General features: G+C 34.4%; 6 protein-coding genes and 1 non-coding gene across 9 annotated transcripts; 5 read left to right on the forward strand and 2 right to left on the reverse strand.

The window, feature by feature from the left end:
• Positions 1 to 1,262: 1,262 nt before the first annotated feature.
• Positions 1,263 to 4,404, reverse strand: CYP76G1 (cytochrome P450, family 76, subfamily G, polypeptide 1). 3 transcript variants are annotated; one of them, XM_048115133.2, is made up of 3 exons: positions 4,235 to 4,404; positions 2,616 to 3,534; positions 1,263 to 2,087 (listed from the first exon to the last, which is right to left on the reverse strand). In XM_048115133.2, the coding sequence occupies exons 2-3, from the start codon at positions 3,525 to 3,527 to the stop codon at positions 1,470 to 1,472; spliced, it is 1,530 nt and encodes a 509-aa protein (XP_047971090.1). In that variant the 5' UTR covers positions 3,528 to 3,534; positions 4,235 to 4,404; the 3' UTR covers positions 1,263 to 1,469. The 3 variants fall into 3 exon arrangements, with proteins under 3 accessions (XP_047971090.1, XP_047971098.1, XP_047971106.1); XM_048115141.2 differs by having other exon boundaries at positions 2,616 to 3,580; XM_048115149.2 differs by having other exon boundaries at positions 2,616 to 3,583.
• A 22,029-nt stretch (positions 4,405 to 26,433) lies between these two features.
• Positions 26,434 to 28,854, forward strand: LOC125200705 (leucine-rich repeat receptor-like protein kinase PXC1). The gene is made up of 2 exons (XM_048098443.2): positions 26,434 to 27,860; positions 27,945 to 28,854. Exons 1-2 carry the CDS (start codon positions 26,585 to 26,587, stop codon positions 28,610 to 28,612), a joined length of 1,944 nt encoding a protein of 647 aa, XP_047954400.2. The 5' UTR covers positions 26,434 to 26,584; the 3' UTR covers positions 28,613 to 28,854.
• A 112-nt stretch (positions 28,855 to 28,966) lies between these two features.
• Positions 28,967 to 31,770, reverse strand: LOC125200706 (uncharacterized). Its single transcript, XM_048098444.2, has 7 exons — positions 31,054 to 31,770; positions 30,821 to 30,965; positions 30,386 to 30,439; positions 30,168 to 30,259; positions 29,645 to 29,880; positions 29,392 to 29,562; positions 28,967 to 29,302 (listed from the first exon to the last, which is right to left on the reverse strand). The coding sequence occupies exons 1-7, from the start codon at positions 31,665 to 31,667 to the stop codon at positions 29,205 to 29,207; spliced, it is 1,410 nt and encodes a 469-aa protein (XP_047954401.1). The 5' UTR covers positions 31,668 to 31,770; the 3' UTR covers positions 28,967 to 29,204.
• A 970-nt stretch (positions 31,771 to 32,740) lies between these two features.
• Positions 32,741 to 38,697, forward strand: LOC125201036 (pyruvate kinase 1, cytosolic). Its single transcript, XM_048098911.2, has 16 exons — positions 32,741 to 33,023; positions 33,116 to 33,212; positions 33,394 to 33,491; positions 33,617 to 33,772; positions 34,063 to 34,140; positions 34,517 to 34,648; positions 35,071 to 35,151; positions 35,243 to 35,314; positions 35,411 to 35,500; positions 35,919 to 36,063; positions 36,273 to 36,361; positions 36,883 to 36,978; positions 37,122 to 37,189; positions 37,285 to 37,384; positions 37,824 to 37,883; positions 38,191 to 38,697. The coding sequence occupies exons 1-16, from the start codon at positions 32,955 to 32,957 to the stop codon at positions 38,341 to 38,343; spliced, it is 1,584 nt and encodes a 527-aa protein (XP_047954868.1). The 5' UTR covers positions 32,741 to 32,954; the 3' UTR covers positions 38,344 to 38,697.
• Positions 38,698 to 39,872: 1,175 nt separating this feature from the next.
• On the forward strand, positions 39,873 to 39,945 carry TRNAR-UCU (transfer RNA arginine (anticodon UCU)). The gene has a single exon. It is a non-coding gene; the product is annotated as a tRNA-Arg (tRNA).
• Positions 39,946 to 43,272: 3,327 nt separating this feature from the next.
• On the forward strand, positions 43,273 to 46,743 carry LOC125202211 (F-box protein PP2-A15). The gene is made up of 3 exons (XM_048100576.2): positions 43,273 to 43,776; positions 44,373 to 44,491; positions 46,041 to 46,743. The coding sequence occupies exons 1-3, from the start codon at positions 43,465 to 43,467 to the stop codon at positions 46,501 to 46,503; spliced, it is 894 nt and encodes a 297-aa protein (XP_047956533.1). The 5' UTR covers positions 43,273 to 43,464; the 3' UTR covers positions 46,504 to 46,743.
• A 7,345-nt stretch (positions 46,744 to 54,088) lies between these two features.
• Positions 54,089 to 56,187, forward strand: LOC125202303 (putative homeobox-leucine zipper protein ATHB-51). The gene is made up of 3 exons (XM_048100682.2): positions 54,089 to 54,391; positions 54,684 to 54,994; positions 55,587 to 56,187. Exons 1-3 carry the CDS (start codon positions 54,292 to 54,294, stop codon positions 55,845 to 55,847), a joined length of 672 nt encoding a protein of 223 aa, XP_047956639.1. The 5' UTR covers positions 54,089 to 54,291; the 3' UTR covers positions 55,848 to 56,187.
• The last annotated feature ends 4,761 nt before the right edge of the window (positions 56,188 to 60,948 follow it).

A 60,948-nucleotide genomic window follows, 5' to 3' on the forward strand; every position in this document is an offset into this window, starting at 1 on the left:
TTAAATTGTAATTTTAATCTATGAATAAAAATATTTTATTATCCCATAAATATATAAATACATATAATACTTGCATCTTTAACTTTCATTTATAGGTTACATATCTATCATTTCAAAATTTAAATTGTAATTTTAATCTATGAATAAAAATATTTTATTATCCCATAAATATATAAATACATATAATACTTGCATCTTTAACTTTCATTTATAGGTTTGGTTGATTTTCTCACTGCTAGTAATTTTATGTAATGAATTTCACACACTAATATATTCATAATTTAAGAAAATACTTAGTAAATTAAATCACATTGACTTTGTCTTTAAATATATTTATACTAGTTTTTATTGTCTATATTTTAATTATTTTCACTATGTATCTCATCCTCTCAACGATCCCCTATTGCTTATGCGGCTATTCTTCATCGGGTCTCGACAATTTTCAATTAGAAATTTGGGCCCCCCATCGGTAAATTTCTGGCTCCGCCACTGCACATGGACATGATACTTTTTACTTGTTATTACTAAACTAGCCTCGTACACTTGCTGTTAATACTTGTTAAAATAAAGATAAGTCAATGGAAAATGTTGAAAGATCAAGAATCAATCAAGATGTTACCATTGTTAAAGACTCAATGTCCCACATTGGTTACAAGAGCAGTTGGTATGAGGTTTATAGACTAAATGAGTTCTTTTTCCTAATAGGCTAGTTATTGGATGAGATGAGTTCTCCTATTGAGTTTGTAATATTTGTGCTTTCATTGAGAACATAAACGACTCGGAGTGGTGGTCGGGGAAAGAATTCGCCTTGACCAACGAATACGTGTGGATCTGACTCAGAGTGGTGGCCGGACAAAGAATTTGTCGTGACCAACGTGGTTGTTACCAGCGATCCTAAAGACTCTGTGATCAACGAGGATTTTGGCCTTTAAGAGGGGTCATTGTGAAAGCAATTGATATGGAGTTTATGGATTAAATGACATGTTTCTCGTAACATATTTAGTTTTTTAGGATAAATTATCTTATTTGATCAATAACAGAAAAACAATTAATTAGGAATAAAATGATTGTATTTTTTATTATCAGTAATATTAGTATATATAGTTTTACAAGGAGGCTAGCTATAAGACAATTGTATGTAATGAAGAACGTACTAATAGGAAATACTAGTACTACAAAACCATCAGTTGATTACACTATTCAACGTTCGCTTCCAATATTCCGAGTCCTTCGACCCATGTTTAACAAAATGCACTTACAAATTTCTAGTTAACTCTCTTTTTTATTTAAGAAACGTAAACATCTACGTGAACAATTCCAAACATATATTTATATACAAGGAAGTCGATACAAGATTTTATTTCCCCACCAATCCTAACAAGCAACAACCAATTTCATATCAACCTCGATCGGTCTAAATCAACATTCAAATTAACACACGTCTCTATTAGAAATGAGCATGCTGATTTTTATTTGGAATATGGAATGGGTATAGCCCTCAACGGCACAGCTTTCCTCAGCGTGATTCCCATCCTCTCGCTCATATCCATCTCCGCCGCCTTAACTCCGCCACCCAACACCCAATCAAAGGAGTGCAGCACCGACCCCAAGGCCAGCGGCAGCACCCGCGCGGCGAGTGGCAACGCCGGGCACATCCGCCGCCCGGAGCCGAAGGGTATGAACTCGTAGTGGTGGCCCTTGTAGTCCGGCGCCTTGTTGGGATCCATGAACCTCTCCGGCTTGAACTCATGAGGATCCTTCCACTTTTTGGGGTCTCTCCCGATGGCCCAAGTGTTGACCAGGATTTGGGTTTCTTTGGGAATGTGAAACCCTAGCAATTTGCATGACTCCATGGCTTTGTGGGGGACTAGGAAGGGGAGTGGTGGATGCAATCTTAGGGTTTCTTTGATTACAGCTTTTAGGTATGGGAGCTCTTCTAGCTTTTCTTCTTCTACCTTTTCTCCTGGCCCGATTACAGTTCGGAGCTCTGTCTGGACTTTTTGGAGGGCGTCCGGGTTGTGGAGGAGCTCTGCCATCGCCCACTCTAGCGTGCTAGTGGTCGTGTCGGTCCCTGCAGTGAACATCTCCTGCAAACACATATTCGAATATATGTTAGCATGGAGAGAAACGGTACCTACAATTATAATTGGCATGGACACACTAGCCAACGTCCGAACCACTGAAATGTTATTCCAAAAGTCTTTTCGCCTATATTTATTATTGGACAAATTACCAAATAAATCACTAAAATAGTCAAATTCTGGTTTGTCCAATACTTTTCTAAATCACCAAGTTTTAGAATTTCACAATTAAGTAACGCATACATCATTTTTTTCAGTGAAACCCGCAATCAATGATGAAAACAAAATTTCACATTTATCCCACCATCATTTCTTGGTAAATGAAACGACGTTGTTATGTGTCATCGCCTATATATAATTGCAACTTAAAAAAATACTATATGAAAATTCAAATTTGACTATTTTTCATGATTTATTTGGCTATTTGTGTCTAGATTTTCTTTTAATTTTACAAAAGAAATTATTTTCATAATTCAAAGTTTTCACGTTTATAAACATAAATTCACCAAATAAAGAGCAATCGGAAGAACTTACAAAGACGATGACGTTGATGATGGTTGAAGAGAAGACGGCAGGCCCTTCAACGCCGTCACCTCTGTATTCCAAAAGCACATCCAAGTAATCTTTCTTCTTCTCCACAACTTGGTCTCTTTCGCTCATCCTCTCTCTCAAGAACTCTCCAGCCACATCGAACGCCCGTTTCACATGAAACTGCGTCCGCCTCCTTATCCTCTGCGGGTCCGCCCACCTCAGCACCGGAAAGTAATCCGCCATATTCGGCTTCGCAGCGAACTCCATCGTCTTCCCCGTGTGGTAGAAGAACTTCGCCCCTCTCTCCGACCCCGAATCCAACACATCCTTCGAGAACATCAGGTTTCCGATCAGGTTGAACGCCATCACGAAGAAGAACCTCCCGACGTCGGCCTCTGCTCCGGCGGCGGCGGAATCCCTGACGCACTGCACCATCTGGTGGACGCACCTTCCCCTGACGCCGCGCATTGCGTCGAGGGGGCCGGCGGCGAAGAACTCCGCCGTGCAGAGGCGGCGGAGCGTCCGCCAGTGGGGGCCGTACTGGGCGGTGATGAGGGAGCCCTCGTTGGCGACGTCGCCCTTCATGGACTCGTAGATCTTGCGGCCCGCAAGCACGGCGTCGTGCTGCTTGAACATGGCGCGCGCGGCCTCGTCGGAGGAGATCACCACCGTCGTCATGGACCCTAGCCGGAGGGTCATCACGGCGCCGTGCTTGCTGGCTAATTCTGCGAAGGATCGGTGGGGGGCGGACGCGCTCCCCGCCAGCTGGAACATGTTTCCCACCACGGGCCACGGGCGTGGCCCGGGTGGGAGGCGCCCTAGCTCTTCCAGCCGGCGGTGGCGCCGCTCCGTCGATACGGCCCATGCTGCCCACAGGAGAAGGGCTACAACAATTCCAGCTATCTCGTAGTCCATTTTCACTCTATATCAAATTTGCAATTATTTTGTTCAATATTTTTATTTTGTACCTGCTTCGTAATTTACATCCGAATAATCAAAACAACATAGTACTAAGTATTTAAATTAATCAATCTATTCAACAGTGCAATAAAAAAAGTACTCCTCCGTCCCAATAAATATGAAACGTTTACTTTTCGACACATAATTTTATGTAGTGTTGTTTTGTGAGTCAAAGAAGAGAGAGTAAGATAAGAGAGAGGGAAAAATAGAGATAAAGTTATTTCTATTTTAAAAAACGTTTCATTTTTAATGGGACAACCTAAAAAGGAAAACGTGTCATTTCTAACGGAGGGAGTATTAATTTTGATAGAGAAGTTCATCAATAATGTAATATTGAAGATCTGAGTATGTAGTTCCACATGCGACATCCAAGCAATCAAATTTTACTAGTACTTTTTTGTGTAAAAGTATGTAGCTAACAATCAAGCCCCGCAATCTTTAATTAAAAAAAAAGAAAGAAGAAAAAGGCGATTTCAAGAGATAATTTTGACAGAGATAGTAACTATATGTGCGCTTCACAAACTCATAGTCAAAGTACTTATACACCTAATTCCATGTCTCATATATAAGTATAGGGGATGAATAGCACTAAATTACACATGCATAGCATAGTTTTATACTATGATCTATTGTAATGAAATGTAAGTATGTCATAAAGATACCTGTTAAATTCGAATAGTATTTGAAATTTTTCTTCCTTTCACACAGCTTGATGAGCGCACAGAAGTAGTAGTTGAATCTAGTATAATTCTATAATTAGTTCTGAATCTCTCTATTTCTCTCTGAAAGTAGTGTGTGTGAGTGAGTGTGATAAGGAATAATTTGGTGTGGCTGTGACATATATAAATCTGAGTACGCATTTAGTACTTCTCAAAATACTTAATCAAGAATATCATTTTCATCAGACCCCCAATTATTGTTCTATCTTATTGGTTTCCTCCCTGATTAATAAATGTCCACATCAAAATAATATACGAGAATATGTGATATATTAAAATACTAGTAATATAAGGTCCTGCTGCAGGATGCAAAAAGCCAGTGAGGAATATCTATCGGATCATTTTAAACTTGGTTTTATGTACTAATTGTTTAAAATATTCGTACAAAAATTTCATATGTTACGATTGCATAGAGCCCACACGATATCACTAAGAACTAACTATCGGCCACTTTGTTCTTTTCGAACAGTATAACATCGGTTAATAATAAATGTGTATATTCCATTTCTCTATAAAAATTTGTCACATATTTTCATTTTCTTCTATCCTAAAAAATTTCTAACATTTCACTTTTTATTATTTTTAATAGTGGACCTCATATTCCACTAACTCATTATGACTCATATTTTATAAAATTAAGTACTTAAATGTAGGACCAACATTGCACTAATTTTTTCAATCGACTTTCTATTTTATTTTTTAAAATTTGTGTCTGATCAAAATATGAAAAAGTTTAAGGGCCGGAGGGAATAATTTTGAAGGGTTATAGGAGTATTTTACAAAAATGACTTTGTGGTAAAAAAAAAAAGTTAAATCAACTCGATATTTATGCGAAATAAACGATAAATTAATAAATGCAGTTACTTTCAATTGGATTCATTAGAATGAAAGATGAAATTAATCAAATTATAAAGAATTAATTTTCCGGCTTATTTTTTTATCCGCACAAGAATCCAACAACTCAAGTTATTGGTCCAATTTTCAGACACAGGATCGGGGACTAAAATTGAAGCTTTTATAAAATGTGAGATTTTTAAATAAATTAACGAAACTTCATCATTTCTGAAAATAGTTATAAACTTATAATACGCTAGAAATTAGCTAGTTATGCTACACCAGTTGATATCAGTAATTAATCGAATATGAAAACAAATATCAGCAAAGTTCTAATTCCACAAGATCATTAAAACACGCGTAGATATATTAATTTAGGTAGCCAATGAAATGAATAATTCCCATATTTTGAATATGTATTATGTATAATTCGTTTCATATGATGAATGTATGGAAAAGGGATCCAAAAAGAAGACTATTATTTACGCATAATTTAAGCCTTTATATATTTCTTCCTTTTTGTTGAAAACCTTTGTGAAAAATGATCATGAAAGATCACATTAATCGGGATAATAACCATCATTGCTCCACCATCACATTTTCTACCACCACAATAATCGTTGCTCCACCACCACATTTTCTACCACCACACCACCACATTTTCCACCACCACAATAATCGTTGCTCCACCACCACATTACCCTTTTGATTTTAATGTTATCATGATCTGATTTGTGGAATTATCGGAAGCAATTAAAGATGATATATCATGTATAGTGGGGTGCGTTATATTGCTAACTATTTAAGTTGCTAATTCTATTAACTCATCAATACAGTGTATTAAAAATGTCAACACGGTGACATCAAAATGTCAACACATTATATTGAATTGAGTTCAACAAAATTATGTGTTGACATTTTAATGTTATAATGTTGATATTTTTAACACACAGCATTGATGAGTTAGCAAGTTAGCAACTTAAGAAAATTAGCAATTGATCACACCCCTATGTGTGATATTTGATGGTCGAACATTGGGAATTTCGCTTTTTTTGGATGTGATCTATTTCGGTGATAATTGAAAGACGATTTCAAACCAGACAAGAGGAAAAAATCATCCTTAAAAATTAAAGTGGAAATGTTGCATTAATTTAGTTTTGGGGGGAAATTGCATTTTTGATACATTATGTTTGGCTTTTATTAATTTAATTTTGTACCCATACATATATTTCGTCTAACGATATGTTACCACAACAATTCATATTGCTCCCTTTCAATTTTATTTTTCAATTTTTATTATTTCTAGAGTATAAATAAAAAAAAAATTAAACTTAAACAATACACTGATAATATATTTATTTTGATCCATCTTGGACTTAGATATTGAAAATATATTTATTTTGATATGTCTTGGACTTGGATCTTGAAGACCTCGTGCCACTAAAGATTAAAGAAGCTGCATGCCAGGCATGGGCGAGAAACTTTCTTTCTAATAAGGTGAGATCTATTAATAATAATAAAAAAATTCTAATGAAATATCACTCCATTCCATTTTAAGTAAAATATTTCTTTTTCAGCATAAGATTTTATATGTTGTTATTTTATGAATTAAATGAAAGAAATAAAGTAGAGAGGAAAAAGTAAAGAGAATGATGTTTCTATTTTTAAAAAGTAAAGAGAATGATGTTTCTATTTAGAGTGAGATAATCTAAAAAGGAAAATGTGTCACTTAGAGTGAGATGGAGGAAGTAAGACTCATTATCCACTAAGGTGGTGTTCGGTTTACAAGATAAAATAATACCAAGATACAATCTAGAATTGAACTGTGAGATTATTTTAGTCATAGGGGGTTATCTATGACTAATTATCTCATGATTATCCATCTAGGATTGAGTTGTAGGGTTGAATCTCATGAACCAAACACACTACAAATTTAATCTCAGATACAATTTTGCAAACCGAGCACCCCATACTAATCACTTTTCTTTATACCTATTTTCTTACTTTATCAATTGTGCATTGAAACTCATGCCCTTAAAAAATTCATATTACTCCTTTCGTCACATAAAAATAAGGATACTTTCCTTTTCCGTCCGTCCATAAAAATCTATCATTTTTATTTATGGAAAATTCTTCCAAACTCATTACACATATACATCAATTTATTTATAAATTATACAACTAGAGCCCACCATTAAATACTAGTAATAGGATTTCATTATTTGAATCTAATATAATTCTATAATTAGTTCTGAATCTCTTTATATAGATTTTTAATTATAATTGCTTACCTCCACATTTTCTCTCTAAACAAAGTAGTGTGTGCGTGTGTTTGAGTGAGTGTGATAAGGAATAATTTGGTGTGGCATATATAAATCTGAGTACGCATTTAGTATTTCTCAAAATACTTAATCAAGAATCTCATTTTCATCAGACCCCCAATTATTGTTAATACGTCCGTCGAAGTTTGTCCCAATTTATCATTTTGGTCCGTTTCTAATAGTTTGTCGCATTTCATTTTTTATCATTTTTGATAATGAACCTCATATTTCACTAACTCATTCCTACTCACATTTTATTATAAAACTAATATTCCCTCCGTCCCACTTAAAATGAAACATTTGAGAATCGGCACGAGATTTTATATAGTGTTGCTTTGTGAGTTAATGAAGAGAGAGTAAAGTAAGAGAGATGAAAAAGTAGAGATAGAGTTGTTTCCATTTTAAAAAATGTTTCATTTTTAATGGGACAACCAAAAAAGGAAATCGTTTCATTTTTAATGAGACAAATGGAGTATATAAAAGTAGGACCCACATTCCACTAACTTTTTTCAACTCACTTTTCATTATATTTCTTAAAATTCGTACCGGGTTAAAGTGGGACAATATTTGGGGGGCGGAGGTAGTATATCTTATTGGTTTCCTCACTAATTAATACTCCCTCCGTCCCACAAAAGATGTCACACTTGTGGGACGACACGAAATTTTAGGAGGTTTTGTTTTGTGTGTTAAATGGAGAGAGAAAATATAATTTTTATATTCATGTGAGAGAAAACTTTTTTTCAAAAAGGAAAATATGACATCTTTTGTGGGACAAACTAAAAAGGAAAATATGACATCTTTTGTGAAACGGAGAGAGTAATGTCCACGTCAAAATAATATATTTCGGTAATATGTGATATGTTAAAATACTAGTAATATATTAGTGCTGCAGGATGCTGGATGCAAAAATCCAGTGAGGAATCTCTATCGGATCAATTGAAACTTGGTTTTATGTACTAATTGTCTAAACAATTCGTACAAAAATTTCATATGTTACGATTGCATAGAGCCCACAAGATATCACCAAGGCCATCCACAAAGGCGCGGACAATAGTCCGCCCGATATTGTCCGCCACTGTAGACATGTGGACGATAGATCGTCCGCAGACGATACGCGTCGACTACGCATCGTCCGCGGTATTGCCCGCCCCACTGTGGCCGACGCGGACGATACCGCGGACGATGCGACGCGTCTTTATTTTTATTTTTTATTTTTTAGCTCATCAAAACTATATATATACATTACATTTTTCTTTCATTCCACTCTCTCAGTTCACTCTATTTCTCATTCTCTCTATTTCACTAAATAGAATGAATCCCGGAGATTACCCAAGTCCAAATAGTCCGATGTTCGATGGTGGTGCACGGTGGCCGGGTACAGACCCCGATGAATATCGGTCCTTCGACTCCAACACCCAGTACGATCCTGATTTCAGCACGGATTCGTACGTATCATTCACATCGTGTGATGAAGCTTTTCTCTTACGAAAAACAGATATGTTATTCAACTCACAAAGAGATGGTGGCACCCTAACACTCCCCTTCATTAGAATGTAAGATAAAATTATAAAGAATTAATTTTCCGGCTCATTTTTTTTTGTATCCGCACAAGAATCCAACAACTCAAGTTATTGATCCAATTTTCAGACACAGGATCGGGGACTAAAATTGAAGCTTTTATAAAATGTGAGATTTTTAAAAATAAGAGTGAACTACAAAAATGGTCCCTGGACTATAGATTTATCTCGCTCATAGTCCCTGGACTTTAAAAATACCGCCAATAGTCCATAAACTAAGGGTTTATCTCGAAATTGGTCCTTTTGGCTTTTTTCGGTACGAAAATACCCTTTGATATTATTTTGGGGGGTTTGGGCAATTTGGTCTTTTTACACTTTTAACATTTTAAATCTGATATTATTTCAGTTATGTACTAATTTTCATATTATTTCAAATTTATCATCCTTTTTCCCTTTTGTCATCCTTCACTTTGTTTCTTTATTTTAATATTAGATTTAATTTTACAAAATTTTAAATTTTAATTTTTAAATATCAATAAATTTTTTTAATTATAAAAAGTATCAAATAGCAAAAATTAATAGTTATAATTAATCTTTGATAGTGTATAGTACTATGTAATCAATAAGGTATGACAACGCCTTAGTTTTAATCAATATTTTATACAGTAGCTTTAATCATAAATAGATTATATAACACAATTTATTCTGAAATAAATATGCATCTAATGTAAGACTAATATAATTTTCGTTTATTAATTTGAAAACAATCAAAATTTACTGGAAAATTTCAACAAAAATACTCATGTATAAAATTTTTAGTAGGATCAAATTTTTAGTCAACTTCATAATATTTAATCACAAACATTAATGACAACCGAACGGAGGCTAAATAGAATAACTTTTATTTTTCCATCATGATTAATATTATTTTTCTGTACTTCTTCAATTCAATTGAATATTATATTAAATAACAAAAATTAATAGTTTTAATCAATATTTATAGTGTCCATGAATTAATAGTTTTCATTAAAAAAAATTGATATTTAAAAATCTAAATATTAAATTTAATTTTATAAAATTAAATCTAATATTGAAATAAAAATAAATAAATTCAGTGAAGGATAACAAAATGGAAGAAGAATGATAATTTTGAAATAATATCAAAGTTAGTACATTACTGAGATAATATCAGATTTAAAATGTAAAAGTGTAAAAAGACCAAATTGCCCAAACTCCCCAAAATAATATCAAAGGGTATTTTCGTGCCAAAAAAAGCCAAAAGGACCAATTTCGAGATAAACCCTTAGTCCAGGGACTACTGGCGATATTTTTAAAGTCCAGGGACTATGGGCGAGATAAACCCATAGTCCAGGGACCATTTTTGTAGTTCACTCTTTAAATAAATTAACGAAACTTCATCATTTCTGAAAATCTATACATATATAAAAGGCGGGTTTAGGCTAAATTTTGAATAATTTATAAGTTTTGGGTGTCATTGCAATTAAATTAAATTTATGTAGTAGGAGTAATAATTTTATATAATCCTATGCGGCAGTTTCACTTGCATAAATGCATTCCACCATGTAAAATAATTAATTTTTCCAATCATGGTTTAGAAATTTTTAAGGTTATTATGCAGTAATATTAATTTTCCATGCGTTTAAAACATTGAGTAAAAAAAATAATTTTGATCAGTTTAATGCATTAAATGCCCACATGACTAAACGTTTTTATTCAAATGTTGCTATGATAGCCAGACAACATATATTCGAAATAAAATTGATTTCTATTAATGATTATGATTTGAAATGTCCAAAAATTAAAAGTCATTTATTATTATTAGTTTAATTTTATAATAAATGTCATTGTATTCAAAAAGTTATTAAGAATACGAAAAGCTACCAATTTGCTATAAATTTGTTTGTACAATGATGATTTACATTCATGGAAACACGAATTCAGATTCGATTACGTTCCAGAAGAGAATTTAGGTCGGTGAGAAAGCTCAAAGAATTTAGTTCGTTTTTAAAAGGGGCAACTTCAACAATACTGCAACTCATTTTGAATTGAAATAGCTCCAACTATTCTGCAAAAGGCATCTCATTCTTCTAGCTTCTTTTTACAATTTTGCACAAAATCTATGATTTTAGTGTTGAACTATCGTGATTCCAGTATGTTTATTTTTCAATTTTTTTGAAAATTTCATTTACATTCATGTTTCTTTGTTTATTATCAAATAGAGGAAGAGAGAGACGTACCTGATTGAACAGGTCGACGAGCAGAGATTGGATAGGAATAAGTTTGTCATCTGGAAAAAAGAAGATATATAAATATTTGGAGAAGATAATGAGATCGAGCAATTTTTTAGCTAGGGTAACATGTAGTAGTAGTGTTCAATTGTGTGTATAGCAATACACACAATTTCTCATATAAATTGTGTATATATTTGGCATATAAATTTCTCAAATGTCCATATATGCAAAAATGAGTTACTGTTATAAATGTGTATAGTGGTGTATGGGCTTATTATAGGATTATTTTTCTTTTTGGAAATAGTAAAACTTTATATATGTGTAATCTAGGAGGCTGTTTTTAAGGCTAGATTATAGGTCTATTTTCTTTTTTCTTTACGGATATAAAAATTAAATATAAGTGACAGTTTCTTTTCAGCCGAATATTGCTATTTTGTATGTACTACCACAAGATTAAAGATTGTTGATAGTATACAGTAGTATTTTTTTTGGATCTGATATCTTATTTCTTACAGTACAAGAATTATTATGTAATGGTTATGGTTTCACATTTTTATTGAAGATTGTTGACATAGACTTTGTTACATCATATTCATATGCTACAAGCCTACGAATAAAGAGACTCAAAGTTTGAATTAATTTAAATTAAATGCGTTATTGTGTGTGATTTTAACATTAAAGTAGTAGTATTTTAGTATTTTATTTTATATGGTTTTAACTTTTAATAATGTGTTTGTGATTTTTTTGTCATTTTGATCAATAGATTAATTCACAACATAGAATTGTGGATAGTTTGTGGTTATTTATAATAGAAATCTAAACGTATTTAATCAAGTTTGATTTAATTCCAAATTTATTTACTTTTAATTTTCTAATAAATGTGTTTGTGATTTTTGTGTCATTTTGATCAATAGATTAGTTCACAACATAGAATTACAATAGTAGAAATAAACTAAGTCGTGCAACACACGGGTGTGACACTAGTAGTTATAATACGCTAGAAATTAGCTAGCTAGTTATGCTATAACCAGTTCATATCAGTAATTAATCGAATATGAAAAAAAAACGTAACTAAATTCAAGTTGATTTTGTGTACAGTGTACCAGCTGGTTTGAAATATAAAAACGGAACTTCAAAATCCTTTATTTTATAATCTGTTACTATCAAATTTTTAAATATGAACAAAATGTACAAGATAAATAAAATAACACGTGAATCATGGAAGCTGAGACGAACTTATAACAGAATCAAACTCCACACTACTTCATATTAGTAGTATTATACTAATTCAGTATCCGCCACAACCCTTAGTCGTATTATTTTTGTTTGTCCACAAAAATTAGCTTTTTTCGATATTTGGTAGTACTCTGTATGTTATTTCTCTCTAAGGCGGATCTCACGCCGTTCACTCTTTTTCCGGTGATGGAGTGAATATAAGATTGAAAAAAATACTTATAAGATTTAATTGCCCATTAATTATGTATTCACAAAAATATGAATAAATAATCTAATCATGTATTCATAATACATGAAGGCGACACAAAAAACGCAACTAATAAAAGAGTCCCATGCCTGCATTATTTGATAATTGATAAACATATAAACATTTCTATATCGTATACAAGGTACTCAATAATATAGAATAATAGATGATAAGATGACCAAATTTAATAATGTGTACCTGTATTTTTGTGTTTTTTACAAATAATGGAACTATATTTTAAGTTTAGCAATTTAAGTGATGCAGATCAGTCAATTTTTTATACTACTTTGCATTAAAAATAAAAGGTTGCATATAGAACTTGCAAAATCAAAATGAAAGAATGCAACTAGTCGTTTTTAGTTTATTTGTGCTTATTTATGTAGCTTAATTAGGTGATGGTGATGTTTTTTTCGCAATTGATTATTAGCTCCGGACTCTAGTATACTTGTCATCTTGATATTGGAGTTTTAGTGTATATCCCAAAGTTTTGCTTGCTAATAAATAGCTTGAGCATTTGCTTTTATGAAAAATGCAACTATGCCTCAGGTTAAAATGACACTACGTTCTAAAGAAACCAAAATGAATAAAGAAATGTAGATTTCCTTTCATGTTGTCCTTTTGATTTTAATGTTATCGTGATCTGATTTGTCGAATTATCTGCAATTAACGATGATATATATGTGTGATATTTGATGGTCCAACATTGGGAATTTCGCTTTCTTGGATGTGATCTATTTCGGTGATTGAAAGACGATTTCAAACTAGACAAGAGGACAAAGTAATCCTTAATACAATTTCAATAAAAATTAAAGTAGAAATATTGTACTATTAATTTAGTTTTGGGAAGAAATTGCATTTCTGATACCTTATGTTTGGCTTTATTAATTTAATTTTGTACTCCTACGTATATATTTCGTCTAAACGAAATGTTACCACAACAATTCATATTGCTCCCATTCAATTTTATTTTTCAATTTTTATTATTTCTCTAGAATAAATAAAAAAAAATCAAACTTAAACAATACACTGATAATATATTTATTTTGATCCGTCTTGGACTTAGATCTAAAAAATATACTCCCTCCGTCCTTGATTAATTGTCACTCATTTCCATTTCGGTATGTCCCTCAATAATTGTCACACTTCATTTTTACCATAAATGGTAAGTAGGTTCAAGATTCCACTAATTCACTTAACTCACATTTTATTATAAAAACAATATTAAAAAGTGGGTCTCACATTCCACTAACTTTTTCAACCAACTTTTTTTGACATTTCTTAAAACATGTGTCTGATCAAAGAGTGACAATTAATCGGGGATAGAAGGAGTATTTGTTTTGATTTGTCTTGGACTTGGATCTTGAAGGCCTCATGCCACTTAAGATTAAAGAGGTCACATGTTGCATTGGCTAGAGACATTCTTTCTAATGAGGTGAGAATAGTAATTTAATTTTTTTTTCTAATGGAATATTCACTCAATTTCACTTTAAGTGAAACATTTCTTTTTCGGAATGAGATTTTATATATTGTTGTTTATGAATTAAATGGAAGAAATAAAGTAAGAGAGAGGGATCAGTAGAGAAAATGATGTCTCTAATTTTAGAAATGTGTTATTTAGAGTGAGATATTCTAAAAAGGAAAATGTGTCACTTAGAGTGAGACCGGGGGAGGGAGTAACTCATTATCCACTAAGAAAACTAATCACTTTTCTTTATACCTATTTTCTTACTACCAATTATCCATTGAAACTCATGCCATTAAAAAATTCATATTACTCCCTCAGTCCCATAAAAATAAGGATACTTTCCTGTTCCGGCCGTCCATAAAAATATATCATTTTCATTTATAGAAAGTTTTTCAAACTCATTACACGTATACATCAATTTATTTATAATTTATACTACTGTAACCCACCATTAAATACTAATAATAATGTGGATTTCACTATCCACTAATACTATTTTAACTACTCTTCTTTATCAATTATACATTATTTTTCCTATTGTCCCAAATATCTTTATTTATTTATTTATTTTGATGAATGGAGTGCTTGGGATTCTCGTATCATTAAATTTTTCTAACTATACATTATTTTTCCTATGGTCCCAAATATCTTTATTTATTTATTTATTTAGATGAATGGAGTGCTTGGGATTCTCGTATCATTAAATTTTGCTAACTATTTTTTTTGTTAACTCATGCCATAAACAGAGATTAAGTAAAGATGGGGTATTATGATAGCACATCAATTTATGAAAATCAGAGGTGTCTATTTTGGGTGATTGGATAGGCTGATAAAATAATCCTTACCAATTTACTAGTAGTACTACTTTTTACTTTAATGAACCGATTAATTTTGAATTTTTTGAAGATCATATTCTTAGAATGACCAATTCTATTTTATATTGTAAAACAGCCCCTTATAAATTATAGTATAATCTCTAAAAAGTCGGTTTTATAATAAAACTAATTTTCAATCTAGAATTCAGAATTTTCAATATTATACATTAAAAATAGTAACACAAAAATATAACTTTATCTATAAAATATGTAAATTTAAATATCAACATAAAAACAAACAATTAATAAATCATGTTAGCATTTGATCAAAGCCTATCTTGAAATTCCATCGTTATTCATGACATGAGAACAGGCTACTTTAATCAACAAATCATGTTTAATCTATTATTGATTAGTACATTTTCAGTACATATACACACTATCTAATTGGCCGAGACGCTTGACTCAATCAATTATAAATTGAGATCGATAGACCACAATCTTTGGTGTTAGTATATGATTGTTGTGATAATTAAAGAATTCGCACAAATCAGGGTTATATTTGAATTAGCATTCAGTGATTAATTAAGATCACAAGACAGCTGACAAAAAAAAGAAGGAATTGAATAAGTGAATATATCATTTTCGGAGTTGTCCTTTTTGTTTTAAAGTTATCGATATCATGATCAGCCTTTTGGGATTATATCATGGGAGCAATTACATCATTTATGATCATACAATAGTACAATATTCCGTTGATGTTTTATTATATAGCTATGTTATGTGATATTTGATGGGCCACAATTTTGAATTTGGCCTTCTTAATTAGATGTGGTCTCTACTTCTTCGTTGATTGCCGCTTGCAAAACCCGACAAAAGAAAAAATAATCCTTCGATATATGTTGATCATGATTCATGATATATATCATATCCAATAATATATATACACGTCATATTTTGTGTTTACTAATCACAATGGCCAAAGTTATATGGGAACGTTGTTATTTTCTATACGGATGATTCTCGTATTAATATTCCTCAAATTTTGACGAATAGGACAATTGCAAATCTTTTAAGATATTATTCAAAATTTAAAAATTTAAAGGTGGACTAGAATTAACTTTAGAGGCCATTTTTCTATAAGAAAGTGTACAACGCATGGCCATTTTATAATATTCAATTATTTCCTAAATTAAATTTGACAGGGCACGTCGAATTATGTAGATGAAGAACAAAAGAAATGATGTCACTCTTAATGAGTGTAAACGACATTGTCTTGTATGTTACAAGAGATTTAAAATATCTATCAAATTTTGTAAATTCAATTAAAATTGTAAATGATACTCTATAATTAATTCCATTTGAATTTTATATAAAAATGTAAACAGTTGCTATATGAATTAAAAAGATAACAATCAAGTTACTAAATATATGGTCTGAGTTACATGTACAACTCGAAATTAACACCCTCCTTTTTCCCTCTAGAAAGAGTTTTCTGCTATTTATGAGTTGTGAACATGGTACTGTCCCTAGCCTTATCAAATTTCAGTTTTAGTTTATACTCAAATCAAATGCATATGGGCGCACATCCACAGGCCACAATTCATATGCATGCCTAAATACATCTCTTGATTGATGCTACCCTATATAAACTTAAATTCCAGTTAAAATTAATTAAATAGATAGAGTAGATATGAAAGTTACTCCTATTCGACAATAAACCTTTTGTACTCTATAAATTAAACACAAATTTGTCGGGCACATTTACCCTATAATTAGAGCATCCACAATAGCGGCTAGCCGATTCGCGTCGTTAGCCGGTCGGCTAGCCAAACCATTGCAACCGGCCAGCCGAGAATCGGCGTAAAAATCGGCGTGAACTATTAGAGGGCGCTGGCCGCCATTGTGGCGTGCCGATCGGCCAGCGCCAATTTTCATTTTTTTTTAAAATTTTTTTTTTGAAAACCTATATATACGCGATTTTAGTTTCATTTTCATTTGCACCACTTGTTTTAACGAATTTTCTCTCTCTCTAAATTTCTGTACAAGAGCAACATCGAGCGATGAGTAACGCAGGTGGTAGCAGTGGTGGTGGTGGTGGTGGTAGTGGTGGTAGTGGTGGGGATACTGAGGAGTACGAACGACAGATGAACGAGGCTATGGAGGCCTACATGAACCGCGAGCTAGAGCGGTACATGCGAAGGGTCGAACAGCAGGCGGTACCTCGCCCTCCACCGGTTGTCCACCGCCGAGCAGTGATTGATCGGGATCACGTAGCTGCACATCAGCGGCTATATGACGACTACTTCGCTCCGGACCCGCGGTTTCCAGCAACCATGTTCAGGTGGCGTTTTAGAATGCGCAGAGAGTTGTTTATGCGTATCGTTGACGCTTTGGAGCGTCGATATCTTTATTTCCGCTTCAGGCACGATGCGGCTGGCAGACCCGACCACACCCCTATCCAAAAGTGCACGGCGGCAATCAGGCAGTTGGCCTGGAGGCGCGGCAGACATGTGGGATGAGTACCTCCACATCGGTGAGACGACTTCTTTGCAATGTCTGAAGTTTTTCTGTCAGGGCGTGATTCAAATTTTCGGTGAGCAGTACCTTCGAAGCCCTACCCCCCAAGATTGTCAGAATCTGATGCAGATGCACGGGGAGCAGCATGGGTTCCCCGGGATGTTAGGCAGCATAGATTGTATGCATTGGGAGTGGAAGAACTGTCCAAGTGCCTGGAAAGGGGCCTACACGACCGGCTACAAGGGAAAGAATCCCACGATGATCCTCGAGGCCGTAGCTGATTACCGGTTGTGGATTTGGCATGCGTATTTTGGGGTAGCCGGGTCAAACAACGACCTCAACGTCCTCAACTCGTCGCCCCTCTTCAACGAGAAGTGTCAGGGCATCGGTCCAGCCGTCTCATTTGTGGCCAACGACAACCGGTATGATATGGGCTACTACTTGGCGGATGGGATATACCCTAGGTGGCCCGTCTTTGTGAAGATGATTAGGCACACGGCGGATAACAAGAAGGCCTACTTTGCGGAACGACAGGAGTCGGCGCGCAAGGACGTGGAGCGCGCATTTGGTGTGCTCCAGTCTCGATGGGCGGCAATTAAGGGTCCAACGGGTTTGTGAGATGTCAAATGCATTGCTGATATAATGTACGCCTGCATTATCATGCACAACATGATCATCGAAGACGAAGGCGTACAACTGACTAGTTGGGCCAATGACGATGAAGCCGGTCCAAGCCACGGAACGGCCACCCCTCGCGTACGACATGGGGTACATCTCGATGAAGTCGGCCGCCTTCAGAAATATGCCGACATGCGCCAAGTGGATGCTCATATTCAACTCCAAAAGGATATAATTGAAGAGTTGTGGGCACGGAAGACTGCACGTGTGACATCTCTGTTCCATATTTGTCATCATTATTATTATTACACATTTATATTGTACTTGCATACTAAAATTACGAAAAGATATTCTATAAGGTAATTAATCATAAATAATATATGAAGCGCTATCCTAATCATTAATTATAATTATTAAAACCAATTGTGATAATTTAGGTAATGAATAGTACGCACACATGTATGAATATATTTATTTAGTTTGGTGTGGTACATATATAAATATACAGGTGTTATATATTATATTAATGTAAATTTGGGTTAGTAAAATAAGAAAATGAATTCTTGAGTATTGAACTCTTTAAATGGTAGTGATAGGTGTCAAAGTAACGTGTCCTATGTTTGTGTGACCAAAGGAATAAATTTTTTTAAATAATGCTTGGGTTTAATCCCTTTTACACTAAGTCGGTTATTTTATAAATAAAAAGGGCAAATTAATAATATACATATAATTTGTGTGTCATGAGAATGAAGAATAAAAGAAATTAAAGAGAAAGAAAAATCTCGGAGAAGTTAGACGAGAATGGGAAGAGAGCTCTTGTACAATTGTTTGGTGGGTGTAGAGGTAAGCTTAAGGTACTCTTCCATTTAAATAAGTCTTATACAAAAATTAGGGTATCTTATATTTAAACCCTGTAAATAAGGTTCTAATTTCCAAATTTAAAATTGTTTCATATATAAAATCTTGCTTCTAATATATTTTATAGAGATTTCATATTCAAATACTACGTTTTAGGTTACATAATATTGTATATCAGCACCTTATAATTAAATTTATGTAAAGTGTGGATACCTTTGAGCTTAAATTAATCAAGCATATCACTTTTAATGTTATTAGTTCTAAAGCAGATTTTCGAATATACTAACATAAAAGGAGAATTTAGTAAGAAAACATGTTATCAAATGAAATTAGGAATTTCCTTTTGTATCAGTGGTGTGTATATATCATAATGAGATAATGGACATACTATAATTCTTCGTTGTATAAAGATGGATTAATTCAGGAGAAATGCTTGCTGAGAACGGCTCAACCCATATTCAACTTTTTGAATTGTACTACATCCGTCCCCCAAAATTTGCTATACTTTGATCCGACACGGGTTTTAAGAAATGTAATGAAAAGTGAGTTGAAAAAGTTGGTGGGATGTGGGTCCTACTTTTAAAGTATTAGTTTTATAATAAAATGTGAGTAAGAATGAGTTAGTGGAATATGGGGTTCACTACCAAAAATGGTAAAAGTGAAGTGTATCAAATTTTCAGGGACGGACTGAAATGGTAATATGTATCAAATTTTCAGGGATAGAAGTAGTAAAAGAAACGTGACTAAGCGTCATAAGTGGGTCTGCTCTTGAATTTATCATCAAGTCCCTAATTTTGCATTTGTAGTAAACAATTAATATTCGATATCATAAACTAAGAGCTTATTACAATTATACTATAAACATTAGACATTTGATAACTAAATAGATCTGTCATGAACTGAAAATATGTCGATAAGAATACAAATTTAAATGTTATGTATTCTATAGGATCAAATGCTAATAGATTGAGAAACAGGAACAGAGTGCTCGACCAGGTTATAAGTTTTACTCAGGTGTATACATACTTCTAATTTTACATATTTTATGTGCTTCTTTGCTAACTGTTAAATAAAGTGAATAATTTGATTATATGATGTGACTCTGATATAATTATGTGTTATTTGATATAGATGGTGGAATATGGTATGAATATGTAATTGGTGCAATTGATATGTTTTATATATTGTAAATGAATTATATGATAGAAATATGTAATTGATGCAATTGATATGTTTGCACATGGTTTTGGAATTATTTGAATCATTGGATTAAAGAGGATCTGTGACAGTCTTGCTCTGGGTCTGATATCAATGGCAATGGACCTACGGGTCATATATACAATGACAACGGACCTACGGGTCATATATACAATGGAAATGGACCTATGGGTCATATATATGTATACAATGGCAATGGGACCTATGGGTTATATATACAATGACAATGGACATTCGAGTCATATATATATCTACAAAGGCAATGGGACCTATGAGTCATATATACAATGGAATCCCGGGCAGATACCTGGCTTGATTTGTCACAGAATAATAAAATGAACAGAGTGGCATATGCATATGTATATGGAATTAATATTAATATTTGTTGATTATTATTATATATATTGGTTAAAGAATGTGTTTGATTTTTGGGTTGTGAAATTAAAGGTAAGATTTATATACACTGAGTTGTGACTCATATAAACCACTAATATTTTTTCAGGAATAAGATATCAGTGATGTTTTTTATTGACGTGGGTCATAGGAACTCCACATGTTACTAGGTTCGGCGGCTGACGCATTTTGTCAGCCTTCTGCTCCTCATATTTGCATGCAGATAAATGTGTATCATATAGAGTGGTGAGAGGGTTTCACGACAGTTCAAAATATTTTGAAATGTGATAGATAAAAGTTGGGCGATGAACGTATATGATATGTTTTTTATTTTATATTTTGACACGTGAATTATTTGTATTTAAATATTGATTATATTATAGATAATAGGGGTTAGGGTGTGATAGCACGGCGGTAGTTTTTTTTCTTTATTATGTAATTTATTTTTTTAAATGAATGTACTTTTTTTTAATGCAATTAATGAATTTTCTCGTATATGTCTCGTAAATTTAATTCTGTAATTTAATCGTAAATTTAATTCCGCAATTAATGGATTTTTAGTGCTGCCGACGTGGCAGGGAGAGAGAGTGGTTGGCCTATGGCTGGCCGATTTCTATTGTGGATGCTCTTAGTTGTGAGATTTTTGACCCAAAGTTTGAACAGCTGGATTGATCCAACCTAACCCGACCCAACCACCTAGTCCAGTCCGAGATCGGGATCGGGCCAATTTGTAAAGACAGTGGGACATGAATCAATGATCGCGCAAAAGTAAGTCCAATTTTGGAGCATGGCCACCAACTAGTAATAATCTTGTAAAGAATTATTGATTGATAGTGAATTTAGTCTCTTTTGAACGTCAATCCCGCCTTGAATTCTCACCAAAAGGCCATCATTTATTCACTTTGCTACTCATCAAAAGCTGTAATCCAATTCCTCACTTTTTCTCCCAACAAAATGTACGTCTCAATTATTGCATAACTGAACAACTTTTACAACAATTCTTTCTCGAATTCAATTACTTAATAAATCATTCACATTCAGACAGTGCACGGGCAGTTTGATTTATTCATGCATTGAATCAAGCTCTGAGTTATTGTTTTAGCTTTACGGCGAATTGCAACTGATGACACTATTTTAATTTAATTTACACTAATATAAATCTCACGTTGGTGGAGAGGTTTCTTTTATGATAAGATTTAAGAATTAAAATTGTTTTACTAGTAGATTAAATAAAGATAAAATAAAATAATAAAAATAATAAGATGCATAGGAGATAGAATAAAGTAGGAAAAAATGTGACTCAACCAACTTGAGACAAAGGAAAAATTCGCCATGTTCCATAATAAAGTATTCACCTTAATATGTTACTACTAGTTTTAATAAAAAAAATTATATATTGTATTTTGGGGAGTGTTATATTACTAACTCAATACTTAATTGCTAACTATAATTAAATAATAGTCATTAGATATTCAAATTAAGGGCCTAGATCATTAGCCTCTGAATGTCAATACGATCAACAAAAAAACGTCAATAAGAATATTAGTCAATTTATAACAAATTAGATGTAACTGTCTTTTGAAAATGATCTCATAACTTTAAAACGCATATAACTTTTTCGATTTAAATTATTTTTCGCAGAACATATATCAAATTAAAGATAATTTCATAAGGATTCTAACGAGATCTCACTTACATATGTTCCAATTGTCAAAATTTGAAAAAAATTTCAAAAATTTTCAATTTTTTCGTACAGCAACAAATGTGAACATGATATATAAAATATGTCAATATAATACATGTAGAATGTCAATATAAGTTATGTGATAACATTCTCAAAGCATTATGTTGATATTTTCGAAACACTATATTGACATTTTCATCCAAAATCCTAATTTAGTAGTTTTTTTTTATCTTTTTTGATTTAATTAATAAAAATTAAAATTACACATTGCAAATTGTAGACCACAAGTTTTCTAAAATCCTATGGTCTTAAATTAGTTATAGTTAGCGATTAAATGATGAGTTGGCAATTGATCACTCCCCTTATGTTTCGTGGTTGAAAAACTAGTTTTTCGCTTTGTTATATAATCTAATATTTTCAATTGTAGATAACATAAATGTTGTGCATAATTAATAAAGTGGGAGATGCTTCTGAAAAAGGAAAAAAAGGATAACATAGGGAAAAAAAAAAGAAAAAGGTGATGTCAAATTTAATATAAATAGGAAAGAGATTAATCTTGATGGACAGATCCAATTGAGAAAATAAGGTTATTTTTTACTGATGAAGATATTAATTAGTATAAGAGTGAACTATAAAAATAGTCTCTGGATTATGCGTTTATCTCGCCAATAAATCCTGGACTTTCAAAATATCCTCAGACAATCCTTTATCTTGAAAATGGTCCTTTTCACTGTTTCGTGAAGAAAATACCCTTTTGGGGGGTTTTGGGGGGTTTAGACAATTTGGTCTTTTTACATTTTAAATTTGATATTATTTCAATGATGTACTAAATCTAATATTATTTTAAAATTATCATTTTTCTTCCCTTTTTCCATCCTTCACTTTTGTTTCTTTATTTCAATATTAGATTTAACGTTATAAAATTAAATTTTAAATTTCAATTTTTAAATATCAATAATTTTTTTTTAATTATCAAAATTACTATTAAATAACAAACTAATAGTTTTAATCAATATTTGATAGTGTCTAATATTTAATCAATAAGGTACAACGCCGCCTTAGTTTTAATCAATATTTAATAGTTTTAATCATATAACATGATTTATTTTGAAATAAATATGCATCTAATGTAAGATTAATATAATTCTCATTTATTAATTTGAAAATAATCAAAATTAACTAGAAAAATTCATCAAAAAGTCTCCTATATCAAATTTTTAGTAGTATCAAATTTAGTACATCACTGAAATAATATTAGATTTAAAATGTAAAAAAGCCAAATTGCCCAAACCCCCCAAAACCCCCCAAAAGGGTATTTTCGTTACGAAACAGTGAAAAATGACCATTTTCGAGATAAACTCTTAGTTCAGGGTTGTCTGGGGATATTTTGAAAGTTCAGGGTTTATTGGCGAGAAAAACGCATAGTCCAGAGACAATTTTTATAGTTCACTCTTATACTAATTAATATCTTCATCAGTAAAAAATAACCTTATTTTCTCAATTGGATCTGTCCATCAAGATTAAATTTTAAAATAATATCAGATTTAGTACATCACTGAAATAATATCAGATTTCAAATGTAAAAAGACCAAATTGCCCAAACCCTCCAAAATTCCCCAAAAGGGTATTTTCATCACGAAACAGTGAAAAATGACTATTTTCGAGTTAAACGCTGAGTTCAGGTTGTCTGGGGATATTTTGAAAGTTCATGATTCATTGGCGAGAAAAACGCATAATCCAGAGACTATTTTTGTAGTTCACTCTGAGGGTAAATAATGGTTGGGTCATGTTTGTTTTTTATAAATAAAGTAAAGAAAAGAAAAATATGACAATGACTATGCATGTACAGTTATTTTTGGACGAAAGAGTATATACTTACGGGTCATTTAGTGGCCACGTTTACTTGTAAAGGTAATATCTAAATTTTATCTCTCCTTCGGATATTCTTTTACTCAAAAGCTATAATTTATTTTGGTTTATATGATTGTATCTACCATGTCAAGATCACATTATATTTGTATTTCATGATATTTATCTCATTTCTACCTATATGACTGACTAATTTAATCCCGGATAAACTTCAGTTTAGCTATTCTATTTTTTATCTCACTATTATCTTGTCCAACGAACCGAACACCATCATACTTAATAACAATGTCCATTGAGCCAATTCACTCGATTTCACGTATCAGTTATCAGGCCGCCAAGTTATTAATTTCGGACTAATTCGACAAATATTATTTCGAGTGAGAAGTTTTCGATCAAAACCGCTTTTGTTTTCTAAATTTAATATGATTTGTAGGAAAAAGATGATGTGGATTAGTACGGCGGTGTGGGGGATAAATGCATGTGAATTTGGAAAGTGAAATTTATCAGATATGGGAAAACATGTTTGCTTCTTTATCACTTCAGATAACAGCTTTTTATTGCAGTGGGCGACAGAGAAGACAACCAAAGTTTGTACATTTAAATACTTGTGAGAAACAATTCCAGTTCTATGTTTCATTGTGATGTAATTTGATTTTACATTTTGTTTGATATGGTCCATGTACATTTTTTTATAAATATAGACTTGTGAATAAACATAGTCTGTACATGTCACAAACGGGCCCAATTCTACAATCATATGCAACTTATTTAGTTATTTGTGAAATATTTGGTATAGTCTATAGTGTATTGGGACAATCATATGCTACTTATTTAGATATTTGTGAAATATTTGGTATAGTCTGTAGTGTATTCGAACGTAATCAATTGCTAACTGATCCTTAATTGCTAATCATAATTAATTTAAGATTATTGAATTTCAGAGATTTAATGATGTACCATGTGTAATTCCATTTTCATTTTTCAATGTTGAAAATATAGAATAACTATCAAAGTTAGAGTTTTGAATCGGATGTCAATATAGCCTATTACATATATCAATAAAATTTAATATTTACATTTTACACACATTATGTTGATATATTATGACAACTATGTTGATATTTAACTGTTTGTTAAAAAATTCATAAATTTCTAAAAAAAATTTAAATTTTGACATCCAAACATATGCAATTGGGATCTTGTTAGAATCCTTATGAAAAACTTTTAATTTGATATATGTTTTGTGATACTATTTTTTAAAAGTTAATTATAATTAATTTTGAGTTAAATGATATTAATACACATTTTTTTTCATTATATTGATTGAGCCTTGATTTAAAGATATACTAGTACTTAATGCCTACTCCCTCCGTCCCAGATAATTTGAGACACTTTGACCTGGCACGAATTTTAAGAAATCTAATGGAAAGTGAGTTGAAAAAGTTGGTGGAATGTGAGTCCTACTTTTAAAGTATTAGTTTTATAATAAAATGTGAGTATGAATGAGTTAGTGGAATATGGGGTCCACTACCAAAAATGGTAAAAGTGAAATGAAACAAATTATGTGAGACGGCCCGAAATAGAATACTGAGTCGAATTATCTGAGACGGAGGGAGTATCATTTAGTCGTAGTTAACAATTTTAAGATGATTTAGCAATATAACACATTATATATGGATTCCTAATTTTATCTTTTTCGAGTGAAAAAAAATTGAAAAATGAAATCTCGTTGTTCTGAAAAAGCAGAAAATTGTGCCCCTTTTTGTATGAAGCTTCATCAATTAGAAAATGAAAAGCAGGAAAGGTATCTTCTGAATCTATATTCCCATTGTAATAATAACTTTGCTTCCTCTGAATTCCGATATGGAAAACATCAATCATTCACCCAACTAACTCACTCTTTCTCACTTTCCCCTTCTTTCGTCATACCTTCACTTTTTCTCACTTCCCAAATCATACATCAATTCTGAATTGAAATTCAATAAATTTGATTCCATGCTGCCTTTTATGGTAATCCCGAAATTCAATTAATTAGATAGAATTAAATAGATATAAAATCGTAGGAATTCTTGAAATTTTGTTCTACTTATTTTGCAAATATAAATTAAAAAATTATCAATGCTTCCTTGTTCAAATTAATACTCACAACTTGATATTACAAATTTACAATCCATGACAAATCTCATGTTCCCTATAAATGCTTATTTATCATATACTCCTACTTTCTATGTGCATAAAAGATGTAGAATAGTAATTAGAAAATAAAAGATCTCATTGACTTCTAAAAAAGTTCTCTCTCTCTCAACCAAATTTCCACCCCCTTTTGTTTTTTTCCCCACTTTCTGAGGAAAAATTAATTCAATTTGTTACTCCTCACTATTCAAAACTCAAAACCAAATAAAACATATCCCATCCTTTCACACTCTTCCCGCTCACACTCTCACAAATGGACCTCCTCTTCTCATTCCTCCTCCTCTCCACATCCCTCCTTCACTCCTCCGCCGCCAACGACACGGCGGCGCTGGCCTCCTTCCGCTCCCAAACCGACCTCCACGGCGCCCTCCTCTCAAACTGGACCCCCACAACCACCCCATGCACTGCCAATTGGCTCGGCATAACATGCACCAACGGCCGCGTCGCCGCCGTGTCCCTCCCCTTCCTCAACCTCCGCGGCCCCATCGCCGCCCTCTCCTCCCTCGACCAGCTCCGCTTCCTCGACCTCCGCGGCAACCGCCTCAACGACTCCCTCTCCCCCCTCGCCCAATGCCTCAACCTCAAGCTCCTCTACCTCTCCGGCAACGACTTCTCCGCCGAGATACCCCCTCAATTCTCATCCCTCCACCGCCTCCTCCGCCTCGACCTCTCCAACAACAACCTCCGCGGCCCCATTCCCTCTCAACTCTCCAACCTCTCCCGCCTCCTCACCCTCAATCTCCAAGAAAACAAACTCTCCGGCCAAATCCCAAACTTCCTCGATTCCCTTCCACACCTCATACACTTAAACCTCTCCAACAACGAGCTCTCCGGCTTGCTGCCGGAGACTCTGCTTTCGCGATATGGCAACAGCAGCTTCTCCGGCAATCAAGCCCTCTGCGGGAAGACCCCTCTTCCCGACTGTTCAACCATCGCGGATAAGCCATCATCCCTTCCCAAAACAACCGTGCCGTCGAATCCCACCTCTCTCCCTCCGCCGCCGAAGAAGCACCACCACCGGCTGAGCACAGGCGAGATCATAGCTTTGGTGGCGGTGATTTTGCTGCTGCTACTGGTGATCGCGTCGTTTGGGATGCTGTGCTGCTGCTGCAAGGCCTCCACCGACGCGAGCTCGACCGTGGCCGGCAGCGACGGAAGGAAGCGGAGCAGCAGCTGCTCGAGAGCGAACGGAGACAGCGATGGCACCGACAAGAGCAAGCTCGTGTTTTTTGACAGGAAGAAGCAGTTTGAGCTGGATGAGCTTCTCCGAGCATCTGCGGAGATGCTCGGAAAAGGGAGCTTAGGTACGGTGTACCGAGCTGTTCTAGACGATGGCAGCGCCGTCGCCGTGAAGCGGCTCAAGGATTCGAATCCTTGCACTAGAAAAGAATTCGAGCAATACATGGATGTGATTGGAAAGCTTCGGCATCCAAATGTAGTGAGATTAAGAGCTTATTACTATGCCAGAGAAGAGAAGTTGCTTGTTTATGATTATCTGCCTAATGCCAGCCTTCATTCACTACTTCATGGTATGTAATGCAAATTATGAAATTAAACTTGTCTGTTTCCGGCAATGTTAGCTCTGTTTCTGACCATTTTTGTTATCGGAGTAGGGATGAGAGGGCCGGGAAGGATCCCGCTGGACTGGACGACGAGGATCAGCTTGATCCTCGGTGCAGCACGAGGGCTATCGAAAATCCATGAGGAATATGCAGGTTCAAGGATCCCTCATGGCAATGTGAGATCATCCAATGTTTTGTTGGACAAAAATGGCAATGCTTGCATTGCTGATTTCGGGCTGTCGTTGCTGCTGAACCCGGTCCATTCCATAGCTAGGCTGGGAGGGTACAGGGCACCAGAGCAGGGTGAGATCAAGCTCCTCTCGCAGAAGGCGGATGTGTATAGCTTCGGAGTTTTGCTGCTTGAAGTGCTCACCGGGAAAGCCCCTTTTCCTGCTGGGACGAAGGCCGGGGAGGAGGAGGAGTTGGCAGTGGTGGATTTGCCCAACTGGGTGAGATCCGTGGTGAGGGATGAGTGGACGGCTGAGGTGTTCGATCAAGAACTGTTGAGGTACAAGAATATTGAGGAGGAGCTGGTGTCCATGCTGCATGTGGCGATGGCATGCGTAGTGGCGCAGCCAGAGAAGAGGCCGGCGATGAGGGAGGTGGTGAGGATGATAGAGGAGATAAGGGTGGAGCAGTCGCCGTTGGGGGAGGACTATGACGATTCGCGTAACTCACTCTCGCCATCGCTAGCCACCACTGAAGATGGATTCGTCTGAAATCGTCGTTGCTACTGAGCTTGCAGTGTCTCGTTGCAGATTTGTTTGTTTAATTTTGTTATTATTGGGGATGTTGCGTTGATCTTTAGTCACTCCAAATTCAGCTGTTGTGATTCAGTTTTATCATTTCCATGATTGTTGTGAAAAGGGCTATGATATAGTTAATAATACATGTTGTTCTGCAAAAAGTTCTATATTCTTCAGTATTTACAATTGAGTTGAAGTCAACAATTAGTTTCTGAGATACTAATGCTGCTAACAACGTCATAATTTATTTCTTTCTTGCTAGTCTAAGACATGAAATCATATGTTAAAAAAATTGTCATTTGTCTTACGATCATACGGACATCCGACTAATCAAATTCAAGCCAAATAAGAAAAAATAATTCAAGGTATAACCTAAAGGGGGCTCAATCAAAGCCATATAAATACAGACGGCATTCTACACTATTGCACAAACAACTACTACATCATCTTTTAGGCTAATTAGAGTAGCATTGATAAACCTTACCAACTAAACATACAACAAGAAGTTAAATTATTAATGTGCCTATACTGAATTGAAGCCACATTCAACATATAGCACGTAATGTTAAGTAACTGGACCTGTTTGATCTATTAGAGTACCAACCCTTTCCCCACATAACGCCCTCGAAATATTTCCAGGCTCGTGAAGATTGAAGATGCCAACTGCAAAGAAAAATAGATAAAAATCAACGTGTGAGACAGATAACCAACCTATTGGTGGAAAAAAATGGAGGATATGTAAGTTTTAGGACCTGGGATCCCATTTTCCTCGCAGAATGTCACAGCCATCATGTCCATTGGAGACGCCCCCCTCGAAGCCAATTCCCTGAAGGAAATATGCTCTGCCGCTATGCTATTATTTCTAGCATCGCAAACATATACACCTTCCATGTTTGTACCTTTCAGGACTGCATCAGCGTGAACTGCAAAGAATTAAGGCACATTGTGATTTGAGGAATACATAAGAAACCATTAGATAAAGGATGCCATTAAGCAAGGACATACTCTCTGATGCTCGAAGCGCTGCAGCTGTATCTGTGGAGAAGAGAGGATTCCCTGTGCCAGCGCCAATACCACCAAAAATTACAACTCTTCCTTTTTCAAGATGCCGAATTGCCCGTTGCCTACTGTAAGGCTCAGCAACCTCTGGCATAGAAAATGCACTCTGTACGCGCGTCTGCACGCCCAGTTTCTCCAGAGCAGACTGCAGTAGTATGGAATTCATCACAGTTGCCATCATTCTGATTGTAGATGCCATTGCCGGATCAGTGAAAGAACTCAAATAAGAACCATATACAGCTTCTAGCACACATACTCAAATAAGAACTAAAATAAGACTGATGACAGATTCATGCGGGGAAAAATGGAATTGAAATTAATGTTTTGATAGGCATGTAAAAATTGAGAGCCAAAGTTTGAATAAGAAACAAAGTAAAGCATGCAAAACTGAATGTATAAGTCTTCAAGATCCGAGGAATTTAGTGCAAAATCGAAAAATTAACTCATAAAAAGCAAAAGGCAAGCTTACCCAATCTGATATGCAGTACACCTATCCAAGCCAGTTTGCTCAACCCATGCGTCCCCACAAAAGAAGTTGCGACCACCAACTACTATAGCTACCTAAGATTAAATTTTTGAAAGAAGGACAAAGAAGTTGAAAGTAAAAGAAAAAAAGAAAAAGAAATGAAGATTACATGGCAGGAAATTTAAAGACAACCTTGCGAATAGAAGGCTTTAAACTAGTACCTGAACACCAACATGGCATGCTATTGAAACTTCTGTTGCAATCAGCATGGCCACCTATAATATGTCAAAGAGATCAAGCAATTCAAACTCCAGATTCAGGAGCAGAGACAGCAGGAATTCAAAGACATTCAACAACAAAGAGGGGACAAGGTTATTGAGCAAGTTATACATGTATAATGAAGTACATATACAATCAAGTTAGCGGCTATTCTTTTATAGGCATCAACACATAGCAATTCACTCCGAAGGAGAAAAGGTTATAGATTTGAGGAGATATAGCGTTTGCAATTGCAGCAAGCCGGAAAGGTACCCCTTCACTATATCAATTAGGTTCACATCCATAGATAGCACAATTTCATGGCATATGATGGAACTAAAGATGCATGGACTCTCCGGAGGCAAATAGAGTCAAGCGAAATTAAGTTAGAAATAAACCTTCGGTTCAATATTGTTAGGAGCACTTCCAGCTAGAGCAGCTCCACTAATTTTCAACACGACTCTCCTCCATCTGAGGTTATTTGATGGTTTCGACTTCATGCTGTTAATCTGACTACCAGAACAATTGACTATTGTTCCTAGTCTGCCCCAAAACAGTTCAACATTAGGAGAAAATAAATAACCCACGGATCCTTGATAGATTAAATAAAATTGCTCATTCGACTGTGTACCTCTTGGTCTGCCTAGTCGAGTACGACACCCCTCCGGCGCCAGACGATTTCTCCTCCTCGACGGCAGCTTTGGCAGCGATACAATTGCCGACGATTTGCTCCATCTGTTTAAACCACGGCCAGTGGCTGGTCAACACGCCGCCGTTGCTCAGCCGGTGCCTCTCAAGCTTATACCGCTTCTTCAAGTTATCGACCTTGTTCTTACACTGCTCCACGCTCTTGGACTGATTCTCGCACCTCTCGCTGACCATGGCTGCCACCTCCTCCCAATCCCGGCCCCTCAGATTGCCCCGGTTCAGCTGCACGAATTTCTCGCTGTACGCCTCAAGCAGGCACGAGATCGCCGTGTCGCTCCACTCCTCCCTGTCCTTGCGGTAGTCTCCGCCAGCACTGGCGGAGGAGGGCAATCTGGTCCTTTTGGAGGTGCCGCTGTGGATGTCATCTCGATCGGTGAGGCGCTTGGTCGATAGCGAGTTCGGATCGGAATCGAAAGGGTCGGAATCGTGTTCGTACGGGTGGATCTGGTATGGGGAGGCGGTGGCGGTGGAGGGCGGGGCAGAGTTAGGGTTTTGGGGGTCGTCGAGGAGGGAAAAGTCGTCGTCACAAGCGGCCATGGACGGCGTCAGCTGACGGAAACGGAGACGGACGTGAAAACGTGGCGCCGTTAAAGGATAATGGAATTTGGGAAATTTTGCAGGTGTTAGCCTGTTAGGGGTAGGGGCGCTGCCCAAGTGGCGTTACATTCGTGACGAGTCCGTTAGGTGGGCACGTGAGTGGGCCCATTTTCGCCTTATAATTTTGGATCTAATTTTAAATCTATATTAATAAAGTTATTTTTCTACTATTTTATAAAGAATTGTTTTTATTATTTTAGAAAGTATAAATAAATTAATTGTGTTATTTCTATTTTGAACAAAATGTAATTTTTTTTATTTTATTTTTTTTTACTTTATTTACTATTTATTTAAAATGTTATGTGGTGAAGAAAAATACCTTTATATAAAACGAAGAGAGTATAGCAGAAGCCTAATTTGTCTTTAGTACCTGTTTTCTCTACTCAATTAAATTAATTGAAGTGAATTGACACTACTCCCTGTTAAATAAGTTAACTGACTTAATTGAAGTGAATTAATACTACTCCGTGTAAAGTTTTCTTCTTTAATTGATTCAAAGTATTTATTAGATCTAAAGTTATTTTAATTCTACTAATAAGCACTTCTCATTCCCATACGTGCTATATACATACGTGGCGTTTTCCACTACTTCATTTATTCATCCAGTAAATATTCAACGTGTCATAAATACAAAAATTGACAAGGTTCCGATTTAATTATCTATGGACAAGAAATAATGGAACAATTCGCTTCTAGCGCCGGTAATATTTGCCATATTTGGAAGATGCCTAAATCAAGTCACATTTTTCTTAATAGTTTATCTGAATTAAAACGACACATTTCATTTTCCGCTAACTTTCTCCATGTAATTAATACATCCAACTACATTTTCTCTCTTCAATTAAATACATTAGTTAATAACTCCTAAAATCTCATGTCGACTAAAAAATGTGTCATGGAAGGAAGAGAGTACCTCATGAATATCTTTATTTTAAATAAAAATAAACAGGATTTTATAAATATCACATTGAGCTCGACTTGTGCAAAATTCCACGTTTTTTAACAACAAACAAGAAACCAAAAATAATGCTCGTGAAAGTGGTACCTTGTGGAACCTACGTTGTACCCAAGAGGTGGAAAGCGTAAACCAGGGAGGGATGTTTTCGTTGGCAAAAAGAAATCTTAGAGAGAGAGACTAGAAACAAGTTGCACTATATAGCCACCAAATCAATTCTATAATTTTCTGCTTCAATTACTGCTACTCGCAAGAAATCGAAGACAATCAAGATGCATTCAAATCATTTGCTGCTCGAGGAGCCAATCCGGATGGCCACCATCCTTGAGCCATCCAAACCGGTATCACTTTTCGCTGTTTTGATTTTTGAGCGGATCGATACTAGCCGTTTGCGGTTTGGATTTCTGTCACTCATCTGCTGGTGTATATGCAGAGTTTCTTCCCTGCTATGACGAAGATCGTCGGGACGCTCGGCCCGCGCTCTCGATCCGTAGAAGTTATTTCCGATTGCCTTAAGACTGGAATGTCCGGTAATTGATTCAACCTTTTAGTTATTTCCGATTGCCTTAAGACTGGAATGTCTGGTAATTGATTCAACCTTTTTTTTTTGGAGATATTTATCTTTTTGTATTTATCCTATTCTGGATTTTGATCGTATTTAGTTTGTTATTTTTTTTTTTTGTTTTTTTGTTAATTTTCCGAACGTGGCAGTTGCGAGATTTGATTTTTCATGGGGCGATGCGGACTCTCACCAGGAGACTTTGGAGAATCTGAAGACTGCAATTAAGAGCACTACGAAACTCTGTGCTGTAAGTCTATTGAACTATTGGATTTTATAATTATTTGATTTTGAATTATTTTTTCATATTTACAGCTGGAGAGACTGAAATAAAGCATGCAAATTTGATGATGTTGGGTTTGAACATGTTTTCAGGTTATGCTAGACACCGTAGGTGCTGAAATGCAAGTTGTTAATAAGCGTGAGACATCTATAACACTTAAAGCCGAAGACAAGGTTACTTTGACTCCTGATCAAGGTCAAGAAGCGACATCTGCAGTTTTGCCGATCAACTTTGCTGGATTGGCTAAGGTTCTCTAACTATTTTCCTAGTGCAATTTGTTTGCTGTTTAACCCATCCACTGTTGTCAATTTGTGATTCGAAGGAGCAAGTTTATTTGCTTTACTGTTATGAATTTTTTTATATGTTTAAAGCAACATTATTTACAGCTGCTATTGTTGCCTGAGCTGCTAATATGATTCTAGCTATCACTATCACTGTCTGTGTTACTTCTAAGAGTACTACTCCATTCTTTCGACATCATTAATTTGCTCTAGGCCTCTTTCATGTTGTACATCCTAATCAAGGTCCATGTTTGCAGGCTGTAAAGAAGGGTGACACCATTTTTGTCGGTCAGTACCTATTCACGGGAAGTGAGACGACTTCTGTATGGCTGGAGGTAGGAGGTGTACATATGTAGTGTTTTTCATTTTTTAAGTTCTCCTAGTTGTGTTGTCCCATTCTATTAATCACTCTCACATGTCTAGCTGTCTTTGCAATGTCAGTGGGCTTGTCTGAATCAGTTTTCTATTATTGATTTGCTTCTCCTTTTCTTTTTTTCCTACATTACCTATGTGTACTTGGTTCTTGAGTTTGTTCATCTTCCTCCGGATTTTTTCGCCCTGATTCCATTTTGAATAAATTCTTGTGATAGAATCGAACATGAGCCTGTATACACTAAGTACACTTTCTTTTGCATTTTATGCCTTATGCTTGATATATAATTAGTTATTTCAGTGATATTTATTACTTTTCATTTGTGATTTGGCTGGCAGGTTGATGAAGTCAAGGGGGATGATGTGGTTTGTGTTACCAAGAACTCTGCGACCTTGGCAGGATCACTATTTACATTGCATGCTTCACAAATTCGAATTGATTTGCCTACTCTATCTGAAAAGGACAAGGAGGTGAGTTCTGCAAACCTTGCAATAACTGTTTGACTTGCAAGGGGTTTAAATATGATTTTAACCACAATATGATTCTAAATGACTCATTGTTGAAATTAGCAGTAAATGGTTCGCACTTCCAAACTTTATCAAGGGGTTTAAATATGATTTTAACCACAATACTTGTAAGGCGAGAAGGAAACTGAAAAGTCACCACCTTCAAACCTAAACCTTCAAGCAGTTTCCTTGTACCTTCCTGTATTACTCATGGTGAAATTCAAACCTATGAAAGTAGTGTGCAATTTGGCATCTGAAGCATGTCTATTTATTTGAGTTGCTGATGATTAACTAGAAGTTATATTTGGTTATTCCTTTATATGTCTGTCTTATCCTATCTTTTCAATTTTGATTTTAATATTCAAGACATATCACTTCTGTTTCAGGTTATCAGCACTTGGGGTGTTAAGAATAAAATAGATTTTCTTTCGCTATCCTACACACGGCACGCAGAGGATGTCCGTGAGGTAAAGTGGCTGAGGAAAAACTGTTTTGATTTCTTTTTAATGTGAATTCCACGTATATAGTTTCCTTGAAGATGATAATTTTTCTTTGCAGGCCCGTGATTTTCTGTCAAAACATGGTGATCTGAGTCAGACTCAAATATTTGCTAAAATTGAAAATGTAGAGGTATGCTGAGGCTGCAACGCAATCTCTAATGGCGGGTTGTGTTTTTACAAGAGATGAGCGAGTGGCTCATAAACTTTAACTTACTGGTATCTGCAGGGTTTAACCCATTTTGACGAGATCCTACAGGAGGCTGATGGTATCATCCTGTCTCGCGGGAATCTTGGCATAGACCTCCCACCTGAGAAGGTCAGCATTTGTTTATGCAAAATCTTGCTTTGTATTCCCCATCTGTTTGTTTTGATTTTTTGAAATTGTGATTGCCACTGAGGCATTCTGACTTTGAGCTGCATTCCACATGTCTATATGTACATGAAGAAGCACTATGTTTATGTAGTTTTTTTTGTGAATGTATTTATCTAGTTAGTACCTCAAGTTTCAAGGCTATGCTCTATAGCTGTAATTTTTTTCATTTGGAATTTTCAAGTGTCCTGGTTGGTCATTATATATTCAGGACTGTCGCACTTTGACCTTTGAAAAAGTAATATACGCACATTTTGGCCTCTGTGGGTGGGATGTTATAATCTTGCATATTGCTTGCATGTAATATGATTTCTTCGCTCTACTCTATAATTTTTAGAGTAATTTCTTTCCTCTGTATCTGTAGGTGTTCTTGTTTCAGAAGTCTGCTGTTTACAAATGTAACATGGCTGGAAAGCCTGCAGTTGTAACTCGCGTTGTTGATAGCATGACGGACAATTTGAGGCCCACTCGTGCTGAGGCAACTGATGTTGCTAATGCTGTTTTGGATGGTAAGTGACTGACAATCTTAGTTGGAAAAACGTAAATGCTTGGCCGTGTTTTGTTAAAAGCAGTTTTTGTGAATTGGCATTCCTTCACTATTAATTGTCCAAGGGCATTCTTTGTACTTGGTTACTATATTTGAATTATCATCAGTCTTCTTTAATTGTTGGTCAATTTATATCAGCTGGCTGAACCATGGTGATAATGTATATTTCAGGATGTGATGCTATTCTTCTTGGTGCTGAGACCTTGCGTGGATTGTATCCTGTGGAAACTATTTCTACCGTTGGGAAAATCTGTGCTGAGGTATATTGTCTTTCACCTCTGCATTTGTTTGGCTTGATATTAGCTGTTGTTGATATCTTTATATGGTGTTCTGTTTCCTGTACATTACAATTTGAGGTTTCTTGATTTTAACAGCTTCAGTTTTTTTTGTCTAATGCAATATGTTTACTCGCAATGAATTTTCATTTTCCATAACTACCTATTGCATTTTAAAAATAAAATGCTTTGAAGGTGTATATTTTACGTTTCACCCAATCAGATTCCCATCTTATTCATGTTTATTCTTTGAGCAAGTACAGTTACACTCTCTAAGCTTCTATGTTTTATTTCTACTAGGCAAAGCACTAAAGTTTGTTTCTTTAATTGTCATTAATATCAAAATATATAAAAGCCTATTTCATTCCCATCAATAGCAGAAACTTTGGACTAACATATATCTTCTGGGCGCTCACCCCTTATATGAAGTATTCTTGGCTAGTCTCACTGTCCTTATTGACAAACACTTGAGCAAATCTAACTGCAGTTTCCCCTTTTTGTCATAGGCAGAGAAGGTCTTCAATCAAGATCAATACTTCAAGAGGACAGTAAAGTTTGTTGGTGAACCAATGACTCACTTGGAATCTATTGCTTCCTCTGCGGTATGTTGCGAACAACTGAAGAATAACAATGTGAAATTTAAATAGCAAAAGAATTATGAATAGATCTTTCTGCCCCATAATTGTGCTTTCAGTGTTTGCTTTAGATCATCATATTAAGACACTCTATCTGCACTTTATCTTAGGTCCGTGCGGCCCTTAAAGTTAAGGCATCTGTCATAATATGCTTTACGTCATCTGGAAGAGCTGCAAGGTATTGTTTTCTTTGTCAGATACATATAAACTGATACTAAGAATCTAAGATGCACTTCATTTTAGCATCATCTCAACATCTTCCTTTCTATGCAGATTGATTGCAAAGTACAGGCCAACAATGCCTGTGTTATCTGTTGTCATTCCTCGCCTGAAGACAAATCAGCTGAAGTGGAGTTTTAGCGGTGCATTTGAGGTAAACTTTAGCTCCACATCAAGATAATATTTTTATTATGAAACCTGAATTCGACTTTACAAACCTTACAGTGTGGTTATAGCATCCTCACCTCTTTGTGGCATATGCCAGCATTCAGTCCCCACCCTCCCCTTAAGCTTTAAAATGCTCCAATTCCAGAACAATTTTATTTGATGGCTCTATTTTCATATTAACAAGGAAGGTTGTTATGGCTATATAATGACATCCAGATATATGTCATAAATTTTCGTTCGTGCAATATTGTTTTTATACTTAATCTGATTGAGGCAGTAGGAAAAGCTATGCCTGTATTGCGTAGGAGATTAGTTGGCACAGATCTAACTGCTTTTCTCCTGCTTTTTTTTGTGATCGTCCTTCTTCAAGTTCTGTTATATTTGTTTCCTAGTGAGGTGCTTATAATGTTTCTGCATATGTTCAGGCTAGGCAATCACTTGTAGTGCGGGGCCTTTTCCCCTTGCTCGCTGATCCTCGGCATCCAGTAAGTACCTTGTCTTTTCCTTCGATCATATTTGCATTATGGATGCAAAACTACTATGGCCATATCACATTTGTATGAGAGTTCTTTTTAATGTCAAATTCTTGCACAAAGCCACATCAATTTGATATAGTCTTAAGTGCTTTTGCTTAAATTCATATCATCAAGTTTGCCTGACTTTGCAAACACTACCCATTCTGATCATGTTTTTATAAGAGTTGGATTATTTGAATTTTCGTACATGCTCTTGTTTCATGGAGTACTATGGATCTGTTTATCCTCGACTGTGGACTGACTGTTCATCTTACAGGCTGAGTCCACAAACGCAACAAATGAGTCTGTTTTGAAGGTTGCACTTGATCATGGAAAAGCTTCTGGAGTTATCAAGTCCCACGATCGAGTAGTTGTATGCCAGAAAGTCGGAGATGCTTCTGTGGTGAAGATCATCGAACTTGAAGATTAAAATACATGATGGAGACAAACATTATACCAAAGCACAACATCAAACTGTTTTTTTAGTTCTTTGTTTTTGGTGGGCAAGTTTGAGGGACATGAACCTAGTAGGCATCACCATGAGTTTGGATGTTGGTTTTGGATGGCTATAGATCATTGGCACCCCTTTTTTTGAAAGAATGGTGGGTCGGTGTACTATTTACCACGATGTAATTCTTAAAAACAAGTAGTACTCCATTATTGGTGGTTGCAAACCATGAGGGAGGGTGTTTGTGAGAAAATAACCGCCCTGGATGTCTTTGTCATGAAGACATTAACTCATTCGAGTAATAATATCAAAATAATGTACTAGTAAATTATTCAATGGTGTGTCCATGATTGTAGGGAATTTTAAAATGATCATTAATTGAAGATCTATAGTACGGAAAGTGCAGAGTTTGTTATATGAGTTTGATTCTGCGGTGCTCCGTAATGTGCAAGGGGAAGGAAATTTCATTGTTGACTTTCTGTCACATTATGCATACAACTTTCATAAATGTGTCTGTGTTTTAGAGTCCCCTCTCTTGGGTCTTAGTATTTGGTTGATACATGATGATTAGGTGTTTCTTACGTTCGTTAGTTTGTAATCGAGCTCTGTCTGCTTTTTTACCAAGAAAGAAAAATGATTCAGCCGCATTATTGTGGCGTTTGGTTTAGTTGTTTGCTTCGATTGTTTTCAATGGGGCTACGGTACTATTGGGATTTGCTTGAAGCATCCATAATGGTGCGAACTAGTGTTGGGACTATAGTTCGCAACATCAGCATTTCTTAGTCCAGACTAGCCTCCTGCAGTGGTTCGTCAGTGGATATTGTCGGCCTCCAGTGGATGGACGAGCGCGGATGAGGTTCACTTGAAACACACAATGCACCATTGTGGATGCTCTTAAGCTTTGCTCCATTCGATCAAAAACTTAAACCAGAGTTCGAAGAGGTTTCTTTTTCCTTTGACAGACTTAATGCTCAGTTGTATAGCTTTGAATACTTTGATGCGTGCAAAGGAGTAGATAAAATTTATTGATGTGGTGTTTGGCCATAGGTTTATATTTACATCAATTGGGGCATTGTGTGTTTAGGTTGCAATCTTTGATATACCAGAAAACGAACAAAATCAAATGTACCCCTATTTTGAGAAATTTCAGAAAAAGGGATTAAATGTGCTGATCTTTTGAAATTTGAGATTAAATTTATTGACTTTTTGAAATATAGGATCGATGCATGCAAATTTTTGAACAAAGGTAAGAGAATTTAATCCCTAATTTTGGAAGGTACACATATTTCATTCCTCTTTTATGAAATCTCTCATTTTGTATGACTAGCAAGTTGAAGGCTACAAAGGTAATTTGATCTCACTAACGAAATGATATACCCTCTATATTAACGGATAACTAACAAGGAAACAGGCCCTTATGCTTAGTAGCCTAGATGTGATAATTCTAGTTAAGCTACAAACCTGATTATTGACCAGTCTAAAATAAATTAAGTTCACCATTGTAGCAACAAGCGCCCATGGCCTAATGGATAAGGCGTCTGACTTCTAATCAGGCGATTGTGGGTTCGAGTCCCACTGGGCGTGTTTGTTTTCATTCAGTTAATTTTTTCTGGATAAATTTAAGACTCGCAATCACTTGTCAACGATGAGTATATAATAATTCACACTCATTTTAGGATCTAAACTTTCAAGGGCTAGTCAATTTATAGAGTTATGGTTGGTGAATGTGAATCGTACAACAGATTGGAATGAAATGGAATAGTTATTCTTTTGCTCATTATCATTACACTGCTTGATGATGTTTCTTCGGTTAAAAATCATCTTTCTCCAAAAAGGAATAACCATTTCATCCACAAGTCATTGATATACCATTCACAATGATATAACATAGCTATGATTATACTTTCTTCCTCTGCCATTAAATATTTCAATTTTTTTTCTTTTTCACTGATAAATATCTCATTTAATTTTTACTATATTCAGCAGAGGACTTCACATTTAGCTAACTCACTTTACTTATATTTTATTATAAATCAAATATAAAATATGACATACATCCCATTAAATTTTTAACTCACTTTCTTTTATAAAGTTAAATAATTTTTTAAATTTGAGCTCGTAAAAAATGAAAAATTTATTCTTGGACAAATGGAGTAATATTTACATATTAAACATATTTTGAATACTTTATTAATATTAATAATATATTAGTACAAATTAAGTTTAAAAAATATTTAATATTACCATTTTCGTTAAAGGACAAAAAAATATTAAATAAATTTAAACTTGTATTTAATATTTTTCATATAATAAATATTAATTGATCTATATATAAAAAACCTTTTTATGTCCATATAAGAGCATCCCCATCGCTGCTCGCCCCGAAGGACGGCGTCCGTGCCGACTGTGCCACACCCCCTGTCCGTCGCTGTGCTCGCGCCACTGCACGTTGCTGCTCGATAACAAGAGCAGTTCGTGCCGCTGAGCAGGGCGACGTGGCATTGCGTGATTGGCTCGTTTTTATTCCGTTAAATTTATTTATTTTTTTAAAAATCATAACAATCGAAAATAATCTGGAAAAAAGAATAAATATTTATTTTCAGATTCCCAAAAATATAGTTATTATTTTACTGTTGTCTTCAAATTTTTTTGATTTTTTTTAAAAAAAAAATTATCCAAAAATCATCTATAAATACTCACATTCATCAACCATTCTTTACATCAAATTATTTCTCATTTATACTTCAAAGTTTTGTGTATTTTTAATGTATTTTAATATTGTGCAAATATTTTTATTTAAATTGAATAATAGAATGATGGGACCCTTGAGCATGTCCTTGCGGAAGAGCATAAATGTGGGTGTTGTGCTCTTGCTAAAGAGCAGAGAGTAAGAATGGGGATGCTCTAACGAATAACATAAGTAATAAAAATCACAGCTTGTTAAAATATTAGAAGAAAACCTCGAAATTGTTTCTTTTATGTCTTGGAGAATATTGTGGTCCTTATGCTTTATACCTTCTAATATTCTCTTAATAAAAATTACTCATGTTGATAGTCTTATTAATGTTGTCGTAGGGTAGGTGTGCTTTCATTTTCATATTGACAATAAACGACATAAAATTAACATAATTTTCAAAGTGTTAGAATAAAATCTCTCGATACATTATTAAGATTTTTGAATGCTATAGGAGACGATTTTACAATTTGTAATTCTCATCATTCTGTCCAGAAAAGGAGATGAGTAATTATTTTGTTTACATCTAATTGATTTGGTTATAATTTTTTGTTAAAACGTAAAAGTGGTGTTATTATATGCAATCAACTTTTTTCTTTTATGCATACCTCTTAGAAATAGTAATAATAGATTTAAATATTAATTCTCTCACCAATCGCACTCCTACAACCAAGGCCAAGGGTACCAAAAATTCTTACTTGGTACCGACATTAACTGTTTAATTACCCTGCTTACTTGATAACATTCTACCACAATTTCATCTTTATTTAATGAGCACCGAGTGGTGTTCACTTTTGCGCCTATAACGTGTCAAACAAAATATGCATGCACATAGGTCGAATTGTCGAACGATAGAGTAGTTAATGTAAGATAGAGTAGTTAATGTACTATGAGATAATAGGCTCGAGTTCAATCCATTATAATGCAATTTTTAAATTTCTATTCATTTACGTATAAAAAAATATGTATGCACACAGTTTTTACCCTTTTAATTTCTGTTTTATCCCATATGAGGTTTAAAAATGAAAGAAAGCTACTGAAAAAATATTAATAAAATGTAAATTATATAATTATAATTAAATATGAGTGAAATGAGTAATAGAACGAAATATACTTACAAAAAAAATTAGTAAAATGTATTTACGAACGAATTAAAAAGAAGTTCTAAGATATAATTGTGGATGGATTGAAATATATTTGTCTTGGTCACCAGCCAATCAAGGTAATGGATAATAAAACAATTATTTCTAGCTAGTGGAATTTCTATTGCCAAACTATATTAATTATAAGGCTGTTAGATTTGTCAGTGTTGCATTGGACACTAATATTATAAAAACAATTATTTCTTCTAGCTAATGGAATTTCTATTGCCAAACTACATTAATTATACGGCTGTTAGTAATCATTAATTTTATGTTTTGTTTCATTACCATATTGTCATTTACCCAATGATTGCTCTATATTAGATACGTTTTCGTATGCTATGCAAATGAAGTGCGATATGTTTGAACAAAAACTCTCTACCATCTATAAAATGGAAGTACATCAAATGAGTCAATATATAAAATTAGTTGTGATAAATACTACATTATACAAAAATAGAATTTGAGTCACTTATTAGATTCAAATTCTGATCAATAAATTAATAAGCAAATGACTGAATCCATCACATATTTTCATCACTATTTAAAAAAAGGCTCGTCTTTTGAAAGTCACTGTTAGATTATTGAATATCTCTGACTAGCCTAGAAATAACATTGAAAAGCATGTTTTAGAAAATAAAAAGTCCCACCCGTGATCTAATTTGGTGAAGTGTGGTATTTACTTTATCTAATAAAACCATGGGAATCAATTAATCGTTTTGACCAATTAATTTAATCCACGATCTAGGCACAATTAATTTTCAAACCATTTCAACAATATTTCAATTCGATTCGTGACAATTTCAACTTTCTTAATTTTACCCACCCAAAGTTTTGAAGCATAGATTTAAACAATCTTCAACTTTAACTAAATTATCGAATTTAAATCTAATACAACTTTGATTGGTCGAGAATAAATAGAATTCCAACCTTCCCTAACTTGGCTAATTATAAGTCAATTTATTTGAAACTAAATTGTATATTGACTAACTTTAGAGATAGCAAACTAATGAAAACGAAATGCGCCATTTTTAGTTGTCTGGATATTTTTTGATTCTATTTCCAATTAAACATTTAAATGACCAGAAAAAGTAATGGCGGAGCTGTAGAGTTGCAGTCGCCGATACAAAAAGTTTCCCTCTCCCCACCGCCTTGCGGCGTTCCTCCACCACAATTTTCTTCCGGAATCACCGGCGTACGGCAATCGCAGGCGCTAATTGCGTGTATATGGGGGCATCATTGTCGAATTTGGGGGAAAACGGGTCGGGCAGCGGCGGACCGGGTCTAGGGGATATACCGGAGAGCTGCGTTGCGTGCGTCTTTCTCTACCTATCGCCGCCGGAGATATGCAATTTGGCTCGCCTCAATCGCGCCTTCCGCAGTGCCGCCTCATCCGACGCCGTATGGGAGGCGAAGCTCCCCTCCAATTACCACCACCTCCTCCAGCTTCTCTCGCAACCCGCTCTTTGTGAAAACCTCTCCAGAAAGGATATTTTTGCCTTCCTCGCACGCCCTAACCTCTTCGACGACGCCAACAAGGCATGTCCTCGATGTTTTTGCGCTTTTTCGACTCTAATTTCTATTACTCTCAGTTTGATTATTTTCAACCACTTCAAATAAATATTTCTGCGGCAGTTTATCAATTGGGATCGTCTCCGTTGCAGCGATTTTGATTTTTGACTTTTTTGTGCTTTTTATTTGTTTGTTGTGTTATTAAATGCTGCGATGGTTAAGATATGGAGGATATTCGTTCTGTGCGAATGATTAATGAATATAGTTTTCAATCAGTTGAGTTATTTATTTTTTGAAATGTTATTAACTGACTTTTCATTTTGGAATGAAGTTTACGATTTTCAGCTTATCAATTCCCAATTTCTATCTGTTAGGATGTGTGCTGCTGCTAGTTATTGTTTATCAAAGGGATGTTTTTTAATGCTGTTTCATTATCATGTTATACAACATTTTACTCAAAAATTTAACATTTTGCTGAATCGTCAGGCCATTGTTTTCTTGAAATCATTAAGCTCCTAATGTAGGGTTGCTCTTTTTTGATTGATGGAATCAGAGATCTCATCATTTGAATCTCTTTAGCATGTTTAGTTAATTGAATTTTGTTCATTGTCAATTCTTTGCAGTTGGTATGGGTGGACAGATATGCTGGGAGAGTTTGCATGTCAATATCAGCAAAGGGGTTGTCCATCACTGGCATCGACGACAGGAGATATTGGAGTTGGGTTCCTACCGAAGAATCCAGGTTAGTTTGCAACATTCTATACCTTATACTCTCAAAGTCACATATTGACAATTTGTTTCTGGTCGAAGCAAAGTGGTTTGAGACAATTTCAGATATGGTTGTATTCTATGGAAATCGTAACTTAAATTTTAATCGCACATATCCCTGACTGTTTGGGTCATGGGCTGTTCAATTTGGTTAAGATTTTATATCGAACAAGAAAAAAGCTCTTGATTATAATTGCTTCCTGGAAAAGGTACCCAGAAAGGCCAGAACCCCCAAGAAGACACTGGATGAGTTATTACACTTTCCAGTTGATGAGCTATGAATGCAGTTTCTTCCCTAACGTTTTCCACTGCTTTTTCTTTTGCTCAAGTATTTTGCTTTTCAGATAATATTGCTGATGTTTACCAGTTGGTGCCTGAGGGTTCAGATGCTTTATAATTTCACTTGACATTGATTTTGAATGTGCATGAGAAATTAACATATCATTGGCAGTTAAACCTATAGAAGACAAGAATAGTGCAGAATTGTGTGTTTAGAAATAATCTAAGGTAAAAAATAATGTGTGCTGTAGTAGTTTCTTATTTGAAAATGGATTTACTATTTAGTGTAAGGAAAACTTAAACAGATGCTTTTCAGTTGTTAAGGGAAAAGTGAAACCTTGTGCCGTATGCAATAATTTCCGTTCTGGAAGATGAAATTGCTGGCATATATTTGCATTTTAACTAAAGGTACAGAAAGCTATGCCCAGCTTTTTCTGTGTGGAAAGGGATCAGGTTAGCAAGTGCTCCATGAATTTTGGCCTTAAGGTCCTTATTGTGCAGAGTTTAATGTTTGGGTTCAGTGGTCTCTATTGATCAACCCATTAGGTTCCTATAATGTGATATGGATATGAGGTATCACAGTCTGTATAAATAATAGAGTTTGTTTTTTTATATGACTTCTGGATATGTTCTACTCAGGTACATGAAATTTTTATCTTTGGGTGCTAAAATCAGTTAAAGCAAAAGTTGTATCCTCCTTTACTGGCTTTTGCATCATAAAAGCTAGATTATGTGCATCTTTATTTGTCTGACATGCTCTAGATTGTGGTCATGGTTTATCTTCAACATGTAAATTCAGTTTTTGCTTTTTACTTCTACTTACTTGGTGAACATTTATGGCAAAATAATATCAATTCGCCATCATTATCATTGTGGTTGCATTTGTGAGACTACATTATAAAAAGTTGCTCCAGACCCTGTTCCATATTGCTTCAATGTTTAGCTCCATGAAGTAGAATTCAAGTGATCTGCACACCAATTGAATTTCAAAACAAATATAAACCTTGAAGTTAAAGTATTCTTGTTGGAAGTTGTCAGCAGTTCAATTTCACTGGTTCTACACTTAAAACTTATGTGTTTACTCTAAAACGTAAGTCTTTTCCTCGTGATACAAACCTTTTATTTGCATATACGGCAGATGGTGTGACATGAGACTCTCCCTCTAGAAATAGATCATTGGTGTTGGTACTACTACTGGTTCAAACATCTCACATGTTTATACTAATATCTTTTTTTGTTTGCAGATTTAACGTTGTAGCATATTTACAGCAAATATGGTGGTTTGAAGTTGATGGATCTGTGACGTTTCCTTTCCCACCAGATGTATACACACTGTCATTTAGGATACACCTTGGGAGATTTTCTAGGAGACTGGGGCGTCGTATCTCTCACTTTGATCACACTCATGGCTGGGATATCAAGCCCGTAAAGTTCGTGTTATCTACTTCAGGCGGCCAACACGCATCAAGTGAGTGCTTCTTAGACGACATACCAAAGGGTGATGCTAATGGGAGTTACAAACGGGGTTGTTGGATTGAGTACAAGGTGGGTCAGTTCCTAGTCAAGGAGTCGGATCCGCCCACCGAAGTACGGTTCTCAATGAAACAAATCGACTGCACGCATTCGAAAGGCGGCCTCTGCGTCGATTCAGTGTCAATCATGCCCAGTGAGCTGAAAGAACGAAGAAGCGAACGGAGTTTGCAATGAAGAGTGGTGTCTGTGTATGTTGTTTTTGTTTTATGTAGGGCTTTGTCATACACTAATACACTTCGTGAAAAGCATTTGTAATTTGGTTGTAGGTAGGTATGATCCTCTCTGCCCATGTAATCTTTATTTTGAGGGCTTTTGTAATTCATGCAGTTTTGTCTCTAATGTTTTAAGCAGATTTTTTTTCCTGCTCCTTTGTATCAAAAGTGAGAGAGAATGCAATTTTTTTATGAACTTGTATTTCATCAGTGTATCCTTTCCAGCTGATTTTGTTTCCTAACCTCTTAGACATTTAGACATTTACCTAAGATAGATAACTCATCTATGTTGGTGTTTTATAATAAAAAAAAAGTAGAGTGAACTATGCGTTTCACATACAAACGGTTCCTAAACTTTAAAAATATCATGGGTAGTCCATGGATGATAAGGTATGATCGCATTTGTGGTATTTTTTTCATTGAGTAAAAGTCAAAATTGGTCCTAAACATATAGTCAAAATACGAATTTGGTCCAAAGCATTAACTTTTTAAAAATCGGGTCCAAAACATTTGAAATCGTTATCGAAGTGGTCCTAAACATTTGAAATCGTTGTCGAAGTGGTCCTTTTCCGTAAAAAACTAACGGACAACGCCTAATTAATGATTTTTTAAACTTAATTAATATACTAATGCATAATTAATTAAACAAAATTAAATATAAAATTAATAAAATTCTAAGAAATTTCAAAATCGACTATTTCTCCCTCTTTTTCATTCTCTTCCATCTCTCCTTCGTTCTTCCTAAATCGGAATCTCTCTCTTCTTCTCTCCGGCACTCAATGTCGTCGTGTCTTTCTCTCTCTGCTCGCTCCTCCACAAATCGTCGTCATCGTGTGTTTTTCCGCATTGCTGCTGTCCGAGATCAAAACCGTCGCCGTCCACCATTGCCTACGCCATCAACCCCCATTTCTTTCGGTTCTTCACATCTCTCTCTCAATTTTCTTTCTCGGCGGTCCGGCATTGTTATCTCCGCCGACGCGGTCGTTGTTGCTGGAAGATGGTTTCGCTTCCGTCGCCTCTGCCTGCTCGTTGTCAGTCGAGAGAAAGACGCGACGCCGTTGAGCGCCAAAGAGAAGAAAAGAGAGATTTCGATTTAGGAAGAACGAAGGAGAGATGGAAGAGAAGGAAAAAGAGGAAGAAATAGTCGATTTTGAAATTTCTTAGCATTTTATTAATTTTATATTTAATTTGTTTAATTAGTTATGCATAGTATATTAGTTTAAAAAATCATTAATTAGGCGTTGACCGTTAGTTTTTGACGGAAAAGGACCACTTCGACAATGATTTCAAATGTTTAGGACCACTTCGATAACGATTTCAAATGTTTTGAACTCGATTTTTAAAAAGTGAATGTTTTGAACCAAATTCGTATTATAGCTATATGTTTAGGACCAATTTTGACCTTTATTTTTTTCATTATTCATCACAATTTTGCATAAAGAATATCCACCAACACATGAAAGGCATTTTTAGAATTTCATATTTAGATATTGGATATAATATTTTATCTATCTCTAGTATTGAATATGATATTTTCTTATAAGTTTGAGCGTGTGACATGATATTTTTCACCTCACTTTTTCAATCACTTTATATCTAATCCTCTTTAAAAAGTTAAAATAAAAAATAAAAAACTATGTAGGGCTTTGTCGTACACTAGCACACATATATACGGACCATATGGTCCACTTGCTATAGATATATAGACGGAATTGATGAGCGATGTGTATTAATTGATACTTATCTTGTATTGTAAAAAAGCAATAAATGTCACCATATACATCGTAATACCGAATCTTAGTTTTGTTTGAATAGTTGTAGGTTGGGAGTTGAAAGCTAAATATTTTTGTAGGTCGAGAGGCAACCGTGTCCGCTACCTATATCGGCAACCAACAAATATAGTAAAAATATGCATTAAATGTATGAATCAGAGTTGCAAATCGATAATGTAGAACATTTACTAGTATTAATTTAGTGGTTCACGTTAAATTAATATTGGTGATCGATCCCATTTATTGATTTATCTGTATTTGGTACTCAAGGACTTTCCTTTGGATCAATATTTTCTATTTTGCTCACGTAGATAATAATTCAATTTCCCAATGATTGAATAAATTTCTTCATATTTAATCTAAATAATTCAATACAGTGTGAAATCAGTACATACTATCCCATATTAGAAATTATATTCGAGTACCCGCTATTCAATCTATTAACAAAAATAATAATATTATAAAATAACTAACTCGTGATAGATTTTGTAAACAAGGAGTACTTTTTATATATATTTTTATTATATTTTAATAATAAATTTTCCTTTGTATTGTAGCCAGAATAGATCATATGAGAATCTTAAGTTGACAAAAAATTTGTCAAGTTACATATCACATTAATGTTTGTTTGATTAATTAGAATATTAATTTGCACACGACGTAAATAAGTTAGTAAGCACATCGTACAATTTCTAATTATATAATCGAAATTTAATTTTTAATCTTTCATTAGAATCTAGAGTATAAAGGGGTGTTCGGTTTGCAAAATTGTATCCGGGATTAAATTTTAATGTGTTTGGTTCATGAGATTTAACCCCATAACTCAATCCTAAGGGGCCGTTTGGTAGCTATGTTTCGCCTAGATAAGAGATTAATGTGGGTTTATTTGTGTGTTTGGTAGTTATGTTACCAAACATAGTAGCCCGTATTTTATTTCCGGCCCGCACAAAGCCCACTGAAAATCTTATGTTTTAGTCATATTTGTAACTACCCAAAATCCTATGTTATTTATCATGGAAGCCTAGTTAAGTTAGCAAAATACAATTTTACCCATCAAAATTTCTAACCCATCAATTTTACTTAGTTGTTGCATTGAAGGACGTCATTTTCCTATTAAATCATATTAAGAATTTTGTTGATGTCAATTTGTTGTTCTAATTATATTACTTTGTTATTTTATTTACATTATATTATATTATAATATTCTCATTATATTACTTTATGTTCTCATTATATTACTTTACATTAAATCGTATTATATTCTCATTATATTACTTTATTTACATTATATTATATTATACTTATAATTACGTAATACTTGAAGGCAATTGCTTTTGTTTTGAACATAAATATACGATGTTGTTCAATCCACAAACGCTTTAAACTTCAAAAAAATTGAACATATAAAATTTGGTACTTGATAAAATATTTTCATATAGAATTTTTCCAAAATAATAATTGATTATTCATAAAATTTGTCCAATATTATTAATGCTCACAAAAATAGAATACCAAAATAAATATAAGTTTTTTGATATAAAGATGCTAATTTTTGTAAGGAGTTTAGCTTGAAAAGATGTTAATTTTAAACAAAATAGGAATAATTAGGGTAAAATGATGATAGTTTAGTAATTAACTTAAACTAATGAGGATAATTTTGACAATCATAATTTTAATCCTTACTTGTGACTTATTGTACCAAACACTACAATAAGATAACTCACAATTATCTTAATCTACCAAACACCCAATATATGTAAATTAACTAATCGAAACTATGATTACTATCATAATGGTATCATGTCTAGTCGAAACATGACATAGCTACCAAACGAGCCCTAAATGGATAATCATAGGATAATTAGTTAAACCTAACTCCTTATTACTAAAATAATCTCATAACTCAATCCTAGATTGTATCTTAATATTATTTTATGTTGGAAACCGAATACCACTAAGTGTATAACTTATCAAGCGTTCGTAGAAAATTATTTATCTTCGAATATCATGATATACGTACGACTCAATTAAGAAAACGATGATGAATATTTTAACTTTTCTAATGATAATGAAACCTAGCCATTCTCTTAATTCCTAGATTAAGTTTATGGACATTGTATTTCGTGTATAGGAGAATTTCATGTATTTCAAGAGTAAGCTTATGAATTATCAATATTAAATAATCAATTACTATAGTTTTAGAGCGTAGTTAGCTAGGTAGCCTAGCTATATACGTGTACATCCATGGCATAATTGGTTTTTGTACGATGAGATGAAATGATGTATATCTGCTAGATAAACTAGAAAATTCATAAAGCCTTTAATTAATTTTGTGATTCTAATAAATAAATTTAAATCAAATAATAATAATTTGGTTATGAATGTGTAGGGATATAGGAAAGGGCGCCTCTATTCGGCCCCCAACTTTAATGGGACTGTGATAGTTCGATTATCTCGTTCATTTAGCTCCAAAAAATTTATTTATATTTTGAAGTATTCGTCACAAAACAAATCAATTTCCCCCTAAACTCACAACCAAAATCAAAATCAACGTAAATGAGTTAATAGTTTTTTTTTTATAGAAAAATGAGTTGATAAAGAAAAATACTTTATCTTCCGTAATAAATGTCGCACTCGAGTAATGATATGAGATTTTAGGAGATGTTTTAGAAGTGGCGAGAGAAAATATTATATTTATATTAATACAGGAGAAATTTTTTTTCTAAAAAAAAAAAGTGGCATATCTTATGGGACAAACTAACAAGAAAGTGTGACATGAGACAGATGGAATATAAAAATATCCTCTACGGCCTTGGGGGCATTTCAGTCCAAAAAATGATAATATGCAAAAGAAAAAAAAACAAGCAAAACATCAAAGTCCACAAACCCCAAAATGACATTTTTAAAGTTCAGGATCACATATATGCAAACGAACAACGATCAAGTCCAAAGACATTTTTTTATAGTTCACTCTGAATTGAAATATTCAAAGAGCGAATAATTAGATTTAATTATATAAGATAAAACATAATTAAATAATCGTTACACTCACTGTGTCTTGTTATAAGTGGTGTTGATTATATGATCTACCACTTTATATGATTGGGAGTTTGAAAATGTAAAAGGAGAAGGTTAAACTTTTCTTTTGAAATTAGTTTAATACCTTAAAATTTAATGGCAATGAACGGAATCAAATTGGTACGTGTAATTAACTATGCCTTTTTTTTTTTCCGAGGGAACATCTTTTTTAGTCCATGAACTTTGTCAAAGTATCATTTTAGGTCCGTGAACTTTTAAAATATCATTTCAGGTCCATCAATTATGGGTTAATATCATTTGAAGTACTTTTTTACTATTTCTAAGTTTTTCTGGACGAAAATACCCTCGATACCTTAAAGGATATATATTTTTAATAAACTTATCATATACTCATATTTTTTATAAATATCTTTACAATATATTTTTGACGAATTTTCTAAATATAATTTGACCTTCAATATTACTCCCTCCGTCCGCCATTAGGAGTCTCATTCCTTGGCGGCACGGGTTTTAAGAAAATGTTAAGAAAAGTGGGTGGAAAAATGTTAGTGGAATATGGTCCCACTTGTATATATTAGTTTTAAATGATATGTGAGTGGAATGAGTTAGGTGAAGGTGAGACCCTATTACTATTTATGGTAAAAATGAACCGGGACTCTTATCCGCGGACGAACTAAAATGGAAAAACGGGACTCCTATTCATGGACGGAGGGAGTATCACTTAATTATGTGACAAGTAAAATTGCTTCTTCAATTTTTATATTAAAGAATTTTAAAATTGAATAAAGAACTTTTCTTTAATAATAAAAAATTTAATAAGGATCTTTTCTTGCATGTCACTTAATTACAAAATTAAGTGATAATATTGAAGGTCAAATTATATTTTAAAAATTCATCAAAAATATATAGTAAAGATATTTATAAAAAATATGAGTATAAGATAAGTTTATTAAAAATATATATCCTTTAAGGTATCAAGGGTATTTTTGTCCAAAAAAACTTGGAAATAGTTAAAAAGTATTTCAAATGATATTAACCCATAGTTGATGGACCTGAAATGATATTTTCAAAGTTCACAGACCTAAAATGATATTTTGATAAAGTTTGTAGATAAAAAAAAAATGTTCCCTTTTTTTATTTGTAGCATTAACTAATAGTTTGCCAGTAATTAATTTTACTCGGATGAAGGATTTTGGCTTTGAAGTGAGTTCAATAATGGAGTGTGTTTTAAATGCTATTTACGGCTCGAGTTGGTATTTTTTTACGAGGGAAACAATGTGATTAGAATACATGGTACACCATTCAGTGAATCCAAATATCATGTTAAAATGCCCTTTAATTTTTTTTTTCTTTCAAAAAGGGCAGAATAATATAATAAAATTAAATTCGAGATCCATCTCATATAACTATAGGTGCGTGTTTCAAAAGAGATTAATACATGTAAAAACTCTTTTTAAAGTTCAATCAAGCAACTAAAACAAACGATAACAAGCAAAGCAGCAAATCCAATACAGACCACACAAACCAAACCAGGAAGAGAATCTTTATCACCAGAAATTCGGTCACCGACCTTTTAAATTACGATCAAAGGCATCAAATATGCATTTTCTTCTCAATCCCCAATTTGGTTCAAAACCTTTATACTCCCTCCGTCCAAAAAAACAACAGTCACATATGTGGACAACACGAATTTTAATTGAAAGTGGTAAAGTGAGATAGAAGAAAGAAAATGTAGGTAAAGTGAGAGAAATATGGAGAAAAAAGTGAGTAAAGTATGAGAGATAAACTTTCTATTTTTAAAAACGAGACTTTTATTCTTAATATTCCAAATTGATCATGAGATGACAGTAAAATATAAATATGCACAACTTCTTACCAAATTTGCAAAAGAGAGTGCTCCGAAGTCCAAAAGAGAAGACACTTGGTCAGTTCATTGGGTAGCCAAATGGAGATTTTCTAGCGAACACAATAGCAGTAGGGATTCTTCAATCGAATTAAGAAAATGTGTTCCAGCGTCTTTACAAAAAACACAACATTCATCTTCAATCACAAGGATGTCAATTCTGCTTAGTCTATCTTTGGTATTGAGTCTTAAACTACATATATGAAATGATTGGTCGTGACATAATGAGGTTCTTTCCGAAAGAGGCATCTTTGCTATGTCGGAGTGCTACGTACCATTGTCAAGACATTTATTAACCAGCAAAATAAAGTTAGAAACAAAACAAAAAAACACATTCCAAAAAATAAAAGATTTCCCCTCTGTTGCATTGCCCATCTCCATCTATTATTATCTCATACTCACATTTCATTTGTATAAGATGTCATTCTTAATTCTGAGAAGACAACTATTATATAATGGATCCCTTTAGTTTCTTGGCAACCCCTTGAATTTCTTGATTAAAGCTTTTGAAATTTGTAATGTAGCTTGCTGAATTTTTTATTATTTCAAGTCCATTACTATAACATCTCTAAGAGTGAAATGTGTAGATGTACCCCATATATATCTTTTTTTTGTTAGAGCTGTATATTGTTTTGTCGCATATACTATACTATAATTCATATGATTACATATTCAATATATGGAGTACTTTATAAAACATGCCTTATTAACATAGTATAAATGAATGTATTCCTTCCAAACTTGTAATTTAATTAGAGAGAGATGATGGCATGGTAATAACTATTAACTAATAGTATACCAATACGGCCGAGCCATTACTTATATTTCTATTTCAATCCCTCTCACCAAACCGATCGACGCCACCTTCTTTAACTCTCTCTGTCTCCTTCACACACAGCACACGCATTGTTGGACTACACACTCTTGGCGGTGCTTTCCTTGTAGCATACTATAAATTTGTGCTCCCACAAACCAACAGATAAAACACATCCTTAATTTGTGTGTTGAATCTCTAGAAAAGAAGATATTACATAGCATGGATTGGAATGGTAATCTTCGAATGCCTTTTGTTCCTCGACCTCCAGACACCTCCAACTTCAACTTTCTCTACAACTGCAGCTTCGACCACTTCCCAGGTATATATATCTTCATTTATCATGACATAGTAGCTATTGTTTCTAAATAAAATCCAACTCTCATCTTCCACTTGAGTCTTGTTATCATATGTTTTGGAAAAATCCACACTTGATCAGTCCATTCCATTCCATGATTAACAAACCCTAAATAAGGATTAATTGATAAGATTATAAACTGATGAGATGAGCTTAATTGTAGTGTTATAATTTACTCCTAAAGAAAAATCATGAGCCTTAATGTATAGATACTAATTGACCAAATTAAAAATCCTCCAACATATTTATTTTATAGTGGGGGTAGAAATGAAGCAACATGCGATGATGGAGAAGAACATGAATCAGTTGATGGTGGATCCGAAGAAGAAGCGGTTGAGCAACGAGCAGCTGGAGCTGCTGGAAAACAGTTTCCAAGAGGAGATAAAGCTGGATCCGGACCGGAAGATGAAGCTCTCCAAGGAGCTAGGGCTGCAGCCGCGCCAGATCGCGGTCTGGTTCCAGAACCGGAGGGCTCGATGGAAGGGCAAGCAGCTCGAGCGCTTGTACGACGCGCTTAAACAGGAGTACGATGCTGTTTCTAGGGATAAGCACAAGTTGCAACAGGAGGTACTTACTCACATATTCTTGTTCATTCTTAGCTATAATTGCATTAATTTATTCAACCGCTTCTGCATGTTTGTTCTATTATTGCTTTTTTCAACTTCTGTATTTACTGTATGTGGTTAATGAGCATAAGTCATTATCTGATTTTTCATGTTTTTTATTTAAGGACTTGTAGAACTTACTCTCTGCATGTCTGATTTATCTATTTCTTTTTATGTAAAAAAATAAATAATTTCTTATGCTTTTAGAACCTAGTATTGTTTGTATGTACAGTAGCTGCTGTCTAGATGTATATATACACATGTAGAAACATTCTGCTCCAAAGAAATTATTAGCCATGCTTCTTTATACCGGCAATAATGTTTCTATATGATTATTAATGTTTTTTTCATATATTACTAATATTATTGTGACAGTCATAACATGAGCACAGAGAGTAATTGATCTAAGTTGATTTCTAGTTATTTTATGTGATGTATCATTATATTCCTTGTATAAATTCCTATCAACTACTGAGGTTTAGATAATAGCTTAATTGACACTTTACAGTTTCTAACAAAAGTTACTAATAGATTTATGACATTCAATAAATTAGGTTATGGCTCTGAGGGCAATTCTGAAGGAACAAGTGGCAAAAAAACAAGTATCAACCGGCTACACAGACGTTTCTGGAGAAGAAACGGTGGAAAGCACATCGATTCCAAGCTTCGAGAAGCAACATCCAGTGGTGGAGACTGAGGGGATGACGGCGGGGAGTAGCCTCCACCAGATGGCAGAGTGCAACTACATGGAGGAGTACAATAATACAGTGATGATACCTCCCTACTGGGCTACCTCTATGCCTTCTTGTCCTTGAATAAACTCAATTACTGCTGCACCTTAATGACTTGTTGTTTGTACATCTTAATTCTTCCTTTTCAAACTTAACATGTTATGCTAATGCTAAGAGTTTGTAGCTAGGTCGACCTAAGTGCTTTTTAGGGTGAGGTTTAGCTCCACTAGCAGAGTTAACTAGTTTGTTTATCTGTTTAGGTGGTGGTTGAGGCTCTTTAGATTTATTCTCGTGTGGTATTTCATATTTGGTATTACTTCTCGTATTTAATTTCATTACTGTGTATCGCTGAAATGAAATACAAGCAGTAATATTGAATTATTTAGGGGGATTTTAATGACAAGTATTAATTTGTTAGCTTCAACTATATATCATGGATTCTACTATAAAATTCATCTTGTTAGTGTTTTGCTTTTTTGCTTATAATTTAGGGTTAGAAGATATATATGTGCTCGAGAATCATCTTCAATATCATGTCTTTTCTTCTATATATGCAATTATGACTCTTTTCATGAACCACATAATTGTGAAAACTGCATAGAAATAATTTACTGGCGAAATATTTAAACACTGTCAAGGGCATTCACTATCACACATGGTGCTTTTAATTGTTGTGAACAAATTAATCTATTTCATAGAATGGGAACTTAATGTTGTTAATTTCAAACAGTATATAACTTCATTTTAATTTTGGTCCGCTTTTATTATTTGCAACTAGTAATCAATGTACGTGGGTATATCATAATACATGAAACATGACAGACGATGAGTATTAAATCAAATAATAACTCATTCGTTAAAATAAGAAATCGAGCCGTCAATGGATTTAAAACTACCAGTTACCGGCCAGTCCATTATTGAATCTCACTATTTTCCAAAAGGGAAGAATTTTATAGATCAAATGCAGTTCGGAGTGAATAGCAATAGTCCTAACTCCAAAGTAAAGGATTTGCAGCGAAAGACATAAATGGAAAAAAGATTGTATCACTTTTGTAAAACTTGAATATTAATCGGATGAGGATGATGATGATGATACAAACTTAATTAGTTTGCTATTTATAGCGTACATAGAAGGATCTAGATGCTAACAAACTGCTAACGAACATTTCATCAAATGAAGTGACAACATAACAATATATGATCTGGTAATTAAAGACCACATGTTGCATGTTATGTTGATTTCTCCTTGCATCCAAGTCCAAAATATCCTCTCAGCTCTTAGTCCATGAACAATCCAGCTAGATTCTCTCGCTCAACATTCTTCACTTGTTGATCAGACGTAGTGTGTGGATGTGCAGACTGCAGACCTTTCACTCTTTAGTTTTTCATTTGATCCTTCTTAACACAAGCACCCTTAGTGATGCCAAAAGGTTAACAAATTCTCCCAATTCAAGGGAGGCGAGTGAGCAAACTCCCAATTTATTCCACAGCCTTGCGACGAATTGCAGGCATAGAGGTTTGGTCAATACTGTCCGAATAAAAGAAAATAAAATTAATTTTTGTAGTAAAAATATCGTAGAATTATTTAGATAATTTTAGTAAGTAAAATTTGGATAGTTTATAGTAGAATTATGTACGTGAATATCTAGATAGTTTGTAGTAAAATTATATAGATATCGAATTATATAGACAAATTCTAAAATATAAAAAGAATGTCTATAGACTATAATATTGCACAAGTTAGAAACTTGAAAAGTAAAGTGATAATAAATCTAAGTCGCAATATCTCTAAACCCTATTTTATACGTTCCACCACTACAAAAAAGTCGGCCTTTTCCAAGCACCGACTGTGCTCGGAAATGTCAAAAAGTGCTCAGAATTAACCATATACAAGATGTGCTTTGCAAATGGCTCGTCGGAAACATTTCCGAGGAAGTTCCGAGAGCGACCATGAAAAGGAGCACTGTGTGTGCTAGGAAAAAAACTCATCTGAAAGTTTTTCGAGAGCAGTGTGAGTGTGCTAGGAAATTTGCTAGCACAGTGCTTGAAATTCTCCTAATTGTATGTGTGCTAGGAAATTTGCTAGCAACTAATCAGTACTCAGAATTGTCCTCACTTGAAATGTGCAAGTACTTATTTGTGATCGGATATTTGCGAAAATTTCTGTATATAGGATTTATATTATCATTATTTACGAAATTGATAAAATAAACTATAATATAATAAAACAATAATAGCAAAAATCAAATATTGCATAAAACAAAAACATCATTTTACACTTAAAAAAAAGATAGTTGATTAGGCAGTTCACAATACTAAATTGGTTTACTTCAAAGGAAGTTAGTTAGTTAAGGAGTTCAAAATATGATTGTTTCACTTCAAATGGAGTTCATAACACTAGCCACTTGACAATTGGTTGAACTGTTCACTGAAGATCTGCAGTTGGTCTTGCAACAATCTTGTTTTTTAGTTTGACTCATGCACTTTCGCAAGTTCTTCCTGCATTTTCTCTTGCACCTCATTTATAACCTCAACTCTGACTTGTTCATGTATCTCTTAGACTCGTCGCTCGACCTCGTCGGGACTAACACCGGCTGAGCCCGCAGTTCATGCAGAGGTGGATGAACTGGTAAACTAGGGAATTTTCGATAGTATGAATTTTTAGTGGGAAATTGTGCGTGGGATACTGTATATTAGCACTAGAGTTGAGTATATTTGAAAGTCATTTTTCCCGGAATTCGTCATTTTTAACATTTAAAAGGTGATCTAATATGAATAATTTAAAAAAAAGAGACACAATTATATCAATATGATTATTAAATTGTTATTTCTTTACATTTTTCATTTTGTTCTTTTTTTAAAAAAAAAGCGGGTTAAGACTGAGTTGAAAATAAACTAATGACAATATGAAATGCCTAATCTAACATGAAGAAGCCAAATATTAAGACTTGATGGTGGTTGATCCCAAAGCATCCACCCCCATCCTCCTCCCCCCATGGTGTGATAAGAAGTCCGCCGCAAAATTCCCCTCACGATGCACATGGCGCACTACTGCTGAGTCAAACTCTGAGATTAATTTACAAATCCTCCCAACTAAAGCCTTGCAACTAACAGACACCTTAAACTTTCCGAGTGTCATAGCAACCGCTACAAAGTTATCATTCTCTACCTCCAACACTCTTATTCCAAGTGTCTTTGCTAGCTCCTACCAACGGAAAATACACCAAATTTCAGCCAAAATAATAGAACATACCCCGATATTCACGACCAATCCATGTCTCCATTGCCCTATATCATCCCGAATTACGCCACCACCAAAGCTTGTCTTGATTCACTCTTCAATGATGCATCAATATATAATTTCAATATACTCGGCGGAGGGGGCTTCCAAGAGACTAATATCGGCTCTCTAGGAACTTTCTCATCTACTATGGTACAAGTCGTGCATCCTCAATATTTTTCGCCATGATAATGGCTAGAGAGATGACACTTACCCACTCCAATCGTTCCCCATTCAAGACAAAACCACATCTCTCTTCCAAATATGCCAACATCCAGTTCCAAAGATCGTGCACCATCGCACATACTTGAGGATTCCCTCCCACGCCCTTCTCGCATCCACATAGTCTCGAATCATATGCATCCGACTCTCTCTAAAGCGGCCACACACAGCGCAGATTGCACTGGCTAAGATGCGTCTTCTAACTCTGTCTTCAATAATCAAAACCCCATTATTCAACGACAGCCAAAAGAAGGTCTTAATCCGTTGGCCCATGCCAATTCCACACGCTTTTTTTTTGGTAATTCAAACTCACCCGACTCACCTGATTTTGTTCTTTTAATGGTCCCCATAAATGTTTCTCTTTCCATAATCTAATTGATTTCAAACATTAGCTTTATTACTATATACTCCATCCATCCCACTTAAGATGACCACATTCTTGAGTAGCACGAGATTTTAGGAAGTGTTGTTAGGTGGAATAAAGTAGAGAGGAAAAATATAGTTGAATATTTTAATGAGGAAAGAGGAGAGAGCAGGTTATTTCCAAAGTTGGAAAATGATCATCTTGATTGAGACAAACAAAAAAGGAAAGGTGACTATCTTGAATGGGACGGAGGGAATATTTCAGAAAAATTATTCCGAAAAAACAAATATTCATAATAGTATATAGTTATAGAGAATTGATATCTCGAGGGACTAATTGTTAGGGACAAAAGAGCGCCTCTCTCCTAAGTCTGAAATTGAATCTACTACGAGATTCTCTCCATCCATTTCTGTTCCACTCCCTTTTATTTTATTTTTCAATTAAGAAACTCTAACATTAGTATTCTCTCAATTCTTATACAGTACTACAAAACACAGTGCAGATCCACATCTCCATTGATTTCTTATTCCTCGTTCCAACTTCGTTTCTTTCATTGTGAATTCCGATTAATGTTAGTATTCTTTTGAACAATAATTTATTTCTTCCTTCCCACCTTATCTGCTACCCCAATTTAAAGATTTCAGTGAATTTTTCAATTGATTTCTACTTAACTTTATTTCGATCTATTTACATTAATTCAATTAATCTAATTTTCTGTTACGGCTAAACTCTTAATTTTCATCAAGCCAAGATCCAACTTTGCAGATTAACTAAAAAGAAACTACAAAAACTCTCAATTTTCATCAAGCCAAGATCCAACTTTTAGATTAACCATGAACAAACTTCGTTATGAAATTAGGCTGAAGGAAAAACGAGAAAAGAGTGTTTATTGAATAAGTTGTGAAAAGAGTTCATCAATGAGAGTGAGAAAGAAAAAGAGAGAGGAAAAAGACCGCATACATCTTCTGCTCTATCATACTTTTCATCAAAGAACAGAAACATTTGGATGATAGCTTACCTTTTGATTGTGATAAAATTAAATTGTCCATGAAAATAACTTGGAAATAGACGATAGAATTTTGGAAGAGAGGTAATTTTGGTTTCAATTTTATTTTGATGGAGTGGATTTTGGAATTGAAGAAGATAGGTGAGATTGAATTGGGGGAATTTCATAGATTAAGAAAAACCGAAGGAATAGGTGATGCAGATAAAGAGGCGCTCTTTTGTCGCTCATTATTAGTCGCTCAGCATTTCAATTCTCTATAGTTATGGCATCCGCAGCGCGGCTCGCCACCGCGGCGGTGAGACCGCGTTGCAAG

This window comes from Salvia hispanica, chromosome 2 (genome assembly GCF_029641045.1).
Source record: "Salvia hispanica isolate PSC_SH4W2 chromosome 2, Shi_PSC_v1, whole genome shotgun sequence".
Lineage (NCBI taxonomy): Eukaryota > Viridiplantae > Streptophyta > Magnoliopsida > Lamiales > Lamiaceae > Salvia > Salvia hispanica.

Bases quoted from the DNA above. Each gene is read 5' to 3' on its own strand.
- CYP76G1 (XM_048115133.2), bottom strand. From the start codon at position 3,527: ATGGACTACGAGATAGCTGGAATTGTTGTAGCCCTTCTCCTGTGGGCA. The intron at 2,088-2,615 runs GTAAGTTCTTCC...ATGTGTTTGCAG, and splicing joins TCATCAACGTCATCGTCTTT to GAGATGTTCACTGCAGGGAC.
- LOC125202211 (XM_048100576.2), top strand. From the start codon at position 43,465: ATGGGGGCATCATTGTCGAATTTGGGGGAAAACGGGTCGGGCAGCGGC. The intron at 43,777-44,372 runs GCATGTCCTCGA...AATTCTTTGCAG, and splicing joins TCTTCGACGACGCCAACAAG to TTGGTATGGGTGGACAGATA. The intron at 44,492-46,040 runs GTTAGTTTGCAA...TTTTGTTTGCAG, and splicing joins GTTCCTACCGAAGAATCCAG to ATTTAACGTTGTAGCATATT.
- LOC125200705 (XM_048098443.2), top strand. From the start codon at position 26,585: ATGGACCTCCTCTTCTCATTCCTCCTCCTCTCCACATCCCTCCTTCAC. The intron at 27,861-27,944 runs GTATGTAATGCA...TTATCGGAGTAG, and splicing joins CCTTCATTCACTACTTCATG to GGATGAGAGGGCCGGGAAGG.
- LOC125202303 (XM_048100682.2), top strand. From the start codon at position 54,292: ATGGATTGGAATGGTAATCTTCGAATGCCTTTTGTTCCTCGACCTCCA. The intron at 54,392-54,683 runs GTATATATATCT...TTTATTTTATAG, and splicing joins CAGCTTCGACCACTTCCCAG to TGGGGGTAGAAATGAAGCAA. The intron at 54,995-55,586 runs GTACTTACTCAC...TCAATAAATTAG, and splicing joins AGCACAAGTTGCAACAGGAG to GTTATGGCTCTGAGGGCAAT.
- LOC125201036 (XM_048098911.2), top strand. From the start codon at position 32,955: ATGCATTCAAATCATTTGCTGCTCGAGGAGCCAATCCGGATGGCCACC. The intron at 34,649-35,070 runs GTGAGTTCTGCA...CTTCTGTTTCAG, and splicing joins TATCTGAAAAGGACAAGGAG to GTTATCAGCACTTGGGGTGT. The intron at 35,315-35,410 runs GTATGCTGAGGC...TGGTATCTGCAG, and splicing joins CTAAAATTGAAAATGTAGAG to GGTTTAACCCATTTTGACGA.
- LOC125200706 (XM_048098444.2), bottom strand. From the start codon at position 31,667: ATGGCCGCTTGTGACGACGACTTTTCCCTCCTCGACGACCCCCAAAAC. The intron at 30,966-31,053 runs GTACACAGTCGA...GTTTTGGGGCAG, and splicing joins TCGACTAGGCAGACCAAGAG to ACTAGGAACAATAGTCAATT. The intron at 29,303-29,391 runs GTCCTAAAACTT...TTTTCTTTGCAG, and splicing joins CGAGGAAAATGGGATCCCAG to TTGGCATCTTCAATCTTCAC.